The following is a 70,473-nucleotide window of genomic DNA, read 5'->3' on the forward strand; positions in this document are numbered from 1 at the left end:
CAACCTCAGTGTAAAATTCCTTCTGACCATTTCCAGAATCAGACCTATGCTTAAGATTTGAATGAAGAAGGGTCTCAGGGCCTCAGTCCCTTTGTGGAGAAACCCTGCTCGCCCTCAGTCACCTCTGGTTCCTCTGCTCTGGCCCTGCTCTAAGCCCCAGTGGTCACACAGGGCCCCTGGGACAGGCTGTGGAGAGTGCAGGTGAGTTACAGCCAGTCCCCGCCCCTTACGGCAGGTGTCCTTCTGTCCTGCAGGGTCGGACCGCCGGGATGCCTCTCGACTGAGTGGCCGGGACCCCTCCTCGTGGACGGTTGAGGATGTGATGCAGTTTGTCCGGGAAGCTGATCCCCAGTTTGGACCCCATGCTGACCTCTTTCGCAAACACGTAGGTGCCCCTGCCTGACTTCTCCTGTATCCGCTGGGTGTCTTGCTTCTGCAGTTTATAGACTCTTAAAGGGCACAAGCTATATATTTGTTCCAAGTCCCTTGAAACTGAGCACAGATGATACCATACAAACTTAGTGACAGGGTCTTGGGTCCCAAATGGCCTTCACTGGGCACTGAATGCTCCTTTAGCATTGGCCCTGATTCAGCCACACTCCTACTGGATCCCAGGACAGGACTCTCCTCTTCTAGGAGCACTTGTTCTCCTCTCTACCTGCTGTGGTCTAAGGCCAAGGCCAGGTTAAAGAGTCCCTTGTCGTGTGGCTCCCATTCTCCAACCTCATCAGAACCCCATTCTCTACTTCATCTGCTGTGAGCCCCAGCATCTTGTCAAGTAACCATTTGGCCCTGTGGCCAGGGACTGCCGAGGACCCCCCTGCAATGACCGAACGCCTGATCCGGGGCTCAAACCTGGTTCCCAGTAGGCCCTGCTGCTTGGTGCTGTCTGCACTCTGGGTACTCAGAACAGCTCCACTGCTATCACGGGTCACCTGCTTCTTCATACCAGGTGGGCTGGAGTGCTCTTAGATCAGTCCTGTGGGTCTCACAGCTGCTCAGAGTGCTTGCTTTGTGTGTGGCTCATGAGGAGGGCTCCCTGCTGCCCAGGAAGGAAGGTGACCCTCCAGACAGCCCTTGCAGGTCAATACAGAAATAGTCTGTGATGAGTGGCAAGGACACTGACTGGGGAGGCTTCCTGGGAAGAGCTGGGATTGAGCTTGATCTCAGAGGTTTGGGAGGGCAGCAGAGAAAGGAGATTCCTGCAAATATGCGTGAAGAGCTTAACCTGGGGGGTTCAGTGGTGACGCTGGAGAGGGGTGGTTAGAGACAGAAGCTGGGCGGAACAGGTAGGCTTCGGTGTCACAGCAGGTTCACAGGGCTCCATGTGGCTGGCACCTCCCCAGAGGGTCTTTGGTGAGAACCTGGGTGGTCAGACCACCCCGGCCTCTGATGGCGTCCCCCTCCTCCCCCCAGGAGATCGATGGCAAGGCCCTGCTCCTGCTGCGCAGCGACACGATGATGAAGTACATGGGTCTGAAGCTGGGGCCTGCCCTCAAGCTCTGCTACCACATTGACCGGCTGAAGCAGGGCAAGTTCTGAGCAGGGCAGTGAAGCCTGGACAGCCGAGGGGTCCAGCAGAGGGGGCTCTTCTCCCAGGAAGGAGGGCCATCAGACACCTCAGCGGGGTCCGAGGCACCTCCGGACTCCAGGAGGCTGTGTGGAGCCACCACCACTGCCCCCTCCTGCCATGAGATGTCCTTCCATGAAGGACTGTGGAGCAGGGTGCAGCCCAGGCACTGCTCTTCCCCTCAGCCCCGTCTTGGCTCTGAGGTCCCGTGTATTTATTTCACAAGCCTGGGTGGCCTGCCTCCAGGAGTTTAGACTGAACACCTTCCAGGTGATGGAGGAAGGAGCTGACCTGTGAGGTCTCAAAAGATGAGGCCCTGAAGCGACACTCGCGCCCGGTTCCCTCACCAGCTGCTGGGCGTGGCTCCCATAGCTCCTGCCTTCTCCTCACGAGATCCACAGATCCCAAACTCATGGTGCAGACCTCTACCTTTTTTAAAAAAAGATCTTTTCTTATTATTAATTTATTGTTTCTGGCACTTGGGCAAGCCCTCCAGTTCATATCCCTCTTGCTCCAGACACTGGTTTCAGGAGGAGGGCAACCACACTGCCCTGGCCCCACACAGGCCCTCTCCGGAGAGCTGTGGCCCCTTCTCAGAGGACATTACCCAGGCACTTTCTCCTTGGCATGGACAGACCTACCAAGCCTTGACCACGTCATTCAGCACAGGGAGGAGAGGGTCCCTGTCATCTCCCCTCTCTCCCTCCGCTGGGCCCTCTGCAGCCCCGGCCTCATCTGTGGGAACAGGAGTTCCTGCCCTGCACTGCCCCGCCACAGCTCCTTGCCCTGGCCAGAATTGCTGCCAAAGAAGGTTGGGCCCAATGTTTTAAGCCAAGAAGGCCCTAAGATGGATGGGAGAGGATGGTCTCTAGGCTGGAGTCTGGTTGCACCCACTCCACTGTCCACAGGCTTCTTTTGTAAGCAAATCAGCAGTTCACCTGCCCCTGCTGCCATCTGGACTTATTTTATGTCAATTTGTTTATAAATAAAAAACAATATAGATGCCAGTGTCTTTGCAATCAGTCAGCAGACAAATCAGTATGCCTCTGAAGGGCAGGTCATTCCCCTTGCCTTTGTCGTAGCTCCTCGTTTTTATTTATGAGGAAACTTGGACAGGATGCTCCCTGAGTTCTTGTGACTCCAGCAGTCCCTAAAGAACAGGCTGTCTGCCAGAGGCCCGCTGGGGCCCAGCCTTGCGTAGCCCCTGGGGAGCCAGTGTGCAGTCCATGGTCTGCCCTCAAAGGGCTTTGCCCTGGTGCAGCAGACAGCAGCGAGCACGGCAGCCCTAGGAAGCCCGAGCAGAAGGCACAGCGTTAGGGCCAGCAGCTGCAGCTACCCTCCGTGGCAGGGGTGAGGAGATGCAGGCTAGCCTGGCCTGCAGGGTGCCCCTTGTGCCATCCAGGGGCCGGGAAGTCCAGTCCACCCCCTGCCTGTGTATGAAGGGGCCGCAGCGCAGGGCAACCTGGTTAGAGTGTCACACCATTGCGTGCCCCACACACTGCTCTGTGTGAATCAGAATGCCCCCCACTGACCTTCACAGCAGACCCACTATAGATGAGGAAACTGAAGCTCTGATCATGCAGAAACTGCCAAAGGAGGCCTTTAAAGCCAAGTAATCCGACTCCAAGGCCGAGGTCCCAGCCAGTGCAGCCATTTATTGTGATGCTTTGGGTGGGTCCTTTCCCGTCTTTGGGCCCATTTGGCTGTGGTGGGGTTAGATGAGACCTCTAAGGATCCTACCCGCCCTCACCAGTGACTGGTTGGTTGCAACATGGTCTTTTCCACTTGGCCACTGTGAGAGCATAACCTTGGGCCCCCTGCAGCAGTCAGGGTCAGGGCTGCTGAACCAGAGTAAGCCCATTTTCCACAGATCCCCAGACCTGTGTCCAGTGGGCTTTGTGGTTCATTCAGGGTACTCCCGAAGAGGGCCTTCTTGGGCCCTGAGGATGAACTTCTGAATGTGAGAGTAACACCAGCATACGCAGGCAGGCCAGACATGCTGCCCGTCCTGGCTTGTGGAGCCAACTGGTTCCCTGCCCCTTGTCAGGTCATCAGAGAACACTATTTAAGGACTTCTTATGCTAAGTTGTTTATATACATTAGCTGTCTCTTAAAGAAGAAGGCAATGGCACCCCACTCCAGTACTCCTGCCTAGAAAATCCGATGGACGGAGGAGCCTGGTAGGCTGTAGTCCATGGAGTCGCTGAGGGTCGGACACGACTGAGCGACTTCACTTTGACTTTTCACTTTCATGCATTGGAGAAGGAAATGGCAACCCACTCCAGTGTTCTTGCCTGGAGAATCCCAGGGACGGGGGAGCCTGGTGGGTTGCCCTCCATGGGGTCGCACAGAGTCGGACACGACTGAAGTGACTTAACAGCAGCAGCAGCAGCTCTCTTAAACCTCACTACATCTCAGAGATAGCCACCATATTCCCCCATGTTAAAGATGAAGAAACTGAAGCTTAGAGAGGTGAAGTTACTTGCCCTAAATTCCATATCTAATGAGGGGTGTGAGACATCATACTGCCTGCAATACCCAACAGGTGGCTTTTGTCTTAGATCCCACTCACTGTGCAGACTACACAGGCTACTTTCAGACCGGAAATGCTGCCAGCAGGGCAGTAAGAAGTGGGCCTTTTCAGTGGGGTAGTCATTACAGAGCCCACAGTCACCTAGGACTATCCTTTGTTGCCCAGGTTGCAGCTCAGGTTTAAGGGGATAAGACATACCAGGGAGAAGTGGGGTTCACCTTGGCTTAGAAATATCAAACCCCAAGGCAGCCAGTAACTCCCCACTGCCATCCGCAGAGCTTCCAGGTCTGGGCAGGATGTGCCTACTAAGTCCCTGGCCTTAGGAAGCCCCACAGGAAGGGATGTGTACAGTCCATGCACTGCACTCCTGGACCAGGGGACTTAGAATCGGGGCCATTCTACTGTAAGCACTGTTTCCTTGAAATAGTCGGCATTTCATTTTTATCTGGTTTCCAAGGGAACAGAACCAGAAAGGTAGCCAAATGTCAAATTCTGCAGAAGAGAGGATTTGTTACCCTTTCATTCATGCTGCCCTAGCCCCTGGGGTCAGAATTGAATGTCATATAAGAGAAACAAAAAGCAAAAAACCCAGCCTAAACTTTTGAAACTATTTCACAAAGCCAAGCTTTCTAATAGTGACCCAGAGTCATCCAAAGAAGCTGAAGCGGTCTCTGGCAGGTGAGGCCACACCGCTGACCCCGACAGTGCAGCCACCCGCGGAGCGGGAAGGCACGTGGGAAAGCAGGACTGAACACAGAGGCCTCCCGAGAGCAGCTTCCCATGCCCACCCTCATCGCCGTGACAAGGAGAGACGTTGACTCTGGTGCTAAGGAGCGTGAGGAAAGAAAGACCCAGGCCCTTTAGGAGAGAAGAGTCCCGGCTCCACTTAGGGCTGAATCCTTTGAGAACCTCTGTGCCCTGTCCCCCCTTCCCCTCTGACCACTCCCCACCTGCCAGCCACACCATGGCCTGTATCCCTGGGCTCTGCCCTGCCTCTCTTGTCCAGGCCATTCCTGAGCGGAAGTGTCCACACCACTCTTCTTTGGTGTTTTGTGGAACAACCTGAGGCCCTTCTCTGGCCTGTGGCATTGGTGGGCCCAGTAGACACACTATTTCTGCCCTCATGCCCAATGCCATGACCCCTCCTCAGAAGAAGCACAGGTGACATGCTGGTCATCTTTACAACCAAGACTGAAAGCATGGAAATCATTCTGCTTGAGGGACTCCAGACACTCTCTCCTCCCCATGTCGTCCCTCCACTTTTTGCAGTCTCCTTTAACTTAAGGGCCCAAGTCACCCCATCCCATCAGGGAAGCTCCACAGCTGGAAACCTGCAGGCCAAGAGAGAGAATTATGTATTTGTGCTTGGCCTGCAACAACCAAAGCCACTGAGGATGGTTCCAGGGGCCAGCGGCCAATAGGTCCCAGGGTATAGGCACCGGGCCCGAGATACCTTTGGGCTGTGGGCCAACCCTGTCAGAGGGTGGGCAGGAATCACCAGCCGCTGGTACGCGAGGGAGACTGGAGTGTTCCTGGGGCAAAGGGTGAAGGCTGCCTCTATCTACACCCCGCCCTCCCCTGAGTCCCAGAGTTTGCTCTCCTGGCATCCTGTCCTCTCCAGCATAAGGCTGAGCTCAGTCCCTGCCCACACCTCACCCCTACCCCTCAGCTGGGGTTCCTGGGCAGCTTGCTCAGACATCCATGCTTCCTGTGGTGTCAGGGATCCCAGCCACGGGCGCCACCCAGTGGACACTCTCCAGATAATGTGAGAAGAGCCCTATCTACAGCCTCCCTCTGCCCCTTATCTTTGGGCCCACCTCACATTCTTAAATTTAAATTCAAGAAGTTTTTTACCTCCAGTGTTAAGGAGGGTTGTCAGTAAGGTCACAGACATCCTTAAGAGGACTGAAGGGAGCTGCTTGTTCCACAACACTGAACTTACGTCCGCCACCACCTAGCTCCTACAAAGCCTGGGGTGCTGTAAATAACCCAGTTACACTGCAGTGCATTTCAGTATTTAAAATATCATTTTGCAAATGTATTTAGTGCTTACAATGAAAGACAGTTTTATCCCCCCGGCCAAAAAAAGATGGAACCGATGTTCAACTCACATAAGGTTAACAGAGCCCGGGGAAATACGTAATACAATCATAGAAAGAGATTTCCAGTAAGAATGGGGAGAGATTTGGCACTCAAATCCGTCTGGGAAATTTCATGCCAAACAGCTGGTTGATAGCGAGGCCCCTGGAGAAGGATGTTATGTTCACGTTTGTTCTCTGGTACATGTCTCATCTGTCAGGGCACCTCTCCTGGCCCTCTGTCGGTCTCTGCCTAACTCAACATGGCTTAACAGCCTAAATCAGCCACAGCCCGCCTTGTACACTTTCTGTGAGAACAGCTCATGATGGCAGAGTCTAGAAATGCCTGAAGAGGAGGACCCCGGAGAGCTTAGAGCTGTTACCCCGTAACTCTCGGCATGACTGCAGAGATCAGGCAGCACTGGCTGCAGAGTCCCTCCCCAGAGCCTCACAGTACCGCCTCTCAGGGCCTGGAGCCTCTTCTTGCCCCCACACCACAGTCGCTCAGGTTCCCCACCCAAGCGTCTGCCTCAGTCCCTCAGGGAAACAAAAATTCATTAGCATCTTCAGAACAGGCTGCTCAGAAGAGGCGGTCAACCTTTGCATCTGCCCTTGGACACCACCCTCCACCCTGCACCCCATCGGAGCTTGCAGAAGCAGTGGGATAGTGCTGCCTACACCTGCATAATGAAAAGCACTGTCACAGCCCCCACCCACCCACGAACGGATTTCTGCATTAATGAAGACCGTGTATCACCCGAATCTTGGTACCTGTCGAATAGCAGGTGAGGTGACAACCCTGTCCTTCAAAAGAGATGGCAATGCTTGACCTATTTCTCAGGGCTCTTCAGGACAGGAACCATCTCTGCAGCCCTGGAACCAACTGCATTCTGATCCCTGCTCAGGGAGCCTGGGATTGGTAACTGAGGTGGGAGGTGGGGCCCAGTGTGGGCACAAGGGCCTGGAGAGACCTGGCAGAGGGAGGAAGTGCATCTTCAGCCCCTGGATTCTAGGAGCTGTCCGGAAGGAGCCCCTCACCAAGCTGCACAGGACATCTGTCTACATGGGGGTGGGGCATCAGGGAGAAGTGTTCCTGACCCTCTTCATAGCCTGCCTGCTGGAGGCATTGTCGACTCTCCTGAGCTCACAGAGGTGGCTGCACAGGCCCCGCCCACTTCCCACAGCCCTGGCTCCCCCTCCTGAGCCAAGCCCCTAAGCACCCTGGGGAGCTGCTGGCCAGGGGTCAGGGGTCTGTGGGAGCTGAGGGCTGGTACCTCCCATGCTCCGCCAGGAACCATCAGGACATGAGGGTCATAGGCCTTCCTCTTCCCCCTATTCCTGTTTGCCCTGAATGTCCCCACTCCAGCAGTGGTGGCCCCCAGACCCTGACTGCCTTAAGGATTCAATCTGAAAAGATGCAGGCCAGCCATACCTGCCACAGAGACCGGAGGCTGGGTGTGTGTGGGTGAGTGGAGGGGCTGGTTTGTGCACAGCTCAGGAGCAAGGTCCCTGGCCTAGTGAGAGGTGGTGGGGGATGTACCCAGGGGCCCAGCTCTGACCCTTCCTCGCTTCCTCTCCCTGGACCCAAACCAGAGGATTTGGTCTAGACAAACCTTCTCAGATTATATGTATATATGCAAATGCTGTCCTGTGAGGGGCCATAGCTTCCATCAGTGTACCCAAAGCATAAGAACCTCTCTCTAAACCCTCTGACCCAGGCTGACCCCTTCAGAGCCTCTGCTGGGCTCACACCAGCTTCAGAACAGGCAAGAAGCCCAGGGGGTCCATGACTAATCCTCAGAGCCCTAGGTTAACGCCCCAGCCTGGGACTTCCTGAGGGAAGACAGGCCCGCTGAGGCCAATGACAGGATATGGGGGCCCCTCAGATACCTGAGTTCTGCCTCTCCCCGTCTGGTCGTACCGCCTCAGTCTTCCCTTCTGTGGAAATGGAGTGGCAGGCGCACACACTCTGTTGCTGGCTCAGCTCTGACTCCCCTCTTCCCTGTCCTAGGCCTTGGGTGGGTGGCAGGGCCCTTCCTGCTGGCTCTCTGCCCACCCTCTCTCTCTCTCTGGCCCTCCTCAGCCCCTGTCAACCTGTGAACCTCCCGGAGCCTCGGCCTCCCTGAGTCCCCTGGGAGGCCCTGAGCCAGGCTGAGAGCCGAGGGCCCTGCGAGGAGCAGCCAGTGGTGAGGAATCCTAGAAGCCCCTCCAGGGGAGGCCCCTCCGGAGACTCCCAGGAAGAGACCACCAAAACACAGGCGCCCCCCCCCCACCCCTGCCATGGAGCCCCCAGGCAAGCAGCCCCTGCGGGAGCTTCCCCCAGAAGAGACCCCACCTGAGGACTCGGGTGCCAAGGCAGCTCCCAGCAGGCATGTTCTCTACGTGGGCCACCTGAACCCCCAGTTCTCGGTGCCGGTCCTCACCTGCCTGCTGAGAGACGCCCTGGAGCGGCTTGAACTGCCGGTGGCGCGAGAGCACATTGAGGTCGTCCGGCGGCCACGCCAGGCCTACGCACTGGTGCAAGTGGCCACCCCCGAGGACACCCTGGCCTCCCTGCCCCAGCGCCTGCACACGGCCTGGGGGCAGCACCAGATCATCAAGGAACTGGTGGCTCGCGGGAAGGAGCCGGTGCTGGGTGAGGGCCGGGAGCCTTCAAACCACCGAGAGGTAAGCCAGGCTTCCCGCAGCAGGGGGCCCGCCAGCCCCAGAGCCTCCCTCAAGAGAGGCCTCAGTGTGGACATGAGGGGTGCCCGGTGGGCGTGAGGGGTGTCTTCGAGGAACTGGGGACAAATTGGCAAACTGGGGCTTGCTACTCAAATAACCATGGTCCCAGAGGGACACTGACCCTTGGAGGTGCCTCCAGCCTGGAAGCAGGTGAAAGCCTGAGTATCAGACCCTCCCTGCGTCCATCTACAGCCAGCAGGTGGGTCCGGCCAGGCCAGGCCCAAGCATATACAAGGGTCCTGACCTTCTCCTTGGCCAAGTTCATCCACTCGGTTGACACACACCTGCTCCGGCGGGCAGCGCAGTGGAGAGTAGGGCTTGACCCTGCCCTCGGGGAGCCCTGCTTCTATGAGCAGAGCCAGACCCTTCCAGAGCGGTGGAGGGGGAGGCAGCCTGGAACTGGAGAAGGACCCAGGAAGGTCCTCACTGATCTCTGAGGACAGATTCCCCAGGGAGTGAAACCCAGGCTGGGGCTTAGGCAATGGGACCGACTCCATGAAAGGACATCCCTAGCAGAGGGATGGGGCACATACCAGGAGCCCGGGTGAGGGTGGCGGCATTTGCAGGGTGGTTGGTGGCTGTCCCGGAGGGCGACTGACGAAGAAAATCAGGCCAGAGGGCAGGGCTGTGAGACCACAGCAGTGCCAGAAAAAGTGGGCTTTTGTGGGAGAGGAGGGAACAGTCAACTCACTTCTTGAATTGTCCTCCTTCTTGAACTTTGAATTCTTGAACTGAATTTCCTTCTGGATGAAGCCTCCATGGTGGTTCAGACGGTAAAGCATCTGCCTACAATGTGGGAGACCCGGGTTCAATCCCTGGGTTGGGAAGATCCCCTGGAGAAGGAAATGTTAATCCACTCCAGTACTAATGCCCGGAAAATCCCATGGACGGAGAAGCCTGGTAGGCTACAGTCCACGGGGCCACAAAGAGTCGGACACGATTAAGCGACTTCACTTTCACTTTCACTTTGAAGCCTCCATGACATTTAAACTGTTGCAGAGCTACATGGGCTTACATTTCAAGACCTGTGGCCTGATGGCACGTTTATATGACACTGAGGCTTCTCTCAAGTCTCTGCTAAGCTTGTCTTCTCTGGGAGCTGCTGGTAGGGCTGGGAATGGCTCTCATCACCACCCTAGCCCGCACTGAGCTCCCAGCCCTGGAAGCTGCTTTTGGAGGCTGGAAGGCAGCAGGGAACCAGGGAAGGGTTTTCAGGACAGCGTGATTGCAGGACTTGTATCTGGGGTCAGCGAGAGAATGGATAGGACAAGGACCTGGAGGCAGGGAGTCCGACGGTGAGACCTAGACCGGGGCAGCGGCCCTGAGCAGGCTGCTCCTGGAGCCCTCACACAGCAGAAACCATGGAAGGGACTCAGGAAGGCCCAAGGATGGGAGAGATTCAGGCCCGGATCAACCAGGCTTTCTGGGAGACTAGGAAGGGGGTGGGATCTTTGGGAGGCCCTCTCAATTCAGAGACCTGCAGCTGTGTCACAGGGGACCTCAGGGCACTGAGGCATCTTCCAGAATGATCCAACCCTGTGTCTCCTAGGCCAGTGCAAAACCCAAGGGCAGAGAGCAGCTGCAGGTGCCCCAGCTCCCGCTGGAAAGGAGAGCTCCTCCCCACAAGCCTCCCATGGTTCACCTGGGAAGAGGGCGGAGCACTGGCTGCTTCAGACCCTCGGCCCACAGGGCTTCCCACATTGGCCCCAGCACGGTGGTCAGAATTAGGCCCCTCCGACCCGGAGGGGCATCAGGATGCCCTGTGTGGGCTGGGCCCCAGGGGCGGGCGTTGGAGGGGAGGAGGGAGATGGCGCTTCTGGCCACCTGTCCCTCCGGGTTGGCTCCTAACTCTTGCCAGGAGCATACACCCTGCTCTTGCCCCCACCCCTACTCCAGCAGGAAGAGGAGAATGGCCCCAGCCCCGGCCTGGTCCTAGGCTCCAGCCCTCCGCGAGCCAGGCCGGCCCGACCCCTTCCCACCCGGGCACTGGGTCTGCAAGGAGTCTCCCCCAGCTGGCCCAGCGGCACGCGCTCAGACAGCGCTATCACGCACCAGGGCATCCTGGGCCAGGAGCGCCTCTTCCAGGGCGCCTTCCTGGGCAACGAGACACGCAACCTGGAGTTCAAGCGCGGCGGCGGCGAGTACCTGAGCCAGGCCTTCAAGCACCACTTGCGGCGCTACGTGTGCGCCTTCCTCAACAGCGAGGGCGGCAGCCTGCTGGTGGGCGTGGAGGACAGCGGCCTGGTGCAGGGCGTCCGCTGCAGCCACCGCGACGAGGACCGCGTGCGCCTGCTGGTGGACTCCGTCCTGCAGGGCTTCAAGCCCCAGGTCTTCCCCGACGCCTACAGGCTCACCTTCATCCCCGTGGTCAGCACCTCCACCACCGACACCCCGCTCAAGGTGAGCCCTGCCCCCAGGCTGCCCGGGAGCCAGTGAGGCAGGGCCGACGCCGGGCGGGGCGGGGGCCGCACTCTGTCCCCCGCAGGGTGCCCGCAGAGCTGCCGTCGCCCTTCCCAAGGTGATCCGCCTGAGCGTGCAGGCTCCCAAGGCCCAGGCCGAGCCACAGCTCTATGAGACCGACCAGGGGGAGGTGTTCCTGCGGCGGGACGGGAGCATCCAGGGCCCGCTGTCCGTGCACGCCATCCAGGAGTGGTGCAGGCAGGTGGGTGGCCCAGGCCGGCTGGGCAGGGAGGGGGCCCCTCAGCCATTCACCAGGCAGGCCTGGGGTCGTCGGGTTTCCCACCAGTGCTCCCACAGGGAGCAATAAGCCCGCTGCAACCCAGATTCCTCTGCAGTGTAACTGGAGGAGCAGGGAGAGCAGTGTCAAAGCTTTAAGACAAACCCAAGAACTGTGTACTGCACTTGGGGGAGGTCCTTAAGCTGGGAGTGAGTGCTTAAGTGACTGCTGGATGCAGCCCCAGAGAAAAGCTTTCTCAAGAGGGGAACATCAGGTGACACAAAAACAGAGGAGGGCGGGGGCTGACAGGACAGGGCGAGAGGCTGCCGAGGGCGAGTCACCCCAGGGTCTGGGAGGCTGGCAGGACTTTGCCCAAGACCCCAGGGCTGCTTGGTCAGGGAACCTGGCTTCTCCACCGACCAGGCCCAGGGTGGCGCCCAGTGGCCTGGAGCAGGCGCCCAACCCCCCCACCCCACGGCCACTTCCAGGCTCTCTGGGCCTCGCCTCCCTCCCATCAGTTCAGCCCCGGGTCTCAGCCGTCGTCAGCTCAGACCTGGCTTCTCCCGTGTCCCCTCAGAAGTGGATGGCTGAGCTGAGCAAGCTGGAGGAGAGGCTGCAGGCGCTGACGGCCGAGAAGGAACAGCTCCAGCAGCAACTGCAGCAGCAGCAGCACAGGCCCATCTCCTGCACCTGCTGCGTCTTGTGAGGGCCCAGTGCCCCACCTGGAACATGTGGGGCTTTCCTGCTTGACCCTACGTTGCCCCCAGTAAAACCAGTCTGGGCTGCCCAGAGGTGGACAGGAACACTGCACTTCCTGGCTCCCACGACCCTGTGCACACAGGCTGGTCCCCACGTGGTGTCAGTCCTGAGCAGACCCTGGGCTGTGTAGCTAAGAAACTGCTCTCAGCATGAGCCCTCCCCCCAAATCCCACCCCAAGGGGCCTTACTTTCAGAAAGAACTGGGCCAGTGCACTCCCTGGGCTGGGCTGGCAGGGACTGTCCTTCTCCCTGAAGGGCTCGTGTAGCTCAGGCTGGGGTCCCTGAACTCCCAACGGCTAGGCAGGGCCAGAAAAGGGTTCATCTTGGGAAAGCCCCTCTGCAGATGGCACGTGGCTAACTGTTCCAGCTGACAGACCACCCTGCAGCCCCTCCCCTGGCTTGCTGGGATTTGGGACTAAAAGCTCTTTAATAAATTACATGCACCCAGGCCAGAATGGTTCTTTCTAGAACATTTGGCTGGTTGGTTGCAACTTGGTCATGAGTCCCATGCCCAGCCCACCTCTGTCCAAGAGACTGAGCCAGCCCTGGGCTCCTCCCCACAGAGAGCTGTGAGGGAAGGAGCCTGGATGTTTGGGGTCCAGTCCATCTCAGCTTGAAGACCGGGTGCTGTGCTCAGTTGCTCAGTCGTGTCTGACTCTGCAACCCCATGGACTGTAGGGCTCCTGCCAGGCTCCCCTGTCCGTGGGGATTCTCCAGGCAAGAATACTGGAGTGGGTTGCCATCCCCTCCTCCAGGGAATCTTCCCAGCTCAGGGATAAAACCCAGGTCTCCTGCATTGCAGGCAGATTCTTTACCAGCTGAGCTGCCAGGGAAGCCCTGAAGACCCGGTATCTTAGGGCAAATCTACAGGACAATAGACAGGGTAGCTGGTCATGATTCTCTCCAGCACCTGCACAGGAAGGAGACGTCTGACTTCTAATCCATGCACCCTCCAGCCACCAGAGAGGATTCCTGCTCTGGCTGTTTCCCCTGCCATCTCTACCAGCAGAGCCAGGGACTCTGCAAAGCCAGTGTCTGACCATGCCATGCTTAGGTTCAAAGTCTTCCATCTCATCAAAAGCAAAGCACCACAGAGCTCAGGGTTGCTCCATGAAGGCAGACCCTGCCCAGATCACCAGGGATGAAGAGGAGGACAGGGAGTGGGGACAGGGAGTGGGCCCAGCTCACTCCCCAAGAAGTCCTGGGCACTGGGTGGCCCATGCCAGGCGTGAAGGCAACCTTCCTGTGCCATCTCCACTACAGCCCGCGGCCCTGGTACCGTCCTGTCTCCGGGGTGAAAGGCTAGTGGGGCTTGGCAGGCCCCGGAAAGTCATTCTGGTGGTCCCGTTTCTAGGTTATGTAAGCAGCCAGCACTTAACTGGCTGGTGGAGGCCCACTCAAAGCAGCGGGGGCACAGCTGACCCCACGAAGTTTTGCAAACGGCCCACCAACCGTGTACTCCCTGTTGGAGGGAGCTGCTGTCACCAAGAGGCATCAGAGCCTTCAGTTTGGGGACCGGCTTTTATAAAAATAACTGAAAACAGACCAGAGAATAGGTCAGAATTCACCCAGTCAGCCACATTCAGAGTTCCCAAACCAGTATGGAGTCCTCTGTAAGTGAAGAGGCCGTGAGACTCGCCGACAGAGGCAGCTGGGTTGGCCTGGGTCAGAGAGCGGTGCTCCCACACAGGCTTCTAGGCCTCCACCGTGATGGTGGCCTTGGGCTAGCGGGTGGAAGGCAAGAGGGAGCCTGCTTCCTTCCTGGGTCTCCCTGATGGAGGAACTGGGCCAAATGGTGGGAAACATTTTTCTCCCAACCCCCAGCTTCTCAAACGTCAACAAGCAAAGGCTACTGACCTCTGATGAGCAGCCCAGCCTAACCCCTGGGCCTCAGCCTGACACACTACAGAGGAGCCAGCTCACAAGCAAGTGTGCTCGGCAGCCAGAGGGTGGGTGGGTGGTCCCAGCGTCACCATCGTGCCATGAAAAGCATGGATTCAGGGTCTCAATTTTCACTTTGGAGGAGAATCCAAAGGACGATGACCCGCACTCAGAAGGCCAGGGCGCATGAGGCAGGCAGGCTGCTTCTGGTCTACACCCATCAAAGGGACTGGCCTCCTACATAAATACTTGAATGTCTATATGCTGAGAACCTAAATTTGAAGGCTTCTGGGGAAATTCTGGTTCCTACTAGGCTCCTCTCTTAGTTTTTAAACAAAACTATCAGATCCCCCACCTCCGGCTGCTCCCTGTGGGGAGAGCCTGGCACTGAGAGCTCAGGGGTCACACGCGGGCCGGCACTGTGCTCCAGCAGCTCCCATCTGGCCGTGACATGAAGAGCACGACAGACAAGGTGAGTCTCTTGCTCTGCATTATTTATTTCTTAAGTTAGAGTATACACCGAGTCCAGCCAGGATATAACAGGCACGCAGCTCCGCCTGTCGTTACACCACATTAAGAAAATAGCTTTTCATATTGCATTCCAACCGGAGTAACACCATTCTGGAAGGAGACAGTCCCCTTGAGCAAAGCTGTCTACATAAGAGAGGGGTTTAGAGGGAGTGTTCCGAAAAGATCCTTTGTTCTTTGTTAAGTGACCCCTTGATGCAAGGAGTGATTCCGGAGGGAACTCGCGGCCAGAGGACAGGGATTCAACACACTCAGGCTTCAGGGAGACAGAGTTCTTGCCGTCTCGTGTGATGCCAAATTGACTGTCCTGAGCAGATCCCAGCCGTGGTTGCCACAGAGAATCCCCCGAGCAGAACGGAGCCGACCCTCTGTCTCTGGTTTCCCTCTTCCTCATGGCAAGGGGTGCCCTTGGGTTCTGGCACCAGGTCGTGACCACAGCTGGACTCACCCCTCACGCCCACTAGATAGCATGGCACACCTCGTATAAGGGCTCCCAGGGAAGGAACAGCTGCACACACGAAGCCACAGTGACGCAGGGTGGCCGCAGAAGTTCCATGGCCGAGGGCTGCCCCAGCGCCCGGCCCTCACCCGATCGGCCCCTATGTCCTGCCTCTCGTCCGAGGCTGGAGGACCACAGAGGAGAGCGCGGACACCTGTGCGGGAGCTGGTCCACACAGTAGGACATCAAGTCACAGTCTCCCTGGATCCCTCCCCCATAATAAAATAATCTTAATAAAAACATAATTTAAAGGAAGTGTCAAAAGCTGAGTGTAAAATCAAAGCTGTAAACTCCTGAAGTCCAAAGGCTCTCTTCGAGAATTATCCCTGTTTGAGAAAAAAAAAAATTGAACAATTATAGGATGCATGTTAAAATAGAAAACTGAGAATTTGTTGTCAGCTGCTGTGTTAAACTGCCTGGTTTTCATTGAGGACCAGTATTAGGAGCCTAACTCGAATCACGAGAAGCTAAATTTCAGATCCCTACAGAATCACATGGACGCCACCTCTGCCCCAACACAAGCAGTGTTTTCCAGCGCGCCAGTCTCCTCACGGTGCCGCTCACAGGGGATCTCCACTTGGGGAGGCAGTTAGAAACTCCATGTAACTGACCAAGCATCTGCCCCTGTACCATTACAAAGGTTCCTTTCTTTCCAGGGCAGTTACTTAGACGATCAGATTGCCTACAGCAATATCTGGTGAAGATTAATGAATACATGAGTGCTAAATGCTCACCCCGCAGAGAAGGCAACCAACAACCGCCCACCCCCACCCCCGATTCAGCCCTCCTTCTCACGCCTGCCCACGTGGCTACGGTCATCACAGGCCAAGCAGCTGCTCAGCATGACTGCGTGCCCATGAGACCACGCCTGCCGGTGGAGAGGTCCCCGGGTGGGGAAGGCACGGCATGCAGGATTCGGGGAGGCCACCTTCCCCTGCCTGAGGCAGGACCTCAGCTCTCCTGTGGTGGGAATCCCCACACACTCCTGGTTCTCCTTTAGAGCCCCCAGACACCCGGCTGACACCCCAGCCCACTTCTGAGTAGGTTATTTCTGCCGGGCATTCACGCAGTTAGCTTCATGGGATTTTAGACAATTCTTGGCAGCTGCCCATAGCTACTGCACTTCATAAACTTTCCAAAGGGTCACAAAAGACAAACATTCCAAGTTGTTCAATAACTGCTCTGATTTTAATGTATTTCCAGAATAAGCAAGCAACACAAAAGTGTTATATGTATTTGGTTTTAAAGCACTTCCTGGTGAAAACTTGAGGGTCTGCAGAAATGACAGCATATTGTCACGCCTGTCACCTCCTTCAAGATCTCCAAGTTTATGGCTACATGAAATAACATGGCTCTAAGAATCCAGTTCCCCCAGGTTAGTTCAGATCAGCACCTGAAAGGAGCAATCAACCAGACGACAATTGCCCCGTGCCTGGTGTCGCCCCAGTGGAGTCCCCAGAGCAGGGCGGGTAGATGTACTCTAACTGGGGGGGGCCGGGTCCTCACCCTTTGGATGCCCACCATGACCTGACCACTTGTATCCTCTGGCAGATGCAATCTTTCAACACTAAACTTTCATGATGCTCTTACAATTCTGGTGTCACCACCATTTAAAACAAAACAAGTTTCAAAGTATCACTTACGTTGCCATCAGTCATGATTTATTGACGGAAACTTCAGTTCAGTGATTTCAGAGTCAGGGGAGCTGCTCCCACTTCTGTCACTGTAGGTGTCCCTGTAGAATTCAGATGGTTTATTCATCGGCTTCCACCAAACACTCGCTTTACTTCCCTGATTCTGCAGCCACCACGGCACCCACAAAGGGATGCTTGTCTGCTCACAGCAGAAATCAGACGTTATTTAGCAGAAAGCTGCAGAAGGATTTTCTTCTTGTTATGAAAGATATACATTCACTTTATATCTCAGTCATGATGGTTAGGGATCCACCAAGACAGGGTTGTTCCCGACCAACACAGCAGTGGTGCATGAAATCCCCCCAGGCTGTGGCCGAGGCAACCCCCAACCTCCCCATGAAAAAAACACAGTTCCCTACGGGCCACAGGGCCCGAGATGGGATCCTGGAGCCCAGCTGCTGCAGAGGGGGGACATGGCCACCATGCCGGGGGCCAAGGCCAGGGGCAGCACAGAAGCAGCCTGAGAAAACCCCAGGGAAGGAGAGGATGCTTGTGTGTCAGCATGAGAAGCAGGGTCCCAGCAAGGCTCCACAGTCCTGTGGCTTTGCTCATCACCGATGGTGTGGGGACGGCTCTCTGTAAGGAATCAGTGACCTCCCAAGGGACTAGGGGAGCGCGACCTCACCTGGGCGAGAGCCTGCAGCCTTTCTGGAGGTAATGCGGGAGCCTCCCCACGGAGGCTAGGAGGAGACCAAAGTACGGTGGGGAAGGCTTGATAGGTCTGGACAGAAACTCAGGGTGATACTGCACTCCGACAAAAAAGGGATGATCTGAAACAGAAGTGCAGAAGAGCCAGCTTCACCGTGTGTCCGCAGAACATGTGGAAGATGGGAAAAGATCTTGAACGATCCACGTTTCTGCAGACCCTAAAATCATCTGAAAACAACTTATCTGGAGCCTGGGTAGAGGCAATCACAAAGCACAGGAGATGTGATGCTCTCGACCTGCAGACGAAGTTGACCCCTCATCTGCAGGTTCTGCCACCCCGATCCTCACCCCCACACCCCAGCTCCCTGACTTGAGCAGGATTGAATCCTACAGGTCACGTGAGATTAGACTGCGATACCAAGTCTGAGCTCTCATTCTAGAGAACAAGAACGTGAAGCCAGAAGTCAAGCGGCTGTGTTTTTCCCACATGCCAAGAAAACCTGTTTCCCACTAAACACAAACACCCAAGCAAGCACCTTCCAACTCCACAATTTCCATTCTCTCTCCTTCAACATCTTGGCCAACGAACTTCAAGCCTTGCTCCTCCAAACACTTTTTCAAGACTGGATTCACCTGTGAAGCATGAAGAACAGTTTTGCTGGGCTCTCAGCTGTGTTTCCAGAGTAACAGAAAGGAGAAAATGTCAAAGGTCACAGAGCTCACATCCTCACCTCAAACCTGTGGCGGTGCCTCTCTTCCAGGTAATCTGGATCTCCGTAGAGTTTCCCTGGGAAAAAACCCACGTGACATCAAGGACCCTGATTTCACAAAGGCGTCCATTCACACCACATCCTGCCGCCCAGGTTGCCTATTCTCATCTACACGGCCAGGCCCTTTGAAGGTTATTTCTGTGACTTTGCTGCCAATCCCCACTGCCTGCTCTAGCAACACAATTCAGACAAATTCTTGGGCTTTTGATTCTTTGCAACTAAGAAAAACTAACAGAAACAGACTTTCACCACCATCCCTCACACGTGACTACAGACACCAGGGTTAAGTCAGAGCCACTAAGGTTACCCAGCGCCCACTGTTCCCCGGGAACAAGAGTGGCATTTGCCCACAGGTGAATTCCCAGAGCCAAGTGAGACCCCCAAACCACAGGACCTTAGAGCCAGAGGACTGGATGACCATCTACTCAAGTGACTCAAATTACGCAGCCTCCAAACCCCGGACAGATGTATAGGTGCTCTGCCAACAATGGCAGTTTCCCCAGTGGAAGAAAAAGCAAATCCAATCCAGTAATTCCTAAATATCTTAAATTTCCCCTAAATCTTCAGCACGTGTTAGTTATTGCTGCTGTTTGTCACTAAGTCATGTCCGACTCTGCAACCCCACGTAGCCAGCCAGGCTCCTCTGTCCATGGGATTTTCCAGGCAAGACTACTGGAGTGGATTGCCATTGCCTTCAAGGGATCCTCCCGACCCAGGGACTGAACCCACATCTCTTGCACTGGCAGGCAGGTCCTTTACCACTGAGCCACCAGGGAATTTCACGTTATGTTAGTGCGTCTAGAATAAAATCTATTTAGGTTGAACCAGGTGAAACTGCCATTTCTGTAAGATAAGTGCTCTACATCTGCCATTTAAGTGCTGGACATCAGCAGTTTTATCCACTTTGACCTAATAAGACAGGGAAGTAAGACTGCCATGGATTTCCCCTAAGGGACTCATGCTGGTGAGTGGTCCACACCCAAAGTTCCCCCAGATCCCCAGCTGTACTGGCTGTGACCTACGAGCATGGTGCTAACTTAGGCTGTTACAGTGCATCCTAAGGAGTGTCACTGGGAAAGAAGTAAAGAACTTCCAAAATAAGCACAAAGCTGTAAATGCCGGCCTGGCTGTAGCACCGGGACATGCGTCCGGCAGGCTGGGCTGGAGGGAGGCCGCTCTTACTCATGACAGAGTTCTTGGTCTGGAACAGAGTTCTCCTCTTGCCCAGCCGCATGGTTCCACCCATCTGGCCAGGGTTGTGTTCCGGCATGTCTATGACCTGGAGATGTTCCAAAAACAAACATGTGCTACCAAACCCTGCCTCAGTTAGGATACAGACCGCCCGCACTGAGTGAAGAGAGCCTGCAAGGAGGTCCAGCCTTTCCTTAGAAGAGATGCTTGTCAGAGGAAAATGTCTCCTGATGGCCATTTTTAAACCTTTTCCGGGTGAGTGTTTCACCCTTCAGCCTGTCCTCCTGAGTCGCAGGACTGGACATTGCTGCCCTCTGCCCTGGCCATTCCTGCCCTGGTACTTTGGACCCCAAGGGCCTGTTCTAATAAAGACTGACACAGTAGCGTGGACACGAGACCAGACATGTTATCACACGTCTCCTCCACTAGACTGACAGCTGCTCGAAGGAAAAGGATGCTCTTATAGGGCTGGCCAGGAACCAGGAGGAGCTTGGCGAATGTCTGTGGGACTAAGAGGACCTTTTCTGGGCTCCCCCACCTCCCCGAGGTTCCACGTCTCAAAACCTTTGCTCTTTTCTCCCTGTCACGCCTGGGCTGGGGATTCAGTGATGAATGAAGGCACTGTCCGCCCTCCATGAACCACACTCTTCTGATGGGAGATTTAACACGAGGAATGCCAGCCTCCTGGGGCTTGGGCCCATGTCAAACAATCAGTCCTAAGTTCCAGCAGTTCTTTACTAAGACGGCCATCTCTCGGGGTTGCTGGGGATTAAGTGATACAAAGAAGTGCGCAAGTGCCTGGTATGTAATAAGTGCCCACGTGTTTCGTGTCAATATTGTTCTAGAGCGTTCCTGGGAATTACTTAATCAGGAACCCCTACTGCCACCCCCAGTTGGCTGAAGTGGCACCTGTCTTAAAAACTTCCTGTGGCTAACTGCGAAGAATAGTGAGAAACCACGTGATGAAAACAGAAAGTTCTTCCTTCCTAGCTGGGACATCTGCAAGCCCAGGTGCTCAGGGCTCTCCAGAATGAACCCAGTGGTCTCATTTCCCGTCTCCAGCCCTCAATCATGCTCGTAACATCCCTTCCACACTCTTCCAGACGCTCCAGACACGGGACTCACCACGGGATGATTGGTGTTGGGGTCAAACTCTGTAGAATTGGCATCTAAAAAGCCAAAATACTTTTGTTACAAAAATAGGTACAACCAAACGGATTATTTAACAGTTTCATTCCTAAACTCTAAGTCACAAATTCCCTCCTCAGCTTAGTTATTCAGTGAAGAAAACCAAAACCAGGGATAACATTCTCAAAGATACAAGGGCACTCAACAAAGGTGAATTGTTTCCCATTGTATCTGTAACTCTCTGGGAAGTCAAGCTGTACAAAATGGCAAAATCAAATCAATGGCATAATCTGATAACCTTTACTCAGATGGTGCATCCTTTTGATGGCTCCTAGACTGTCTTTTTCCACCTTTTGTTTCAGATCCTCTCTCTCTCCCAGGATCTCTCCTTGATGTGCAAATACTGTTTCTTCTACGTTTCTTTCATCCTCAGCATCTTACACATTGTACTACCCAACTGCCTGACTCAAGCGCTAAATCTAAAATTTGATTTCAAAACCCAAATGTCCTTTCTATCCTTTACTGAATTTACCATCTGACTATAAGGGAAAGCACTGAAGACTAAAATAGGAAGAACCCAGTCCCTGGCACCGGGCACTGTCTGTCTGCTTGCTCTTCCTGTGCATCTGTGAGCTTTCGTCCCCCCTCCGGGGCCTAACCTGGGGCCAGGTCTCAGATGCAGGGAAGCTCATCTCCAGGTTACCCACCCACCTGGGGACCCCAGTGGGTGCAGCAGCAGGAGGTGATGGCTGTGCAGGGGTTCAGGGTACCCAAGGGCCACCTCAAGTGGGAGGTGGTAGGACAGCGCTCAGAAGCCAGCACCAGGGCCGTGCTGCCTACAGAACTGAACCGCTGCCTCCTCAGGCTCCTGTGAAAGTCTGTGACATGACCTAACAGTGAGCTGGCCCCTGGGAACCCCTCGTATTTGGTAAAGCCAGGCTGTGTTCTATTCCTCAGGGCACTCTGCTGATTCTGCTTAGAACATATAAGGGTCCGGTGGCCGCGATGGGGTCACCGTGCCCCAGGATTCACACCACGTGTGGTCCCCTCCTCCCTCCGATGATGGCTCAGCCATGGGACACTTGGTAAGGGCCTACACAGCAGGCCAGGTGGTCGCCACACCCTGAGGAAGCTCGGCTGAACTGGTGGACAATGAGACTGTCCCTCTGCCTCTGCCGGGCAGAGTTGAAAGTAGGGCAGGCTGAGTTGAGACACACCACACACTGAGCAGGAAACCACACACGAGTCCACTCAAACCACAGAGCACTGAGAAACAGGAAGCCACTGCTGGAAGCCACCGAGTTCCCGGTGGTCTGGAAGCAGCAACACAGTCAGTGTAACCGGGCCAGCCTTAGGGAGCACTTCCTATCGCCAGGCGCTGTGCTGGGCCCATTTACAGGTGTCATTTCACTCAGCTCCCACAACCAAGTGAAGCAGGTTACCACTACCACCTCCATTTTACAGGAGAGACAGAGGTTCAAAAAGGCTAAGATCACCCACAGTGATAAAGGGACTTCCCTGGTGGCTCAGTGGTGAAGACTCCACACTCCCAGTGCAGGGGGCCCAGGTTTGATCCCTGGTCAGGGAACTAGATCCCACACCGCAACTAAAGATCCCGCTTGCGGCAACTAAGACCCGGAGGGCGTGCATGCGTGCTCAGCCGTGTCCGACTCTTGCGACCCCATGGACTGTAGGCCCCCAGGCTCCTCTGTCCATGGGATTTCCCAGGCAAGAATACTGAAGTGGGTTGCCATTTCCTCCTCCAGGGGATCTTCCTGACCCAGGGATCAAATCTGCATCTCCCGCATTAGCAGGGGGGTTCTTTACCACTGAGTCACCTGGGAATTCCCTAAGACCTGGAGCAGCCAAATAAATTTTAAAAAAAAAGAAGGGCAAAATTTGAGGCCAGGTCTAATCAACACCAGAGCCCAAGTTCATAATATTTGCACAGGCTCACACCGGCCAGAGTTGGTTTCCTTGCCGTGTGCCAGTTCAGAGTCCACAGCCATGGTGACAGGAGTGTGGGCATCTCCAGAGAAAGGTGCAAGGGCAGAGGCAGGCGGCTCACCATGCTCCCTCCTCCAGTGGCTAGTGGTTCCCCTGGAGGAGGGCAGAGTGTTTTCTGTTGATACATTCAGCAGTTTCCCTTCGCAGTGGCTGTGAGATACTGGGAAACCAAGCCTGGCCTCCATGGCCCCCACTGCCCAACAGGCACCAGGAACATTCCAGTGAGAATTTAACACAAGTAGACACTTACCTTGCCATCCCAGCACATTTCTTGAAAATTCAACCACTGCCAACTGCATTCCTAAGCACACACCTTCCAGAGAGAGGGAAAGCAAATGAAACTCCATTGAAAAGGGAGTCCCCACACTTCCAACCCGCCTACGTGGACTCGGCATCCTGACTGTTCACAGAATTCCAATGACAAACTCATAATTTTCTGCTATAAACATGCAACCCCCTGCTATGTTTTATCTATAACAGATTTCAAACATGGGGTTTAACTGTATATGAAGATTTCAGGTTTTAGAGTCATGTGATCTTAGAAATAATACTCTCTTCAGTACTTTAAAATTCAAGTTTTCTTATTCTCTCTCATTAAGTTCCCACTTAAAATGGATCATGCTGAATATGACTGAAATTTACAGCACCAGGAAGCATCCAAAATCACTCTGCCCACAGCTGGTGTTCCAAACAAGGATATAAAACCCAGTCTCACATGTCCTGCCAAACAGCTGGTTTCAGTAAATGGACAAGATTTCCTAATTGCTATTTCATTCTCTCAGAAGTCCATAACAATGACACGGAGCTCAAGTTTTAAATGTTCATTTTAAAGAGGAGTTTAGATTTCTCAAAAACAGAACCCAAAGGCTTCTACTTGAGCTGCTATCTGGAGAGACAGCATTTATGTTTGATTTTGATAATCTCTGTTTATTTACAGGCTCACGGGGCACTTTTTCTTGTCTTTCCTACTCCTTACCCAAAAAAGGCTTCTTCTGTTTCCGAGCCCAGGAGATGGCTTGGATTTTTCCTTCAGTCCCTCGGACACCAAATCCTCCTGGAACCAGCACGCCACTGTGCAAGAGAGCACACCACAGGCAGCCCCTTTCCACCAAGTCCAGCTCCCGGAAACCACCCGAGGAGTCACTTCCAAGACACTGACGCCCTGAAGTCACTCCAGCTCTGAGGACTGTGATTTCAATCCTGCCCATGACTTGTATAGAAGCACTATGGACTTGGAAAATGCACATAAAAGCATCCACTCTCCTTCTTAGTAACATCAAGAAAATGCTTATAACCAGGAAAAAAAAGATGGCATACATAACTGTAATACCACTACTGCACAGTATTTGTCCCAGGCAGGGATTCTTCCCTAAGTTTGCAATTTTCTTTTTTTTTTTTTTACCCCTTGGCTCCCCCAAGTAGGGAGGGGGCCTTTCCTGGTCAGTCAGTGCCACACTAACCATAGCTATATGGCTCTGTAACATTCAACTTATCTAGGGAACCAGAAAGTCTTACTGATTTTTTTTTACTGTTATATTAGATAGTAGCTGCCAGAAAAAAAAAAAAGAAAAAAAAACCTATTAATGAAATTCTGCTGATGGGCCCTCAACAAATGGTCTGAATGAAAAACCTTTTATAAGCCTCATCCAGAGAATCCCCTGGTGGTCTAGTGGTTCAGATTTGGCACTTCCACTGCTACGGCCTGGGTTCAACCCTTGGCTGGGGGACTGAGCTCTCATAAGACTCAAGGCACCAGAGGGAATTTTTTTTTAATTAAAAACAGTCTCATCTAAAGATGCATACAGTAAACATTATCAGTGAAGTCAGAAGTAGTTTGCTTCATATTAACTAAACTAATAAGCTTAGTTAATATGGAACTTAGTGGAACTTCCTCGGTAGTCCAGTGGTGAACACTTCACCTTCCAACGCAGCGGGGACAGGTTTGATCCCTGGTCAGGGAGCCACGATCCCCAGATGCCTTGTGGCCAAAACACCAAAACATAAAAACAGCCATACTGTAACACAAACACTTGAAAATGGTCCACATCAAAAACATCTTTTTAAAAAATTGATAAGCTAGATTTTTGTGAGGCTTCAGTCCTCCAGGGTGTAGCCCTTTGAATAATTAAAAGACATTTAAACAATCAGATTATCTACCACCACAAGAGAGCACACACTGTATTCATTAAGACACACCTCGAACCCCTGAAAGCAAAGGTAGAGAGTTCTGCTTACTGAGCGCTACAGAGCTTCTGCCAGGCCTCGTGGTAGCGCACTGGTTCCTCCTGCAAGGTGCTGGGCTCCAGGTCCGTGGAATCTATGTACTGGGAGCGGTCAGAGCGGAGAGAAAAGAAGCAGGCTCGTGACTCCTGAGCACGTTCTTTCCTGATCTCTAAACAATGTTACCAGCACGCCATCTTTCTTAAGTTTAAAATAAAGTTTAAAAATAACCTTCATGTATTCATACTAATGTTTTAAAGATAAACTTTAGCATCTTTCTTATATTTTAGAATATGAGTTTCCTTCTCAAGTCATTAAGCTTTGGCTCTCCATCTATACTCGGTCGACTGGTGCAGACCCTAAAGTGTCCCCTCTGTTCAAGACATCTTCCCCAGTCCATCTCCCCTCCCAGGGGGCTTCTCATTCTTTCTCCTCAATTGTGCTGAAGTATAACTTACATACAATGAAACACAAGCATTTTAAGTGTGTACTTGCCTGAGTTTTGTCCCATGCAAAGGAGTGACCCCTACCTTGATTAAGATCTAGAAAGTTCCCCACGGTTCCCTCTGCCCTCCTGCAAACAACGTCCTTCCTGCCTCCTGCTCCAGACAATCCTGGCTCTTGTTTTCCGTCACCACTGGTTCTGCCTCCTCTAGAACTTCAGACAAATGGAGCTATGCACTGGGTAGCCTTCCGTTTCTCAGACTCATCGTGGTGTGGTGTATCACCACGGACTTTATTCTTTTCTACTACTGGGTCCTTTTCTACTGTAGGAATACACCATATGATAATGTTTATCCACCAACTCATCCTGGATATTCGGGCTGTTCCCAGATTTTAGCTGTTATGACTAACTGGTCCGTTTGTATAAAAATACATTCTTTCGGTGGACATGTTTTCACTTCTCTTGAGTAAATATCTACGAGTGGGATGGCTGGGTCACACAGAAGGCGTGTGTTTACCTTCATGTGAAACCGCCAGACTCCTTTCTTGAGCAGCTGAACCAGTTCACACTCCCGCGTCCTCACCAACACGCTTAGCCACTTAGGTGGGTGCGTGTTGGTACCTCACTGAGACTTAATTTGCATTTATCTCCCTGACGACTAAAGGCATTAAGCATCTTTTCATGTATATCACGTGTATCTTCTATGGAAGTGTCTGTTCAAATCTTCCGCCCACTTTTTTATTACATTGCTCATCTTCCCGCTCCCTCCTGTCCAATACCCTGTGGTGACTTCCCTGAACCTGGGGGCAAAATCCAGGAGTGGCCCAGTTGATACATTTCATGACCAGGCCCTCACCAGCCTCTCTCCAGACACTCTCCAATTCACACTTCTCCCATCCACTGAGCTCCCAACCATCCCACACCTCCAAGTCCTTGGATAAATGCTATCTGCTCTTGGGAATGCCCTTCCCTGTGACCTTATCTATCTTCCCAGACCTGCCCACATACCCCTCTTCACACACCTACCAAGGCAGGATCTCCCCGCTTCTGCATGCTCCCTTCATACCTGAGAGACCTCACTGACTCAGACACCCTTCTCAGCCTCCACAATCTAACACATGATTGGCACAGGGTACCTCCAAGGGGAGAAAATGAGTCAGTGACTGAAGAAACCAGTGAAAAAATAAGGCAAGGCAAGGTAAAGAGATCCCACAATTCTTAAAGCACACAGAACAGCTCCTCCTCTAGGAACCTGCTCACCAGCTGAAAGCAGCTTCATTTTCATCCTGAGAAACTGGTGGAAAGCAGGAGGCCTACCCCAGTGCCAAGGGCGAGGTCAGCTCCCCAGGGCCATCAGCTCTGTGCCTAGTCAGCCCCTCAGCACTGAGCTCCAACTTCACTTCTAATTTCTGACCCCTCCTGAAAAGTTCTATGTGGGAGATACTTTGCTGGGGAAAAAAAGTATAAAGGGACAGGTGGAAGGTTTTCAGAAAGAGCTGACCCATACAGTACTTCCTCTACCCTAGACACAGTTCCAAGCACTTCACATGAACTCACTCCATTCTTACAAAAAGAACTCTGTGACAGAGACACCATCACTAACCCTTTTCAAGATGGGGAAAGCAGGACTTCCCTGGTGCCCAGTGGTTAAGAATCCACCTTGCCTGACAGGTTCGATCCCTGGTCAGGTAACTAACATCCCACGTGCCTCAAAGCAGCTAAGCCTGCACACCCCAAACAGAAAGTTTGTGCACCATAAGGAGGATCCTGAGTGATACAACTAAGACCCAATGCAGCCAAATAAATTAAAAAATAAATATTTTTAAAAATTAAAAAAAAAAAAATGGCGAAACTGAGGCCCAAAGAGAGCTAAGTAACCTGCCCGGGGTAACACAGACTCTGCGGCTTTGCCACTAGGCTCTGGAAGTCCTGCCCTGAACCTTGACCCTCCGCCGCCTCCAGGAGATGGGCAGGGGCTGTGCCCTGACATGCCAGCAGCTCAGCTTCTGCCTGGCTTGTCCCAGAGAACACAGTGAGCACTGTTCACCAGGCAGTGCCCATGCTCCAGGCACCAGCTGGGTGAGTGGAGACAAGTTACTGAGAAACCTCCTGGTTCCACGAGGTGGACGCTGGACAGATGCCAGCAACTATGCCACACGCTTGGCCACTAGGACGCCTCACCACTGGAGTCACCTGATGTTCAGATCCAGGCGTCCATCCTCTTGGCTTCTACTCTGACCACATCTCCCCATATTTCCTAAAAACGCTCTGCTGCTCTCTCGCAGCCAGGAGTCAACCACAGATCTTTTTGACTTCTAAAAAGAAATTCTGAGCTCCAAAAATACAAAGCAGGCATCCATGCCACACCACACTACACCTGTGTCCCCACTCACCTTGATTTCCAGTTTGTGGTTGATGGCCAGTGCAGAATGCTCCAGAGCTTTAATGACAGAAGCGTACGAGTCTGAGAACTTGGTGTATTTTCCCACAAGGGCAATAGAGCAGGTCTCCAGCAAGCGATCATATCTATCACACAAAGGTCAAGAAACATCAAGTTACGCAGGCCATATGTACCTCCATGAGATGAAAATCACTATTTAAAGAGGGGGGAAAAAAAGTCTGAGAAAAATATGATAGGAGCAACTACTGTCTGAGTTCTATGTACAGAACAGTAAAGACAAAGCAAGTTTCAGATCAACATGGCAGGCTTTGGAGAGAAAGTAGGATTTTGGAACCCGCTACCAAGAGATGGCTTCAAAATCTACTCCAAATTTTTTTAATGAAAAAATTAACAAACACAGACAATTCACAAGGGTTATGTGATGAAGGGAACAGTCCAATTATGGGCATCCACACAACAGTCCATACTCATTAAAAATTTTTCATTATAAAGTATAATCAGTAACACAGAAAAGCTTATAATATTTTATGAACGATCATAAAACTGTGTGCTGTTTTTGTGGCCACATAATGATTTACAAGCAAATGGCCACAGACTGAAAGGGAGAAATGTCAAAATGAAAAGGAGAACGGCTGAGCAACGGCATGCGTGCTCCCTCTGCAAACGCTGATTAGTGCTGTCTGGGTGACTCTGCGGCTCCAGCAGCCCGCACCCAGGGCTCGGAGGTGCTGGTCAAGGTCTGTCACGTACTGTGTAAGCATCTCAGAGTGAGGGGGCAAACAGGGTGGGCCAGTCCTCAAACCGATGAGCTGTGACAGTAGCAGTAAGAATAGACTGGACAGGACCTCCAGCCCAGAGTGACCCACAGTGGCAGGTGGGGAGGTTCTTATAATGTTCCAACCCCCTGCCTTCCTGCTTTTACTTTGATTCAGATCTCGAGCAGCTTCATGCAACTGTATTTATTTTTGATGACAGACGCCCAGCTAAAGCTTTTCTTCCGCCTGATAACATCACTGGCAGCTGAACGTTTTGAAAAATCCTTTTCCTCTGACACAGAAAATAAGAATCCAAATTCAGTGACAAAAAGAAAGGAAGAAAGAAAAGACTGGACATCTTTGCTGATCCTTTTGTGGTGTGGGGTGGGCATGTTCCCAAGCACAGCTCAGGTGCCTGGGAGCACCCAGGAGTGCTCCAGCCATGTCCCGTCATCCATGTGGGCCGCAGGTGCTAGCCCATCACCACAAGGAGGCCTGTTTGCACGGGAGCAAAGGGGACAGCTGTGTCACCTGCGATCTGAGCCAGCTCTATCAGGACTTCCTCATCCATGATGTAGCTACTTGAGGGCTGGCTAAGATCCTTTCTTCACACCCCTTACCATGAAGGCCTTTCCAGTGTGAGCTGTTACCACGTAAGAAAGAGCTGAATTCCCTGAGCTTCCACCAAAAAAAAAGGAAAACTAAGGCTGAGACCCCCAAGTCCTTATTAAGAAGCAAACCTGTCAGCCATCTCTTTCCATTTCATCAGCATTTTTCGTGGCTGCCTCTCAATAGGAAGGTCAAGTCTCCGGAGGAAATAATCCACAACCCCCTGCTCCTCTAACAATAAGGGGACGCGGTAGATGGACGAGACATCGTGGACACAGATCACCTGTTTAAAAATGAGCAAAGTTAGTTCATGAAAAGGAACAAAAACTAACTGCGCCAACAGTCTCCTACCAGGTATTATGACCTTGGGGACATGACTGTTCTAAATTTGAAAAACAGAGAAAAGGTCAACTTCCTAAAAAATATAAATTGAGAAGAACAGATAGTGGCTAATCTCCTATGAACATGGGTGCTAAAGTCCTCAAGAATTTATAAACAAAACCACAAATTAGTTTCTTAAAAAATTATGTCCAAGTAGCAAATGTCCCACGATCAATAATTTTAAAAATTGCCTTTCACTGGAATCACTCCCAAGTGAGCTTTTAAAAATTCAAAGGCCCATGCAGCACTGCACACCACTTAAATTTTACAGTAGAATTCACTACAGGAATAGATTAAAAGAGGGGGGAAAAAATCACCTTGGTGGATGCAAATTTAATACAAATTCATAATAAAAATTCTTAATAAATTGAGGAAAATGTGAAAATATAAAAAACCCACAGCAAATACCATTTGGCTTGATATTTTACATTAATGTCACTTAATACGTAAAGTCTGAAACAGGCCAACCTGGCCACTATCACTATTTCTATTCAATATATTAGAGATATGAGACATTACAATTAGATAAGAAAAAAGTATATCAATTGGAAAATAAGAAACTATTGCCACTAGTTGCATATAATATTGCTTATTCATAAAAACCAAGCAAACTTACAGGCAAACAATCAGAACTAGTAAGTTTAGTAAGGTTGCTAAGCTTGAGATCAACTTCAACAGGGCTTCCTACGTGTGTATGTGTGTTAGCCACTCGGTCGTGTCAGACTCTGTGACCCCATGCGCTGCAGCCTGCCAGGCTCCTCTGTCCATGGAATTCTCCAAGCAAGAATACTGGAGTGGGTAGCCATTCCCTTCTCCAGGGGATTTTCCCAACTGAGGAATCAAACCCACGTCTCCTGCACTGCACGTGGATTTTTTACCATTGAGCCACCAGAGAAGCCCCCTACATAGGTCATATCTAATCAGGAAATTAAATTGTTTAACAATATGTCATTCACATAGTAATAAAAATTATGAATACCTATAAACCTAAAACACAATTCCCAAAGATAAAAAGTCTATAAACCATCTTCACAAAGAAAACTAGATTATTGATCTTTCAACAAACGGAGCTGGAACAGCGAGACAGCTCCATGCAAAAAAGATGAGTTCCAAATTTTACTGAAGTTACCATCCATAAAAATTAACTTACTTACAATGAATCCTAGACCTATGTACGTGTTACGACCTAAAATTATACAACTTTTAGAAAACACAGAAGAACATCTTCATGACCTTGACTAAGCAGAGTTCTTAGATATGATACCAAAAGCACAATCCATAAAGAAAAAAACTGATAAACTGGGAGTTCATCAAAAATGTAAGAGCTTTTATGCTCCCAAAGACACCATTAAGAAAATGAAAAGACATATACCTGAAACATGACACTGAAAATCAACTGTACTTCGATTAAAAAGGGAAAAACAAATGAAAAGACAAACCACAAGCTGAGAAAAAAATATGCAAATGATGTATCTGATAAAAGACCTGCACTCAAAATATGTAAAGAACTCCTAAACCTCAGTAAGAAAATTAAAAGACAGGCAATAGATGTGAAGGTCTAATTTAAATACAGAAACACCTGTCAAAGTTCTAAGATAAAGAGAGAGGAGGGGGAAAAAAAAATCTGTATTTTTAAATAACATGCAACTCTGGTTCCCAGCATTAGCTGTATGATGGAATTTGCTTCATATGTACAGTTCTGCTTCTCAACAGTTATGAATTTTTTTTTTAAAGTCCCCTACCCCTTGGAAGAAAAGTTATGACCAACCTAGACAGCATATTGAAAAGCAGAGACATTACTTTGCCGACTAAGGTCTGTCTAGTCAAGGCTATGGTTTTTCCGTCTAGTCAAGGCTATGGTTTTTCCAGTAGTCATGTATGGATGTGAGAGTTGGACTGTGAAGAAGGCTGAGCGCCGAAGAATTGATGCTTTTGAATGTGGTGTTGGAGAAGACTCTTGAGAGTCCCTCAGACTGCAAGGAGATCCAACCAGTCCATTCTGAAGGAGATCAGCCCTGGGATTTCTTTGGAAGGAATGATGCTAAAGCTGAAACTCCAGTACTTTGGCTACCTCATGCGAAGAGTTGACTCATTGGAAAAGACTCTCATGCTGGGAGGGATTGGGGGCAGGAGGAGAAGGGAACGACCCAGGATGAGATGGCTGGATGGCATCACTGACTCGATGGACGTGAGTCTAAGTGAACTCCAGGAGTTGGTGATGGACAGGGAGGCCTGGCGTGCTGCGATTCATGGGGTCGCAAAGAGTCGGACATGACTGAGCAACTGAACTGAACTAAGTTGGAACTTTCCTTTACATTTTTGATAAAATGCCACGGTTCAGATGGTGCCTGCAATGCAGGAGAGCCAGGTTCAATCCCTAGGCCAAGAAGATCTCCTGGAGAAGGTAATGGCTTACCCACCCCAGTATCCTTGCCTGGAGAATCTCATGGACAGAGGAACCTGGCAGGCTACAGTTCATGGGGTTGCATAGAGTCAGACATGACTGACTGACTAACACTTTCAATTTTAATAATAACCTATTCTATTATAGAATTGAATTACCTTGGCTTGCAGGGACAGAAATATAAAAAACAACTGAAGTGCATGAAAAAAGGCTGTTTATACCAATGAAGGACTTCCCTGGTGGCTCAGACGGTAAAGCGTCTGTCTACAATGTGGGAGACCTGGGTTCGATCCCTGGGTCGGGAAGATCCCCTGGGGAAGGAAATGGCAATCCACTCCAGTACTATTGCCTGGAAAATCCCATGGACAGAGGAGCCTGGTAGGCTACAGTCCATGGGGTCACAGAGAGTCGGACACGACTGAGCGACTTCACTTCATACCAATGAAAGAATTCTGACGTACCACACACTTAGTATGAAGCAGAATCCCTTGGATGGAGCTCCTGGCTCAGGCATCAACCCAGGAACAATGATCTCCAGCCTCCGGCTGCTCCCACACCCTGAAGCACAAGCTGCCGGGGAACTGGAGGGGACCGCTGCTTCTAATGGACAAAGGCTTTCCTTTGCTTCATTGGCTCTAATGCCAGCACAGTTACTTTTGTTTTTTCAGATTCACTTGCCATACTCCTAGAAGTCTTGTGCATGGATTTCTCTTATTTTAACCCTGCTGCTTCACTCATTCCTCTCTAGGCCAGCAGGGCTCCTCTGATTCTCAAACAACCTAGTAATACAACAAACCATCCATAACCCGACCGCAAGTTCCTTGACCTCAACTTCCTTCTGCTCTCCGTCAGCCAAACGTGACCAGAGTCACAATCCCAACTCACCACCCCTGGAATTTCCATACCATGCACTTGAGATACATCAGCTTCCAAAATGCTGAATTTCCTGTACCATAGGTAACTGCCATTAGCACAAGTAACAAAAAAAGACTTAAATATGTCTAGAGCCTCCAACACCTTAGACAGCAGGCTCCAGGAATATAAAGTTGAATAAAGTGATTCTTGCCCCCAAGAAGCTCAGTCTGTGAGGCGAGACATACACAGACGAAACACACACACACACACTCACACACACTCACACGGGAACACATACACATAAACACAATAAGGGGCAATGACAGGCTCACCAACAGGACCCATGAGACACACAGGTCACCCAGAGTTTTGAGGAGGTTTGGAAAGTAAAGCTTCTCAGACAATAGTGTGTCCTAGCTGGGCTCTGAAGGATGAGGAGGAATAGGAGATTGTCAGGCCTATTTCCAGGGAGGGGAACCCCCACTGGGCATGGCTGGAGCAAACAGTAGGAGGAGTCGGGACAGACAGGACAGGTAAAGGATGTTTGGGGAACCACGGGGATAAGGTGATGGAAAATCACAGAGCCCATGGGTATCAGTTCTTCTAGGGAACAGTCTCCTGTCTCAAATTATGAAATAGCAATAAGCCTCATAAAACTGGTTAAGAGAATAGGATAATTAGAAGCAAAAAACAGTTTATAAGATGACATTTCTACTTACTTGTTCAGGTTCCACATGGCAGAACATCGATATTTTCTCTTTCACTGACGTGTCAAGAGGATTTGAGCACCTGCACACAACCTAGACATTTGGAGGGACAGAAGGGGTTACAAAGTTGGGTTTTTCTCCCGATTGAAATTAGACACCACATTGTTAAGCTGGATGAAAATGTCAACTCCTAGCACAATGTAGAGAAACTGAAAAAATGTTACCTGTTTTCAAAACTTCCTAAATCCCAAGTTGGAGAAATGTGCAAGAGTGGTAGGACAAATTGACAGATTAATGAGCCAACTGGGATTTTCCTCAACCACTGTTCTTGGGTAGGAGGAAAAGGAGAATGAATGATTGGCTAGCAGAAGACACAACTTCTTACATGCCAGGTAGGGAAATCTTTGCAAACCACATCCCGGTTCAAAGCACTAACTCTATTTGGCCACCATCGGCTAGCTACTTGCAGGCCAAGAAAACAAAGGTTTTAGCTTTCATGAAGGCCGGATCTTAATTAGACAGACAAGATCACACTGAAACCAGGTAACCAGGAAATCTTACCAGATCTGGGGAAAGCCCAAGCCCTCTGAGTTCCCGAACACTGTTCTGGGTGGGTTTAGTCTTCTGTTCTCCTGTTGAACTTGGCTATTTTATAGGAGGGGAAAAAAAAAAGTTAGTTTCTCTGTGATAAGGGACTTTCAGGTATGACTTTTCTCCCAACCTCTTTTAATACGTTACCTAAACTCCCATTTAGTTTTTAGACTGTCGAGTTTACACACATACATGTTTTACAGTAACAGAGTCATTTAAGGTTTGTCCAAAAAGGAGTAGTACCAGACCTATCTATCCCTTTGCCTTTCCAAACCCTAGAGACAGCCACTCTTCCACTTTTTCTTTAAATTGGAGTATACGTGATTTTTCTGGTGGCTCAGTGGTAAAGAACCCGCCTGCCAATGCAGGAATGTGGATTTGATCCCTGCGTGGGGAAGATTCCCTGGAGAAGGGAATGGCTACCCACTGGGAAATCCCACGGACAGAGGAGCCTGGCCAGCTACAGCCCATGGGGTCGCAAAGAGTTGGACACGACTTAGTGACTAAAACAATAGTTGATTTACAATGTTGTGTTAGTTTCGAGTGTACAGCAAAGTGACTCAGATATATTTTTATATATACGTAACTATATACATACATATACATATGTATGTGTACACATATACATATATGTATACTTTTTCAGATTCTTTCCCATTATAACTACAAGATATATAATGTAGTTTCCTATGCCATACAGTAGGTCCTTCACCCTTGAATAAGCCTCCTACTATGCTTTACACTGCTATTTCTTGACATTTTGAGGCATTTTCTCCTGATTTCCCTTTTGGATCAGGAACCCACTCTTTTCATTTCCCTGCCCCCTTTACATGTACCTGCCTTGTGTCTGCAGCCCCCTTCTCAGTAGATACTGTGCAAACTAAACCACATGCCATGACTTTTCCAATGATTTGGCTTCCTTGGTGGCTTTTTTGGTTTTATTTTGTGGATATGCTGAGTTTTCTATATACTAAATTATTCTCCTCTCACAGATATATTTGTTGGGTATATAATTCTAAGTTAAAAGTCATTTTCCCTGAAATTTTTTAAGGGAAACAGCTTCACTATCTTTTAGCTTTCAGGACTGCTGTTGAGAACTCTAATGCCATAGTGATTCTCGATTTTTCTCTTTAGAGATTTTTAGAATTTCTGCACCATTATTTCAAAATTTCACAACTATGTACCTTGGTGGGGGGTCATTTTTCATTTAATAGGCTGGGCATTAACTAGGCCCTCCAATCCAGAAACTCCTATCTGAAAATTTCCTTGAATTCTTTAAATCAGGAGTCAGAAAATTTTTCCCATAAAAGGCCAGACAATAAATATTTTAGGCTTTGTAGGCCACACAGTCTCTGCCACAACTACTCAACTCTGATGTTTTAACACAAATGGGCACGGCTGTTCTATTTTCAGAAACAGAAGGTGGGCTGATTCAGCCTGTCTGTTGACCCCTGGTTCACATTGCACATGCCTCTCCATTTCTCCCATTTTTTAAAAACCCCATTATTTGGATCAGAAGTCCTAGACCAACCTCTAAGTCCCTTGCCTTTTCTCTCCTGATCTTCCTGCTCTACTTTATAGGGTATTTCCTTAGCCTTCTCTCTCCTAAATTTTCATTCTTGCTATTTAATTTCTGATTTCCAAGAATTCTTTTCTGTCCTTTGAAAGTTCTCTTCTTAAAGTATCCGGCTCCATTTAATGGATGCAGTTTTTTTCCTCTTAATTCTGAGGATATTAATGAGATGTTGCTTTTTCTCTTTCTGAAGTTTCCTTTTCCTACCCCTGCAGAGCCTCAATTTCCTCTAAGTTAATTTTCTTCTGTTGTTTTGGTCCCTTGCACGCTAGACGCTTTCTCAAATGCCTTATGATCACTGGCTGCCAGCTCACTATAAAAGCTAACCGCAAGTTCTGTGAGTAGGTGGGCTTGTGCTGTGGGAATCTGACTGGTCTATTTTCACCGGGGAGCCTCTGAAGGCAGTGTGTTTTCTCTTAGGTTAGTCACATACCCCAAGAATCCTACAATCTCTTATAGACAGTCCCTGCCTGACTATGAAAGTGTGAAAGTGAAGTCGCTCAGTTGTGTCCGACTCTTTGCGACCCCATGGACCATGGAATTCTCCAGGCCAGAATACTGGAGTAGGTAGCCTTTCCTTTCTCCAGGGGATCTTCCCAACCCAGCGATCGAACCCAGGTCTCCCACATTGCAGGCGGATTCTTTACCAGCTGAGCCACAAGGGAAGCCTGGCTATGATATCTGCAAACCCAGTAGCAGAAGAAGGCAGGGTGTCGCCACAACATAAAATTACACTGTCCCTAGTGACTACTCACCCAGAAAAAGCCTAGTCCTCTGCCAAGGCAAGAGAGGACTGATGCCCAACTGTGCACATTAGGGCAGGGAATGCCAGAGTCTAAGTGCTTCGGAAATAGCAATTATAGCGAGCCCCACCTCACCCTGAAGCACCCAGGGCTGCCCATTTCTGAGTCTTCACGGTTCTGCAGGGCGAGCAGGCTTGCTCTCTGTTTTCCCCCGCTGCCAGCTTAGGATCCAGCTCTCCCAGGTCTGCCCAGCTCGTTTCTACAAGGCCATCTGCTTTCTGCCTTCCTAATTTCTTGTTACTACTGACTCCACTCAGAGGATTCATCTTTGTGAATTTTTGTCTTAAAAAAAAATTCCCTTTACTCCAGTTGCCGTATAGTTTCACCATGTACTAGAGACAAATGGACCTGTGCAACCTACTGTCTTCAACTGCAAATTTCCCTGATCAATTTTTCAAATGTTTTCCATTTGACCTTTGTAAAAATATGATTGAAATAATTTAAAGTTCACAAAGAAGTGTGTATTCCCTGTTTCCTGCACCTCAAATATTTGAAACAGATAAGGAGTGAAAACCACCCTTTTCTCCCTCTTCTCCGTCCCCCAAAGTGCAGCCCTAAATGCCTTACCTGCGGCACGAGGCTGACGTGAATGTTACAGAAGTTCTCTCTTTTGACCTTGAACTGGAATTGACGGAAGGCCTCAATAAAGGGCATGCTTTCTATATCTCCTACTGTCCCACCGAGCTGGAATAACAAAGTTAATTTAGAGGTGAAACACTACATCTTCTTGTGGTTTAGTTTCCTAACAATTGCACTGTGTCATCTCAATTATCACTAACGACATAATACAGATGCCCTGACTCCAACAGACGTCAGTTAACAAGAAGCAGACGTTTCTCTGGACTAAAAGATCCCTTTCTGATAGGCTCACCATTCCCCAAGGTCATCACAGATCTTTCCACATCATTTCAAGGAAAAGGTCAGGTAAACGATGCCCTAAGGAATTTTATTTGTCTGAAGAGTCACAAAGCAAAGAACCTGAGATCTTACTACTTAGCCATAAATAACTTCTGTATTACAATAAAAACCAGTTTTAAACAAACTGCGGGAGTCTCCTGCTTTCACAGGAACACTGAGATCTAACAGCTGGGACCAGCAAAGCAGGAGCACAGAAACTGAAACCAAAGGAGGGAGGAACATTCCTGCCGCTGGAAACAGAAGGTCGGATCACCTGATTTTCTCGAGAGACAAAGGAAAATGTGTCATACCACTCTCACTGGTACAAGCCATCCTAAGCAAGTGTATAAACGCTGGAAAAGGAGAAGGCGTGAGTGAAGTATCGCTTTTGACGGTGGGGCCACTCCACATGACCGTGATGGTACCCTCACCTGCTACGCTGCCCTTGGGAGGGTCAAGGGCTTCACTGGCAATTGGCTTATCAGTAGCTGGTGGCTGACTACAGAGGAGAAAGTGCACACCCGGTCACATGCACGGGTACCACGGGGTGCCACGGAGACTCAACCAACCTCGATAACACACACTTGAGGTTCCAGACCATCTTCATCCACAGGTATTAAGGCCTGTCTCATTACCCACTCCTGGATTGCATCTGTGATATGCGGGACCACTGAGGAAGAGAAAAGACCTGCGTGACTTGCACATCCCACTGGCATTAACTGAGGCAAACATACTCTTTGTGACAACAAACCGCAGAGCAGCAGGAGGATATAACAGTATCTTTGAGACCCCTCTTGAATGCCCTTGAATTCCTGAATGAATTTCCCAGTTGTGACTGGAAGCCCTGCAGGAGAGCAGGCCCTCGAGGTGTAACCTGAGCCTCCTAGGAGCGGAGGCCCCAATGCAGAACCTACCCTGGTTCCACAACCACTGCGCGGCTACCACCCCTACTGCTTACGGCTGGGGAAGCACATCACACACACCCTTTTCCAAGGACAAGAGAGCCCCAGGACCCAGATCCATCTGGTTTCCAGCTTTCTGAAGGGTAGTCAACCTGCTGCAGAAACAGGACAGCGCAGCAGGGTGTCTGGGACACAGCATCTGGGCCAGAACGTCTGGATTCAAATCTCAGGTCCTCCACTCATTAGGTGTGGCTCTTCGGGCAACATTACCTAACTATTCCTAAGTCCAATCTCCCTAGCCGTGAACTGGAGGTAAGAGCTTCTCCTTCCTAAGGTCGTGGAAATGTCACCAAAGCGCCCTGGGGAGCTGAAAAGCAGCGCCCTCGCAGACAGTGTTCACCCTCACCAGCCACAGCTCGGCACTTTTTAAATCGCAGTCCTGGGGCTCAGAAGGCCAGTTCCAACAGAGCAGAGATTACTGTTTAACCCAGTATGCATATAACCCACAGTGCCTCCAGCACAGGATATGATGCAGTTCACTCACAGCAGCCAAACTGATCTTTTAAAAATACAACTCAGAGTTCATTTCTTCCAGGCTTAAACTCTTGAACGGGCTTCCAGACTCTGCATAAAAGGTGACCTCCATGCCGTGGCCCTTCGGGAGGCCCCATGGAACCTGGGTGCAACCCACCTCTCCCCTGTACCTTGGTCTCAGTGCAGAGTCTCCCTCCTGGTGCCTAACCAGGCCCACTGCTGCTGGGGGTCTCCGCGCTGAGCCCCCTCCTTCCTTTCCCAGGGCTAGCTTCTCAGCTCACAAGCCCCCTCCTTGGAGGCTTTTCCTGACCATCGGTCCTGATCCCTTTCCCCACCACTCTCTCCTCACTCTATTTAGGTCCCTCTTAGCTGCTACCAGACATTTCACTTCATCTGTTTGTTTTTTCCTCTCCCATGTAACCCTGTGTAACCTCCATGAGGACAATGGCTTCCCTGGTCTCGTTCACCATTACTCCCAGCACCAGTGAGCAACTGACTGTAATGAGCACTGAAGAAATCGCTGATGAGTGAATAAATGAATGAAGACATCAGGGGCCTAGAACAGCAAACTGTATGATAAAGATCACTGCAGCTCCTAATCAATTCTGTCCTGTGTGTTGGGAGCTCAGAGACATACTCCACTGACTCAGCGCCTTTAATTCTGCCAACAGCCTAAATAGGTAGGCACTGTTATTAACCTCATTTCATAGAAAAGAAAGTTAAGACTTCAAAGAGCAGAAGTGATCTGCCAGGGCTCACAAAGCTGGTAAGTGGCAGAGCTAAAACCTACACATGAACCCCCAGCCCCAGAATCCGGTCAGGGTGGCCCCAGGGCAGAGCCAGCTGTCAGCGCAACCCTCCGTTCTCAGTCCAGTAAAGTCCAAAGTCAAAAGCAGATTTACTCTTATGACTCAGATGAGAGTCGCTCTTCAACAACCCCCCAAATTTGGATTTATGCCATTATAGCAGACCAGTGGTTTTCCAACCCCACCTTTTAAAAAGCAGCACGAGTCTCAAGAGATCAGTGTGCAAAGGCACGAGCGGTGCTGCGCTGGTGAACACTCAGGGAGACCCAGAGACCCGCTTCTCAAACTCCCTCCAGCCCACGACCAGCCCAAAGGCCAACAGACATGATAGGCGTCCTTCTCCTTCTCACTGTCTATACACAGAATATTCCAGATGCACAACACACTCTGTCTGGCTTACTGCCCTCATCGCTTCACACTCATCACTGTGCAAAAACAACAGCTCTCTCACTCAGATCACACAGCTGGACTGTCAGCTTCAACGTCATTCATAGAGAGGCAGGAACCCACTCAAAAAATAACCTTAATTTTCAACTGAAGATATATTTCAATCACAATACTTGATGCTTTCGTGCTAAAATTGCATAAAAGGTACATTTTTATACACAACAGAAATTAAACTGGTTAAGATTTTTAAACATTGAAGGCAAATCCTATATTACCTTGGACGGTTTTCCCCAAATAATCTCCTTTGCGTTCCTTGTTAATGACGTACTGATAGATCTTGCCAGTGGTCAGATTATTGTCCTTGGTGAGGCGGATATCAAGGAAACGTTCATAGTTACCCAGGTCAAGGTCTACCTCCCCACCATCATCCAGCACGAAAACCTCACCTGCAAGGAACAGTGCAAACCATCAGGACGCGTGAAAGATACGCACACCATGGCACAAACTGAGTCCCCAAATATAAACACCTGGACAGACAGATGTTTGCATTAACTTGACAGGAAGCAGGGAAATTTATTTTAGAAAAGTAAATATAACATGAAAGAAAAATCACCCACCATTCTGCAAAAGGTTAACTCCATACTTCCAGTCTACCTCCAAACCCAGTCTGAATCAGAAGAGTCTGCTGTGAAACAGCAGGGAATGAACAGAAGGAAACTACGGCCATGCAAGACACAGGGGACTTTATACGGTATGGCATCCATCACCCAGAGAAAAAGAACTTTCGACAAAGTTTCCTACTTGAGCAGAGAAAGGTTTCAATGTGATAAAAGTAGGATTTGATCCAAAAAGTTAAACATAGTCTAGTCATGCTGATTATAAAAACTGACTTCTGGGCCACGTTTTAGTGCAAAACAAAAGTGCAAAATTGCTCAAGTTTCCTCCTATTCTTTTGTTTAACATGCATGCCTTGACATGCCAGTACAATTTTTGCCCTAAATGGGGCCTTCCAACCATCACAATGGGAAACAAGCTCAAAAATAGGAAAGTAAAAATTGGCCTTGCTTTTCTCTCATCCTCTGCTCTCAAGAATTCTGAAATATTGCTTCAATTTTTCCATCTTTTCCTGATGGAAAAGATTTTGCTCTGATGACACTCACAGATTTTTACCTCTTATTAGAAAGCAGGAGTATGAAAACAATGTAAAACAGAAGTTTTTTTTCTTAACATGTCTTAACAGTACATCTACCCCCAATTTCAAGTAGTTACTCTCTTACATAATTCAGACAGTTACCACACAGTAGGTGATCAGCAATAGCAAAGAAGTAAAGTGCTGTATTCCTACCCTATCTTAATGGTTTTGACTTTTCACTCACTTCAAAAGATGCTTGTTCTTATCCAAATTCTGTAAGCAAAACAGAATCTCAAGCATAGAGACCATCCAAATTCAACATCTATCTGGGGCCTGAATCCCTACAAAATGGTCCTTTGGTCTCTGAACATTTCAACCAAAAGGAACCAAATTCTTGAAGTTGTCACCCCACTCTTGGAGAGCCTTTGCTATTAGTAAGATCGTATATTGGGCCAAAATCCATGCTCTTACAACTTCTATCCACCCATCCTACTCCTAAAGATTGGAGCCACAGAGAATAAACACAATCCCTCTTCTCAAATATTCGAAAAGTTACCATGTCATCAGATATCCTTTTCCAAGAGAAGAGACAAACTTTCATTCAGCCACCTAAAATATCATTTCTATCACAGAAACCACAAAACTCTAATAACCCATTGCCTCTTAAGATTTCTGCTTCCCTTATGTCAGGGTGAGAAAACCATCACTCTGCTCTGCCAAGGACTCTTCTCAGGAGGCAGGAAATGGAGGTCATGCAAAGCAAAACACACACAATTTCCAAGAGCTGACATTTTCTTTCACATATTATATAATTATTATTTTTAAAAAAAGAAATGCATTTTGCTTACCATGCTCATAAGGAGAGAATGTGCCTGCATCAATGTTAATATACGGGTCAATTTTAATGGAGGTCACATGTAAACCACATGACTTAAGTATCGTGCCCACGCTGCTGGCGATGATTCCTTTTCCAATTCCTGATATGACACCGCCAGTAACTAGAATGTACTTCATTTTACTTGTCGACCTGAGAGAAAGAAAAAAACATACCTCAAGAAATCAAAATGATGTGGGTTGAAATGCCAGCTCTGCCACTTACTAGCTAAGAAGCCTCCAGGAGTCTGTTTCCCTATCTGCCGTGTGACTTTGGAATGTCGTTATATGGGATCCCAGCAAATGGTTCTTGGATCACTGGATGGCTTTAGTCAAATATGAATTGGAAAACAATTGCTAATTATTTAGTGCCGCTTTTGTTTACAGCTTTGACAGCTAACAACCTTGTTGCTTAGTCGCTAAGTCGTGTTCAACTCTTTGCGACCCCATGGACAGTAGCCTGCCAGGCTCCCCTGTCCATGGAATTTCCCAGGCAAGGATACTAGAGTGGGTTGCCATTTCCATCTCCAGGGGATCTTCCTGACCCCAGGGACAGAACCCACATCTCCTGCTTGGCAGGCAGATTCTTTACCACTAAGCCACCTGGGAAGCCCAACCACCTTGAGGGCCTATGAAAAAACAAATAACAAAAAAAAACAAACAAAACCCAGCTCTGCTGACAGAACCCAATGCTCCCAATGCTGGCTGACACTGCCAGCAGACACTGGGATGTGCCTCAGGCAGGTGCTTCATTATTTTCCCTTCATAGCGGAAATATTTCAATATTGGATGAGCACTCTGATACCCCATTAAAAAGGTAATGAATGTCTTTGGCTAAACTATATTATATCGCCAAGAAAACACAGTTCGTTTAGGTTATAGAAGACAGAATAAAAGAACTTCAACATTTAAAAGGAGCTGCAGTTAAAACTAAAGGTCTTTTAATTAAAGGTAACTCTCTTCTGAAATTTAACAAGTTGTTCCTTACCAGCAATCTCTTCCAGGAATGTCATAAGGAGAGACTGTACATACTGGAGGAAAAAGACATCAGATAATAAACCAGTCTGAAGCACATACTGGGCAGAAGACTCAGAGAGGGAAGAGAAGATTAAATCTTAAGAGCAGGGGTGGCAAGGAACAGAAGAATCAGACTTGGTGAGAGAAAAAAGGGTGGATAGATGCAAGAACTGCAGAGGTGAGAGGTGAGCAGACAAACAGCAACAGGCTCGCCAGGGAGAATTTACCACTGGCTCCAGCTTCAGAGGCTCAGAAATATCATTGGGTCAGTAAACCCGAATGTGATCAAAACGAGAAACACAATCACAAGTAGAAGAGAATGTTTTGGCATGGTCCAGGACATTTTCCTCCTCTGGGAACACTTCCATGTGAAGCCAAATTGTAATAAAAATAAGCTAAGAAAGGAACAAGGAAACGGGAGTTCTGCTTGAAACATTCCCCTGCCCCGCTGTGTTCCTCCCCAAGGCAGGAATGAACATACTTGGCAAAGAGATAAGAATGCTCAGAATGTCCTCCCTACTTGGACAGCAAAAAAGACACCCAACCATGTCCTGCTCTTTCTATTCTGTTGCAGCATTCCCAAAAGCATGCTCCTTGGTTTTGTCAAAATGCACACGGGACTCCAAAAAAGGGCTTTATGGACAGATAAATCAGAGAAATGCTGGTTAAGCAGTCAACTGGTTTCTTTAATGCAAGACCCATGGGAGCCTTTAATAAGTCAATGTGCACTGTGATTTCCCAAAGGGATATACAGTCTGCAGTTTCTCCAAACTTGTTTGACCCAAGTCCCTAGTATTTGAGACACCCTGCTCTCACTTCACACCTGAACAGTGCCTTACTGACATGTGAGTATCTAGACCTGGCTGTATCTTAGAGCTGTCCTAGCCAGGCTATGGTCTAGTCTCACTGATTAAATTTTGGATGTTCCTAGAAATTCCTCAACGATTCTGAGGGGGTACAGAGTGGATTACTTCTATAGAAGACTCATCTCATCCATTTGCATTTAACTGGCCTTGATTTTACTCACAGAGGATAACACCTCTCTTTAAGGGAGATTCCTGTAGCCCCCCACAGTGCCTGGCAATAAATATCCCAATGTACTCAGCGACCAGGCAGGAGATACTGATGGGAGATACTGACAGGAGAGTCACTCCCATGGATGGCCTACCCAATAGCTAAATGCTACTGTGCTACTCTAGGGACCACAAAAATTACTCAGATTTGGGCCCACAGCTCAAGTTGCAGTCCAGTTAGAGAGACAGAACCATTTACAAATAAATGAGTAATCTAGTGACGGCGGGTAGCAGAGGGATGATACGTGACAGGTATAAATGAGGAAGACAGAGCAGAAAGCTTTCAGTGGCGAGACGAGGGTAAGTACCACGGACTTCACAAAAAGATGGCAGTAGCAAAGAGAGGATCCTGACACCTCCTGCTACGTGGCCCTGACAATGGCTTTGAAGGGCAAGGGAAGAGAGTGGACAGGGAGGTGACAGCTATCTACAGAACAGAGACGCAGGGCCAAGAAAAGAGACTGAGAGTGAGGGGGGTCTGGCCATGGTGGGAAATAAACTGCAAATTTAGGCAAAGGCCTAAACCATGTGGCAACTGTGAGTGCTCAATCTGAGCTTCAGTCGGAAAGTGAGACACGGGAAGCTTTTCAAGCACATAAGTAACATAAATCAAGATGCATCAGAGGAATTCAACAAAGATGAAACAGCAACAAAGATGTTGTTGGTAAATGTTGAGATCCATCCGCGGCTCCACCGGTCATGTACTGGGACCTGTCAAGTCACGGAAGCCGCCTGAAGCCCGAATCCTTACATCTGTTAAACCGGGCTGAGAATCTCCGCATCGCCCGTGTCACAGAGGACTGCTGAGAATTCAAAATTATAATGAGTGTGGACGTAAGTGCGCCACGCACACGCAGTGAACTTCTTTAAAAGCAGCATCTTCATTCTGGGCGGCCGGGAGGTAAGGAGGTGAGGAGGCCAGCTGTGGGGCCGAAGCTTCCAGCAAGGGAGGCCGTCTGGCTCTGTAAGCTCCGAGGCCCCTTCCGCCTGCGGGAGTCCGGGCGCGCCCGAGGGGCCGCAGCCAGGCCGCCGAGCCCATCCCCCACCGCGGCGGGCCTTGATCTTCCTCCAGCGAGGCTAAGGCCGTGCCTTGAAGCCGGAGGGGAGAGGGCCCGGGCAGTCCCAATGGAACGGCGGCCGCCGGGCTGCTTGCTCGGGGCGGGCTGGGCAGAAGGGGGCTCCCGCGCCTTTATGGCCCCCTCCGCCCCGCAAGCCACCCTGGCACCCTGCTCAGGAGAGCCAGGCCGCACGGACGAGGGCGCTGCCGGGGCCCGCAGCCCGGGTCCCCGCGTCCTTTCCCGCCGCCCCACGCCCCCTGCGGCCGCTCTACCCGGCTGCGCCCGGCCACGCGGCCCGGCGCGCGGGAGCCGGCTCCTCGCCGGCCAGGCCACCCGCCCCACTCCCGTTAGGCACGCAGCCCATTGGGCAGGCCGGCGGGCCACCTCGCCCCTGATTGGTGGGGACCATGTCTGTCACGGGCGGTGGGGCTGTCCCGCACCGGACTCGGCTCCCGCCGCCGATTGCTGCACTGGAGAACAGCTCCCGCGGGATCCCCGGAGTCAGCCTACCTGAGGCCGGCTTTAAATCCTGGCGTCGGCTAAGAAGCTAAAAGAGCGACGCTCACACTGAGCCCCGGCAGCCAGTGCACCAGCCCGGCCGCATGCGCCGGGCAGTCTTTCACGGAGGCGGGCTCTAGGCGGTGCGCACGCAGAGGCAGGGGGCGGGGCGGGGGTGCGGGCCCTCCCTCGGGCGGGACCTGGATGCGCGGGGCTCAGGGTCCCGAGTGCGCAGGCGCGGGGTGGCACGCTTTCCCACCAGTGCGGCGGATCCAGGGATCGTGCTCCCAACGCTGCTGACGCCTGGCAGACGCGTGCTGTTGGGAGACCGGGCAGGTCGTGGCGTTTCTGCCTTGCTGTCTTTGTCACAGCCAGTAGTGCGGGCTTCCCCTCTGGAGGGGGAGGATACCCTGTTTTGATTCACACTTGGCAAATCCCATCGCCTGGCTCCAGCCCCCACTCCCTAACAGCCTTCTAGAGGAGGCGAGATCATCACACGGTGTCCCTGAACCGTCTGACCTTGTGGGCAAGATGGTGTGACCCCTCCCCCCCAACCCATCTCCCCTGCGGCGCCCTTTAAACCATGGGATGCCTGCAGTGTCACCCTCCACCTCTAGTCCAGGGAAGGCCGAGAGGGAGGCTAGACCCAGGCTCCTTCCTCATTTTGGGAGTAAGAATGTGTGAGGCTGAAAGAAAAGCCGGTATGAAGGCAGTGAGGACCAGAAGAGCCTCGCTCAGTTGAGTTGGAGTGCAGTGTCGCTGCATTGAAGAAAGCCAAGGAAAGACAGATCAATATGGTGTGGCCACACCACGCAGAGCGTTAGGAACCGAGGATTTTCTTCCCCCTCTCCCCCGACCCCGGGCAGTGAAAAGCCATAGAAACTTTTTTGATGAAGGGGTTTTGTTTTGAATACTGAATACCTGCACTTTTTTTTTTCTCCGAACACTATACACGTGTATACCTAAAAAGTAAGTCTCTCTATCCCAGGGTTCTGTTTTCTTCCCTGGAAGCAGTTTGTCAGGAGTCCTTGTATACCTTCACTGAAGGATGTAAAGCAAAAGTATGACGCGATCAGACTTGTATTTCGGGACCATGACTCAACCAAATGGATTCCGAGAAACCAGTTAGCAGGCTTTTGCCTTCTTCCCAATCTGAATCACCACCGCTTCTGCTCTGCCAAGATGCACTCTGCTCCAAACCTCAAACATGCTTGGGATGTTTTACAGCCACGCTTCTTTCAAGAAGCATTTGGTGTTTATCAAAGTGCCTGGGATGTGATAGACACTGAGAACATACTTGCCAAAGTAAAGAAGGTGCTGTAGAGGATACAAGCCTCTCGCTCAGCCCCTCTTCTGGCTGCTGCTTTACCGTTTCCTCTCTTTCTGCAGACCTTTACTCTCTCAGCTGATGGTCTTACTTCCTGTCTCACTAAGAAAATAGCAGCCATCAGGAGAATTCCCTTGAGTTCCCACCACCCTATCCATCAACCTGCTTGCATCTGTGCACACAGCTCTGCTTTATCTCCTGTTCTGTGGACCAGCTATCCATCAGCCTCTCGTTGCTGCCAGTGCTATATCCTCTCATCGACTTAAGAACGTCCTTCCAGGAGTTCTCCCCTCCTGCATCATTGATTTCTCTCTCCTCGATGAGTTTCACTAGCGTGATACAGTCTCTCGCATCTTAAAACAAAACTCCTCCCTGACTCCACATAATTCTCTGGCCACCCCTCCATTTTTCTGCACCCCTTTTCAACACACCTCCTAGAAAGTGTCATTTGAAATTGTTGTCTCCAATTTCTTCTCTCCTGAACTCATTCTGTCGGGCTGTTGCTCATGTAATTCCACTGAAGCTCCTCTTGTCAAAAATTAAGTTCTAGGACATCCCTGGTGGTCCAGTGGTTAAGACCCCACTTGCAATGCAGGGGACAATGGTTTAATTCCTGGTGTGGGGCAACTAAGCCCACAAACCTCAACTACTAAAGCCCACATGCTCTAGAGGCTGTGCTTTGGAGAAGCTACCACAATGAGAAGCTTGTGCACCACAACTAATAGCCCATTTGCCATACTGGGAAAGCCGGTGTGCAGAACGAGAAGGCCCAGCACAGCCACACACACACACACACACAAATTAACTTCTAAAAAAAACTTTAACTTCTACCTTCTCGGACCCCTTCTCTATATACAAGTCCTAGACTCACAAGCACCATGTGTACGCGCGTGATGTGAGTGTAGGTGTGTGTATTTACATATTTGGGCTGCTCCTCTAGCTCATCTTGAGCTCACAGACTCTCTTTAGACTTCTGAGTGCAATCATACTGCACCCACATCCTGCCCCTAAACTCACTACTTCCCTAACAGCATTTGTCGCAGCTCGTCACTCCTTCCTTAAAATGTGTTCTTCACTTGGTTTCTAGGAAACTGCTTTCTCAGTTTTTCTCCTATTTCATAGGCCTTTCTTTCCATATCTGCTTTCCTAGATCCTTTCCTCTTCCTGACCTGTAAACATCAAAACGCCTCAAGGCTCAGAATATCCCTTCACCATCTATAATCATTCTCTAGATGATCTCATGCAGACTTTAACTATCAGACTTTAAATACTAGGCTTTAAATACCGTCTATATTCTGACAACTCCCAAAGTTCTATTTCCAGCCTGCACTTCTCTCTTTATCTCCGAATCTGAGGCCCTTCTAAGCACGAGGTTCCAAAGTCTGCCCTGGGCAAAGGTACAGAAGGCCAGGCCCCTTGGCTTCAGGTGGGACAATTCTGCAGTGCTGTTCATGCTCCAGAACTCCCCCTGCGATCAGGCTGAGACTAGACTTAGCTAAGCTAGGGACTGCAGCCTTTCTGTAAAGGGCCAGATAATCAACATTTTAGGCTTTGTGGGCCTTCCAGTCTCAGTCACAATTCCTCGACTCTGTCTTCATAGCCCAAAGATGACCATAAATGGTATGTAAACACAATAAGCATGACTGTATTCCAGTACAAATCTTTAATTCTAGAAATACAGATCTGGTCTGAAGTCCAGTTTGTCCGCTCCTAAACACACCCATTGTCCAGCTTCTTCCGGCCCTACCGCACCTCCCTCATTCCCTTACAAGCTGCTCTTGAGAACACTCCACAATTACAGTAAATCCCCTACATACAAACCTTCAAGTTGTGAACTTTCAAAGACGGAAACGTGCATCTGGTTCCAGCAAGGAGCCAGAACCTGTGCCATCAGCATCAGGCATGAGTGAAATTGCAGCTTGCCCTCCATCTCCTATTGCTGACGAACCTTCAGCTCTGCCATCTCCCACCTCCTTTCCTGCCCCCAGTCAGTAAGTCTTCTTGCCTGTTCACTCGATGCCAGCCCGTGTGTGCCAGTTATTGTACTGTAGTACTGTACTTTTCAAGGTACTGCACTGTAAGGTTTAAAATGTTTTCTTTGCTTTTTATGTATTATTTGTATAAAAACTTTTATAAACCTATTACAGTACAGTACTATACAGCTGATTGTGTTAGTTGAGTACCTAGGCTAACTTTGCTGGACTTATAACAAATTGGATTTGGAGGAGGAAATGGCAACCCACTCCAGTATTCTTGCCTGAAGAATCTTATGGACAGAGGAGCCTGGTGGGCTACAGTCCATGGGGTCGCAAAGAGTCAGACATGACTGAAGCAACTTAGCACACACGCATAACTAATTGGACTTACGGAGTGGAACTCATCGTATGTAGGGGACTTACTGTATTCAGCTACCCCTTCTCAGATTGGTTTCCAGGGAACCCAGCATAAGGCAGCACCCCTCCTGATGTCCTCCCGTGCTGCGCTCCCTTCCCCCAAGACACTTCTCACAGGGTGCTCACACTGCCTACTGCCTGCTTGTCTGTCTCCACACCGCACTGTAATCTCCCTGAGATTACCTGATCTTTCTGTGTCTCAGTTTCCTTATCAGGTATAGTCTTGCTCACCTTTTAAAAACCAGGATGAAGCATATTTAATTCCCAATACTCCCTGTAATGTACATGCCCCCATTATTGCTATATACATATAATGAAGCCAAGACTGAGAAGTATAAATGCCCTCCCAAGAGCACTTGTAAAAGTTCTCTTTGAATCCTCTTTCCATTTTGCACCCCCCTCATTCTACCCATCACCAAATCTTACTAATTCTTTTCTAACCAAGACTCCTTTTAGTTAATTTTTTCACGTTTACATCAGTATGCTGTCATCCTAGCCTGGCGTTCTGACACATTATCCGGGGGAGCAATGGGGCAGGAGAGAGCCCACAGCTATTGACTTAAATTTGTTGCTGTTGTTTTTAACCAGATTGGGACTCTCTATTGTAAAATTAAATTTTACTTAGTTTTTAATAACTAACTATGTAAATGGTACAAAATTCAAAAGGTAAAAAGGAATACCTAGGGACTTCCCTGATGGTCCAGTAGTTAAGGATCTGCCTTCCAGTGCAGGGGATGAAGGTTCGAGCCCAGGTTGGGGAACTAAGATCGCCCATGCCACAGGGCGCCTAAGCCTGTGCTCCACAATGAAGACCCAACACAATCAAAAAATCAAAATTAAAACAAATAAAAAGGAATACACAGTAAAAGCCTTCCCCTCATACCTGTGCCAGCCACCTAGTTCTCCTCCTCAGGGCAACCACTCTTCCTGATTTCTTGTTTATCTTTCAAGAGACACTGTGCATGTCTGTATCCTTTCTTACTGGCTATAAATTATTTTAGCATGAATGTGTTATGTTGGATTTTCCTCCCTTGAGCTAGCTTCCCTCCATGATGTTATGTGTGTGTGTGTGTGTGTGTAAAATACGAGAGAGAAATAAGGCAAAGGAAAAATAAGGGTAGGAGCTTTTTCTCTTCAGTGATATCCATTGCTTTCAGGATAAAGTCAAAACCACTCTTTGAAGCACGAGGCTATGCACAAGTTTACAACCCTCTGGCCACATGACTCATGCCAGCCTCTAGTCACCCTGGACTCCTCCAGTACCCTGAACACGCCATTTGTTCTTTCTCACACCTGGATCTTCACATAGCCCCGCTGACATATCCCCTTTGTCTTACTAAAGTCACATTTCAGCCTGGCCTTCACTTCCCCAAAGTAACTAATCTGGGCAGCCTCCTTCCCTCGAACTGGGGTTTGTCTTTCTGCCCCGTTCTTCTACGGCTACCTGGGTTTCCCCAGGCACAGCACCTACAGATTGCGTTTTAACTTTTATTCCTTGTCCAAACCTCCCACTTGTCTCTAAGCTCCCTGAGGTCTGGGACCTGTTTCTCTGACTTACTGTTGAAAGCTCAGTGCCTAGCTGGTTCCAGCACAGAGGAGGCACTTGATTCCACAAATAAATGAATCCAGAAATTAAAGTAGGTCCCAAATCCTATTCTCTCTAGAGGCAAGTCGCAAATATGATTTTAACTTCCCAGCCCCATAATTGATGAGGATCAGTATAATCAAGCAGAAAACCACACAGTTGATCATGAGGAATATCACTTCCTCAAATACCTCTTCACTGATCCCCTATGCCTTCTTATTGGCCCCCTAAGTGGCGGTATTTTTCTTTAGCAGTTACCACAAGTGTAACAATTGATGGGGTAATTGGTTTTAGGATGTCTGTGTTCCCTATCAGACTGTACTTCATTTATGAGTGTATCCCCAGCACATCTGACTTGCCTGCATGTAGGAGGTGCTCAGTAAATGTTTTTGGTTTTGCTTTAAGTATTTGTTTTTATTTATTTGGCTGTTCCAAGTCTTAGCTGCAGCATACAGGATCTTTAACTGTGGCAGGTAGGATCTATACCCTGACTAGGAATTGAACCTGGGCCCGCTGAGTTGGGAATGAGGAGTCTTAGCTACTGGACCACCAAGGAAGTCCCTCAGCAAATGTCTACTGAGTGCATTAAAGGGAGCATTATTCCTGCTAATAAGATCAGCAATCAGTTTCTCCTGCGAGTCTTCATGGAGCAGATGCAGGGTACCCAATATAAGAATGAGTGGTCTCAGTAACACCTGCACAGCAGACATACAGGCCACAGTCACGGGGCTGTTCCTTATAATGATTCTCTATAAAGCCTGCTGGCAGTGCCATAAAGTACAAGTCAGGCAAAGTGATTCTGTAGAGGGCCCGTGGGCTACCAATAGTATGCAGTGTCGGGGAGAAGCCATTGGAAAGCCTGGGCTTATTCAAGAGCAAATTACACAGCATCTTCTGGCTTTCCTCTGTGCGAGTTGTTCTCTAATGCAAGTGCTGGGCAGAATTTGAGGGGCAGTGAAGTCAGTATTATACTCTCTGAGAAATACATGGAATGAAGCTATTCTGAGCTCCAAGTTAAACTCAAAGGCTTTCAACTGTCAGTTGAGCCTGGGGGTAAAATTCCTATCCACCTCAGAACTGATGGTGTCCTTCACAGAGAACGTGATGGGATGTCAGACTGATCTGCTGGAGACATCTGTCTTGTGTAGGGTGTATAATAATATGTATTACTATTATATGACCATTTGGTGTAATCATACAGTAGGGCCTCATTAACAGATGGGGGGCGGGACATTTAGTAAAAGAGAATGAAGAAAAACTGTTTCGACAAAACATGTTACTGTGAATTCTTAGTCGACAAAAATGACATAGCTAACATCACCACATATCCCAGATTTGAGGGGACAGTTCTGATTTCTCGGAATTTTATTATTTTTAATAAAAGGAATGTACTACATGTACTAAGTATTTTGTTGGGCATAGTCACTCAGTCTTGTCTGACTCTTTGCAATCCCAAGGACTGTAGGCTGCCAGGCTCCTCTGTCCATGGAATTCTCCAGGCAAGAGTACTGGAGTGGGTTGCCATGCCCTGCTCCAGGGGATCTTCCCAACCCAGGGGTCGAACCCAGGTCTCCTGCATTGCAGGTGGATTCTTTACCATCTGAGCCAACAGGGAAACCCAAATATTTTGTTATTAAATCCCTAAAGTTTTTGATGCAAATAAATGGGTAGGTGAGAAAATGAACACTTTTTAGATCATATGTTTTGACTTTGGGGTTCAGAAAACACAGCAAACAAGGTTCATTTCCAGCATCCCCCACCTGGGAGAATCCCTCCAAGCCTCTCATCTACTTGAGTACCACTCCTTGATCCACAGAGCCTACTCTGCACTCATCTCTCCCAGCAACCACATTATATTGAAATTATCTGGATTGGCTTCTTCCTAGACTGAAAAAACTGCCTCTTTTCAGCTCCGGTAGCTGCGAGAGGACTGGCAAAACCTCTCCCAAACGTCCATAAGCCATATAATCCACCTACAAACTGTGTTCTTGTTACACAAACAGAGCTCCCAAACAAGCTCCCACCGCTTGCTTCCAACCAGCATGTGGCCCTAAACACTTGCAGTATCCAAAGTCTAGAGGCAGAGCATTCTGTCCATGGTGTCTGGCATATTGCCCGGCACACAGCAGACCGTCAGTAAATATTTGATGGATTAGGACTAAGAAATGACCTCGTTAATTTTTTTTTCTAGTTTTGGCTGAGCTTAGGACAAGATGGCTGGATGGTATCACTGACTCGATGGACATGAGTTCGAGCAAGCTCTGGGAGTTGGTGATGGACAGGGAAGCCTGGAGTGCTGCAGTCCATGGGGTCGCAGAGAGTCGGACACAACTGAGCAACTGAACTGAACTGAACCAGATCTTAATTCTCCCACCAGGGATCAAATGTGGACACGTGTACTGAAAGCACCAAACCCTAACCGTTGGACCACCAGGGAATTGCCCTGTGACTTTTAACCTCCTCGGCATCTGGCTTTTTTCTACCAAGGCAAATGAGCATTCTTGCAAGAAAACCAATTGTGTTTCAGTTGATGGGGAGATACCACAAAAGCAATCCTTACACCAGCCCAGCTCAATAATCAAAGGGTCTTGAATGTTTCCTGGCAATGTTCCACCCAGGGTAATCAGAAGATCACTAAGGGAATCAGTATGCCAATATTCTCCAGGCTCCCACTGGGTATCTAGCATTCTCCAAGCTGCTACAGAGTTGAGTGACCTGACAGATGTTAGGATATTGAGAGATTTCCATCTAGGAAGCACTCAGTGGAGCCCTAATTTGTATAGAACTCAATAGTTGTAATTTCAAATTCTGGACCCAAGCTCCAGACATCTGTATCTCAGATCTCTTTAAGAAATCTATTTCTGTCTCCAGGAATAGTTCACACTCCTGCCATTAGTGCCATGATCACTTGGAAGGCACCTTTTAAATCTGGGGAAAATAGGGACTACTCATACAGGATAGCCAACATCCAGGTTTACATAATTAGCCCTTCAATTCCTGTTGCACAAGAGGAGACTGTTTTAAATGATTCAACCTTTTCAAACACCTGCATTCAACATATATTCAACTACTCTTAAGCTCAAGGGCATATGGGAAAGACACCCATCTGTTCGTGGGTTTAAACAACTGGAAAGATTGACAAGGATGGTGTGGTAGAGGGTGATATTATTTTGAAGAAAGAAGTTAAGGGCTTTTTTTCATTTGTTTATTCTGTTTTTTAAAATGTACTTCTATTTTGTAAATTGTTTTTTAAGTATGATATACTTTTAAAAGATGTAAAAATCGTAAAATCGTAAGAGAACAATGTGATGAGTTTTTACATACTTGACCACATCCATGTAACTAGCACCCCGACCAAGAAACACAATGTTACTAGCATCCCAGAAAGCCCCCTTGTTCCCCTCCAATTTCTACACCCCCAGTATAAACAACTACCCTGACTCCAAACACCCTACATTAGTTTTTTCAGGGCTCTTTTTAAAGCTATACTAGGATAACACAGTCATCTATTAAAGCTCTCCTCTTTTCCCACAAATCTTAAGATCCACAACATTCTTTGGCTCCTTTAAGTTGTACCTGCCTCCTCTCTTCCTCTCCATGCCAGATCCTCTTTCTTTTTAGGTAAACAAATCATCTTCCTCGGATTCTGGTTATGCAAAGCAAAAGAGCTGTCAAAATGGGCATCTACTTCATTCATTTATTTCCAGAGCATTTATTGGCATCTTCCCTGCGCCCTAGGCACCAGGGTTACAAAGACAATTATAATACAGAGGTCAGTAGAGAATTGGGGGAAGTGGTGGGGCGTGCCTTGGAACCCCCGGAGGGGTACCTAACTCAGCCAAATGGCCATAAAAACTTCCCACAGCAGTGTCTCTCAGGATGGGCAGGCGCCAACACAGGAGGAAGGGAAGCCAGGCTGGAGGATGGGGTAAGGGTGGGGCGATGGGGGAAGGGAGGGGGGAGGGTCACATGCTGAGTCACAAGCAGGAGGCGTTTATCCATGGAGGAAACTGCAGTTTATTCTGTGCGAAGAAAGACCACAGCAGGGAGAAGACCTCTGAGTTAAAGTGGTGGCTTGAACAAACACAGCCAACTTTCCCTTCCCATGGTAACCTCATTGAGACTACAATAAAGGAATATATATTTTTTTAAAGCATAAATCTATATGAAGGCATGGAGAACAGGAGAGATGACAGGAGTAAACATTTTTTTTTTTATACATATTTATTTGTTTTTTACTGTGCTGGGTTTTCACTGCGGCCAGCAGGGGCTACTCTGTAGTTGTGGCATGCAGGCTTCTCACTGCGGTGATTTCTTTTGTTGTGGTGCACAAACTTAGTTGCTCTGTGGCATGTGGAATCCTCCCGAAGCAGGGATCAAACCCATGTCCCCTGCATCGGCAGGGAGAGTCTTAACCATCAGACCACCAGGGAGGTCCAGGAGTAAACATTTTGGAAGCAAGAAATCAGATGAGTGAATAAAAACTGAGCAAATTTAGCAAAGACAAAACACCAGCCAGCCCTGGGGAAACTGAGAACCCAGCAGGCTTACGCTAAGGGCAGGAAGGATTAATGCTGGAAGGAGACCTTGCACAATGGTAGGAGGAACTGAGGAAGTGAAGGTCCACATTAGGGAGACAAGGGATGGGAGGACTCAGTAACAAATCCTCCTGGATAATGATCAAAGGTGGACAACGTGGAGCTAGCTGGGAAACAGAAGTTGGGCGAGTCTGGCCACTGGGAACTGGGGCCTTGTGCAGAGGCTTGTGGGGGTGCTGTAGCTTTGGGTACCCCTCAGTGGGCCCGAGCCTCTGGTGGTGTGCCCGGGGCCACTGTGGTCATTTGGGAAGAGGAGCAGAGTGTGGCATAGAAGACAAGGTGGACCCTGCCGAGCACTTCTGTCACCATGCCTCCCCTTCAGACAATGCTACTGCTTGCCTTCCATCTCCCAAGCCTCACACCAGATCCTCTGTGGGATCCTCTCTCACACGGAACTCTATAGGGAAAGGGGTTCCGGGAAATGTGGCTTCAGTTTAACCAAGTTGAGAGTAAACCTTGGGACACCTCAAATGCAGGGGATAACGAGTCAGAAGAAGGCTAGAGGCTGGCTGCAGGGGCAGCCCCGGATTGCTCATGCCTGGAATACGGGGCGAGAGGAAGAAATTCCATCGATGCTGATACTCATGTAATTCTGGGGCTCTTCCTGTCACTGAATGCAGATCCCAATTAAAACTACTTTGCCACTTGCAATTGTTACTTGCAGCTTCAAATCCCTCCAAGTCGTGGCTCTGCTCTTTGCCTTTCATTCTCTGTCAGACCCTGGGCTTCCCGTGCTGGTGGACAGCTCGCATGCCCACAGCCATTTGGAGTCCAAGCCAAGCCTTATCACTGTGGCGGGCTGCAGCAAATTTTCTCCCAAGCCCACCCAGGCCTTTCCTCCAGGCAGGAGAGACACTCTGCTGTCAGCTGTGAAGGTCCAGTGTCTTTTACCATAAGCCCTGCCCACCTTCTTTGCCTTTTCCAGAAAGAGCTGGGCTGAGGTCTGCACTTAGCCCTGCAGTCTCCCTCTCTGGGGCATAACTCACATCTCCACTGTGGGTGCCTATGTTCTTTAGAGGCCTCCTCCACAGCTAGTGTGTGAAGGGTTTCCAATGCTTACTCTGCTCTGACAGGTCCAGGCCGTACTCTCTTGCCTTAATCAAAGGCTACCTCACCCCCTTGGTCAACAGGAATCTAAGACTCCATGCCAGAGACCCTGAAATGCAGTGGCTTAACTAAGATAAATGTTTATCTCTCACTTAGGTGACAGCCTTGGGGTGAGTGGTCCTGATTGACAGGCTAGTCATCCAGGGACTAAGGGTCCCCCCTTCTTGTTACTCCGCCTTCCCACAGGGTGCCCTGTCCTTATCTGTGTGGTCAAGGCCGCCGTGTCTGTGCTCACATCTGCACAGGAGTGAGGAAGGAAAGGAAGTGAAGGAAAAACGATTTCCTTTAAAGCACATACGGTAGAAGTTGTCCACACTTTTTCTGTCACGTGCCACTGGTTAAAACTGAGTCGGAGGGCCGTGTCCTGGCCGCAGGGGAGGTTGGGAAATGTTACAGATGCAGGAGAAGTGGGTTCGATCCCTGGACCGGAAAGAACCCCTGGAAAAGGAAATGGCAACCCACTCCAGCATTTTTGCCTGGGAAATCCATGGACAGAGGAGCCTGGCGGGCTACAGTCCTGAGGGTAGCACAGAGTCGGACACGACTGAAGCGACTAAACGACTGGGTGGAGTCCACCGCAGCCTGGCTGCCACCGAAGGCCCAGAGGCCACTGCCCGCTTCTGGTAGCATTCTTGCCCCTCCCTCATCCCAGATAAAATTTACAGTCTACTCAGACCTAAATTTTCTCAAAAAATGTCAAAATGACACGATGGTTCAGTCTAGCAGATGCTGTCATCACCCAACCCACATCCTTAGCCCTCCAGGGAAGATTACCCTGCCTTCCAGCTGTTCGTTCTGGAAAGTCTCCCCCTAGGACTTTCTGCAGCTGCCAGAGCCAGCTATACCCACAGGGGAGGCCTAATGTACTGGAGAATTAGCGTCTTTCTCCTGAGCCCAGTTCAGTTCAGTTCACCTCAGTCAATGCTGATGCCGGCCCACCTATTTCAGGTTCCACGCTGGGCACCAGGGATGCAGAGTAACCCTGAGGTCCACGAGCACACGCTGGATCCAGACACAGTCCTGACTGCTTCAGCTGCATCCCTACTTTAATTCTCATGGTGCTCTTCTTTGCTCCATTTTACAGATGAGAAAACTGAGGCTAAGGGAGTATAAATACCACTGAAATCCCCAGCTTGTAGTCACCAGAGACTTTTTTAAAATATATTTATTTATTTTTATTTGACTGTGCCAGGTCTTAGCTGAGACATGAGGGCTCTATTTTCCTGTCCAGGATCAAACCTGGGGCCACTGGGAAGTCCCAGCAGAGATATCTGTTTGATTCCAAGACTGCTGCATCTGATGAGAAATGCTCCCTATCCCCAAAGCAGGGCAGTTCAGTTCAGTCGCTCAGTTGTGTCCGACTCTTTGCGACCTCATGAATCGCAGCATGCCAGACCTCCCTGTCCATCACCAACTCCCGGAGTCCACCCAGACTCACGTCCATCGAGTCAGTGATGCCATCCTGCTATCTCATCCTCTGTCGTCCCCTTCTCCTCCTGCCCCCAATCCCTCCCAGCATCAGAGTCTTTTCCAATGAGTCAGTTCCTCACATGAGGTGGCGAAAGTACTGGAGTTTCAGCTTTAGCATCATTCCTTCCAAAGAAATCCCAGGGCTGATCTTCAGAATCGACTAGTTGGATCTCCTTGCAGTCCAAGGGACTCTCAAGAGTCTTCTCCAACACCACAGTTCAAAAGCATCAATTCTTCGGCGCTCAGCTTTCTTCACAGTCCAACTCTCACATCCATACATGACTACTGGAAAAACCATAGCCTTGACTAGACAGACCTTAGTCGGCAAAGTAATGTCTCTGCTTTTGAATATGCTATGTAGGTTGGTCACAACTTTTCTTCCAAGGAGTAAGCGTCTTTTAATTTCATGGCTGCAATCACCATCTGCAGTGATTTTGGAGGCCCCAAAAATAAAGTCTGACACTGTTTCCACTGTTTCCCCATCTATTTCCACTGTTTCCCCATCTATTTCCCATGAAGTGATGGGACCAGATGCCATGATCTTCGTTTTCTGAAAGTTGAGCTGTAAGCCAACTTTTTCACTCTCCTCTTTCACTTTCATCAAGAGGCTTTTAGTTCCTCTTCACTTTCTGCCATAAGGGTGGTGCCATCTGCATATCTGAGGTTATTGATATTTCTCCCGGCAATCTTGATTCCAGCTTGTGTTTCTTCCAGTCCAGTGTTTCTCATGATGTACTCTGCATAGAAGTTAAATAAGCAGGGTGACAATATACAGCCTTGACGTACTCCTTTTCCTATTTGGAACCAGTCTGTTGTTCCATGTCCAGTTCTAACTGTTGCTTCCTGACCTGCATACAGATTTCTCAAGAGGCAGGTCAGGTGGTCTGGTATTCCCATCTCTCTCAGAATTTTCCACAGTTTATTGTGATCCTCACAGTCAAAGGCTTTGGCATAGTCAATAAAGCAGAAATAGATGCTTTTCTGGAACTCTCTTGCTTTTTCCATGATCAAAGGAATAACTAGGGCTTCCCATGTGGCGCTACTGGTAAAGAAAGTGAAAGTGAAAGTCACTCAGTCGTGTCTGACTCTTTGTGACCCCATACAGTCCATGGAATTCTCCAGGCTAGAATACTGGAGTGGGTGGCCTTTCCCTTCTCCAGGAGATCTTCCCAACCCAGGGATCAAACCAGGGTCTCCTGCATTGCAGGCAGATTCTTTACCAGTTGAGCCACAAGGGAAGCCCAAGAATACTGGAGTGGGCTACCCCTTCTCCAGTGGATCTTTCCAACCCAGGAATCCGAACCAGGGTCTCCTGCATTGCAGGCGGATTCAGAACTCACCTGTTAATGCAGGAAATATAAGAGATGCTGGTTGAATCCCTGGGTCAGGAAGATCCCCTGGAGAAGGAAGTGGCAACCCACTTCAGTATTCATGCCTGGAGAATCCCATGGACAGAGGAGCCTGGTGGGCTACAGTCCATGGGGTCGAAAAGAGCTGGACATGACTGAAGCGACTTCTATGTTGAACCCAACAAAGAAACATGTGAAACTAGGCAGAGGACAGTTTCTTCCACCTTCTTGCTTGAGAGAATGTATTTGGGTGAAGAGTTAAGGAGCCATCACGCCATCCCCAGGATGGCTTACATGTGGATTGTTACCTGGGGGGAAACATGGTTCTATATTTTTAAGCCACCATTTTTTTGATTTTTTTTTAACAACAGCAATCAAACTCTTTTAACTCAGTGCTTCCTAATGGTTTCACATCATGGCATATGTAGAAAATGGCAGTGTTTATATGACATATCAGGATGTACTCATGGTTTGGGAATGTATATATAGGACTGGAGAAGGCAATGGCACCCCACTCCAGTACTCTTCCCTGGAAAATCCCATGGACGGAGAAGCCTGGTAGGATGCAGTCCATAGGGTCACAAAGAGTCGGACACGACTGAGCGACTTCACTTTCACTTTTCACTTTCATGCATTGGAGAAGGAAATGGCAACCCACTCCAGTGTTCTTGCCTGGAGAATCCCAAGGATGGGGGAGCCTGGTGGGCTGCTGTCCATGGGGTCGCACAGAGATGGACACAACTGAAGTGACTTAGCAGCAGCATATAGGACTGAGTAAAAATACTAATTACATTTTTTTGGATAGTACATAATTATGAAAAGAAATAAAATGCAAAGTATTTAGAAAAATAATAACTATTGAATCAGGATAAAACTTCCAAATAACATCTTTTCAAATTTTGGATAAGAAATCAGTTTGCTTCCACAAACATTTTGCAATAGAGTCTGTACTTGAAATGATCACAAATTCCTTGTTATGTTCTTCCAATTATGGTCACGTCAAGTTCATGATCATCACCATTCACAAGAAACATTCACAAGTAGATGCTGTGAATGGCAGCGAGATCTATTATTTTTCCCCCCATTTGTTAGACACTCCTTTCTACTTCTTAATAGAATTAGGATCCTTTGAATTTTACTTGGATGATGCAATTATTCTCTAAATCTAGTGGTTTGGCCTTTTATTTCACTGACAAATGTAATGTTGAAATTTCTCGTAATAATATTAAGGTCTTTAGAATACAATAGTACTTTGTTCAAGTTAAGTACTTTAAAATCATGATGAAAATTTCTTCTAGTGTACACAGACAACGCTCTATTAGTCTGAATCATTTTTCTTTAGGATTCAAACAGTAACTCCAACTTAGTTCGCTGGTCATTTCACTTCTCCAAAGGTAAGTTTTTTATTTGATTCCATAAATGTTGTTAGCATACATTACTATTGTGTGGAAAGACCCCAAGACCACCCTCAGGCTCAATGATTTGCTAGAAGGACTCACAGAACTTAGAAAACCTGGTGTCTTCATGGTCATGGTTTAAGATAGTAAAAGGATACAGATTAAAATCAGTTCAGAGAAAAGACGCTTGGGTGAAGCAGTCCAGGAAGAACTAGGACAAGCTTCTACTTTTCTTCTTTCTGTGACATCACATGGAGAGCACCTAATTCTCCCAGGATGATGTCTGAAAGCAGGGCATTGTTGACACTCAGGGAGGCTCACCCAGTCTTGGCGTCCAAGCTTTTTATTTAAGGGTCAGTTACTTTAAACGGCAGTACTCACAAAATTGACCTTACTTACTCAATCTTGGCCTACTGAGGTCAAATTGATGCAGCAAGGCTCAAAGTTTCAGGCTAACAAAAACACTTATCTGGTAGATCATGTGGGACATTTCAAAGGCTCAAAGATCATCTTCCAGGAGCTGGTCAAGGGTTAGTCCCAGTGACCCTTGCAATGTGAAAATTTGGGCCACCCAAGCCTGCTAGGTCAACTCATGCACAAATATACTTTCCCATAATTCTTATAATTTTTGATCAAATTCATTCAGAGACTCAAAAATGTCAACTAAGTAAATCAGATTTTGAAGCCAATTAATTATTCCTTCAAAAAAATTTTGCAAAGTGAGACTGGTTCACAATTTTTACATTTCTTTTTTTATTATTTTTTAAGCTTATAGACAACAAAACTTTCTTTGGAGAGTCAACCCATTTCTGTATGAAACAGCAAAAAGTAGTTTTCAGCCTTCTCATAAGGCCAAAACTATATACAGCTGAGAGCCTTGGGTTTTATTTCACCATTTTGATCATATCGTTGTGGAATTCAGATCTTCAAGGAAATCTTTACAAATTATAACTTTCTATGTGTGAAAGACTGTGTTCCTGAAATCTCAGGATTTGGGGAAGGAATTGTGAAGTAAAGCCTTGACACTGTGTTGTTGCAGCCACCCCAGGAGATCACATACTCACCCGGTGTTGTCAATTCAAGGTGCCCGTATACCTCTGACTACTTCCTCCTCACTGGATTCTGAGCATTCTGTTGCTGCTTCTGACTACAGTTACTGATGTCTGTAGATTCATTGCTCTACAATGATTTGTCACTCTGCAAGGCAAAAACTTTGGAGCTCCTAGATTAGCTTTGGCTCTGTGTCATCTGAGATGTTTTCAATGCATCCCTAAGATTGTTTGGAATGGCAGCTTCTCTGTTTATTTCTTCAGCCCCAAACATAGTGCTGCTGATTTTCATAGGGACTGGTAAATTCAGTGATTCTGCAAATGGGCGAGATATTGGTGCAGGCTATGAACTTCCAACCAGTCTCTTGTGCTCTGCCTGAAAGTGTTATAACAGAGTTTATAAAAGGACTTTGTTTCTTGCTTTGCAATGATAGACATTTACCAAAGATCAAGTATTTTCCTGTAGTTTGTAGTCAGCTGTAGGCAGAGGTGATGTCTTTCTGCTCTACCATCCTTAGCATGAAGCTTTTATTCTCACATTTGCCTCATTGTGTCCTCATGACTGCAAGTTGGCTGCTTGAGCTTCAGCCTCAGGTTCACATTCCAGGCAAGAAGAAGAGTGCAACAAAGAGGAACTGTTGCCTCCATCAGGAAACCAGTGCTTTCTCAAACACCTTCAGCAAACTTCTACTTACATTTGTGTCTAGAACTGGCCACCCCACATACAAGGAAGACTGGAAAATGTACTTTTATAGCTTACTACACTGCCTCCTTGGGCAAAATCTGATACTGGTTTCCCTAATCTGGCCTCAACTGACTCTCAGATCTCGTCTCATAATTTTCCCCCTTGACTTCTGTTCTTTAACCTTATTGATTATAACAGACAATGCTATCACTCCACCTCCACCAAGAGCCCTTCAGATCCTACTGTGTGTGTGGCCCCTAGCTATGATTTGCTTTTGCTTCCAACACCCAGTACCCATGGCTCTTTTGGGTGGCGGGGCAGCCTTTAAATTGCTGAATCCCACTTTGCCCATATAAAGTGTCCAAGCATTTACAAATCCTTGAAATGAAGTGAAAGTCTCTGAGTTGTGTCCAACTCTTTGCGACCCCATGGACTATACAGTCCATGGAATTCTCCAGGCTAGAATACTGGAGTGGGTAGCTGTTCCCTTCTCCAGGGGATCTTCCCAACCCAGGGATTGAACCCAGGTCTTCCGCACTGCAGGCAGATTCTTTACCAGCTGAGACACAAGGGAAGCCCAAGAATACTAGAGTGGGTAGCCTATCCCTTCTCCAGCAGATCTTCCCGACCTAGGAATTGAACCCAGGTCTCCTGCGTTACAGGCGGATTCTTTATCAACTGAACTATGAGGGAAGCCCTTGGTGACCCTTGGGGTGACCCTTAACCAGGGATTGATGGGAACAGTAAAGTCTCAGTTGTCTTTGGTCAAGACAACCTCTAGGCATAACTCAGGGACCAGAGCTCCCTGTTCAGTTCAGTTCAGTCGCTCTTCACGACCCCATGGACTGCAGCTCACCAGGCTTTCCTGTCCATCAACAACTCCCGGAGCCTACTCAGACTCATGTCTATCGAGTCAGCGATGCCATCCAACCATTTTATCCTCTGCTGCCTCCTTCTCCTGCTGCCTTCAATCTTTCCCAGCACCAGAGTCTTTTCCAATGAGTCAGTTCTTCACATCAGGTGGCCAAAGTATTGGAGTTTCAGCTTCAGCATCAGTCCTTCCAATGAATATTCAGGACTAATTTCCTTTAGGATTGACTTGTTCGATCTCCTTGCAGTTCAAGGGACTCTCAAGAGTCTTCTCCAACACCACAGTTCAAAAGCATCAGTTCTTCGGCGCTCAGCCTTCTTCATGGTCCAACTCTCACATCCATACATGACAACTAGAAAAACCAAAGCTTTGACTAAACGGGCCTTTGTTGGCAATGTCTGTTTTTTAATATGCTGTCTATGTTGGTTATAGCTTTTTTTCCAAGGAGCAAGCATCTTTTAATTTCATGGCTGCAGTCATTATCTGCAGTGATTTTCAAGCCCCCCAAAATAAAGTCTCTCACTATTTCCATTGTTTCCCCATCTATTTGCCATGAAGTGATGGGACCGGATGCCATGATCTTAGCTTTTTGAATGTTGAGTTTTAAGCCAGCTTTTTCACTCTCCTCTTTCACTTTCATTAACAAGCTCTTCAGTTCCTCCTCACTTTCTGCCATAAGGGTGGTGTCATCTGCATGTCTGAAGTTATTGATATTTCTCCTGGCAATCTTGATTCCAGCTTCAACCACCCTGGCATTTCACATGATGTACTCTGCATATAAGTTAAATAAACAGGGTGACAATATACAGCCTTGACATACTTCTTTCCCAGTTTGGAACCAGTCCGTTGTTCCCTGTCCAGTTGTAACTGTTGCTTTTTGACCTGCATACAGAGTTCTCAAGAGGCACGTAAGCCTGCTCCTACCACAGGGCATTTGCACACCGTCAGATACATGCACAGCCCAGAGCTTCACTTTGTTCAGATCTTTGCTCAAGTATCGTCTCGTCAGTGAGAATTTCCTTAACCATACTATAAAATAGACCCCCTCCATTAATTTCTATCCCTGTTTAATTTTCATTTATCATTGCTTTAAAAGGATATATTTTACTTTTGAAGTAGGAAAACAGCTCTGTAGATTCCATTAGCATTTAATGAGACACGGAAACTGAGCAGGACCCTGTGGGGTTCCTGGGCACGGAAGCCTTTCAAACAGCTGCTAATCAGGGAAGGGAGGGGATGCAGAGAAAAGGGAGGAGCAGTCAAGAAACGATAGTGCAACTTTGGGGCAGGGTTCTGGTTCCATCTCAAGGGACACACATCACAATATCTTTGAACTCTTTCACAGAACTAAAACCCTAATGAATGGAAAATGTTAGCATTCTTCATTCCAGAGGTCACAAGTTAATAACCTGGAGAAGGAGACCACCCGAGGCCAGATTAAAGGCCCTGCACACACCCTAATCCTTATCAGCGACTCTTGAATGGCTGCTATGAAACTCTTCACCAAATGGTCCCATGTTGGGACACACAGTTTTTCAAGGCATGAGCTTGCTGTGTCCCCCTTTGCCTGGCAAGGCAATAAAGCTATCTTTTTCTGCTTTACCAGAAAACTCTGTCTCCAAGATTCAATTCAGCACAGGTGCACAGAGGCCAAGTTTTCTGCATCAACACCAAGGTTGAATCAGTTCAGTTCAGTTCAGTCGCTCAGTCATGTCCGACTCTTTGCGCCCCATGAATTACAGCATGCCAGGCCTCCCTGTCCATCACCACCTCCTGGAGTTCACTCAGACTCACGTCCATCGAGTCAGTGATGCCATGCCATTCAGCTACTTCATCCTCTGTCGTCCCCTTCTCCTCCTGCCCCCAATCCCTCCCAGCATCAGTCTTTTCCAATGAGTCAGCTCTCCGCATCAGGTGGCCAAAGTGTTGGAGTTTCAGCTTTAGCATCAGTCCTTCCAAAGAACACCCAGGACTGATCTCCTTTAGAGTGGACTGATTGGATCTCCTTGCAGTCCAAGAGACTCGCAAGAGTCTTCTCCAACACCACAGTTCAAAAGCATCAATTCTTTGGTGCTCAGCTTTCTTCACAGTCCAATTCTCACATCCATACATGACTACTGGAAAAACCAGAGCCTTGACTAGACGGACCTTTGTTGGCAAAGTAATGTCTCTGCTTTTGAATATGCTATGTAGGTTGGTCATAACTGTCCTTCCAAGGAGTAAGCGTCTTTTAATTTCATGGCTGCAATCACCATCTGCAGTGATTTTGGAGCCCCCCAAAATAAAGTCTGACTCTGTTTCCACTGTTTCCCCATCTATTTCCCATGAAGTGATGAGACCAGATGCCATGATCTTAGTTTTCTGAATGTTGAGCTTTAAGCCAACTTTTTCACTCTCCTCTTTCACTTTCATCAAGAGGCTTTTAAGTTCCTCTTCACTTTCTGCCATAAGGGTGGTGTCATCTGCATATCTGAGGTTATTGATATTTCTCCCGGCAATCTTGTTTCCAGCTTGTGCTTCTTCCAGACCAGCACTTCTCATGATGCACTCTGCATAGAAGTTAAATAAGCAGGGTGACAATATACAGTCTTGACGTACTCCTTTTCCTATTTGGAACCACTCTGTTGTTCCATGTCCAGTTCTAACTGTTGCTTCCTGACCTGCAGATAGGTTTCTCAAGAGGCAGGTCAGGTGGTCTGGTATTCCCATCTCTTTCAGAATTTTCCACAGTTTATTGTGATCCACACATTCAAAGGCTTTGGCATAGTCAATAAAGCAGAGATAGATGTGTTTTGGGACTCTTGCTTTTTCGACGATCCAGCGGATGTTGGCAATTTGATCTCTGGTTCCTCTGCCTTTTCTAAAACCAGCTTGAACATCTGGAAGTTCATGGTTCATGTATTGCTGAAGCCTGGCTTGGAGAATTTTGAGCATTACTTTACTAGCGTGTGAGATGAGTGCAATAGTGTGGTAGTTTGAGCATTCTTTGGCATTGCCTTTCTTGGGATTGCAATGAAAACTGACCTTTTCCAGTCCTGTGGGCACTGCTGAGTTTCCATGAAGACCTACAAGACCTTTTAGAACTAACACCCAAAAAAGATGTCCTTTTCATTATAAGGGACTGGAATGCAAAAGTAGGAAGTCAAGAAACACTTGGAGTAACAGGCAAATTTGGCCTTGGAATACGGAATGAAGTAGGGCAAAGGCTAATAGAGTTTTGCCAAGAGAATGAGCTGGTCATAGCAAACACCCTCTTCCAACAACACAAGAGAAGATTCTACATATGGACATCACCAGATGGTCAACACCAAAATCAGATTAATTATATTCTTTGTAGCCAAAGATGGAGAAGCTCTATACAGTCAGCAAAAATAAGACTGGGAGCTGACTGTGGCTCAGATCATGAACTCCTTATTGCCAAATTCAGGCTTAAATTGAAGAAAGTAGGGAAAACCACTAGACCATTCAGGTATGACCTAAATCAAATCCCTTATGATTATATAGTGGAAGTGAGAAATAGTTTTAAGGGACTAGATCTGATAGACAGAGTGCCTGATGAACTATGGACGGAGGTTCGTGACATTGTACAGGAGGCAGGGATCAAGACCATCCCCATGGAAAAGAAATGCAAAAAAGCAAAATGAGGAGGTCTTACAAATAGCTGTAAAGAGAAGAGAAGCGAAAAGCAAAGGAGAAAAGAAAAGATATAAGCATCTAAATGCAGAGTTCCAAAGAATAGCAAGGAAATATAAGAAAGCCTTCCTCAGCGATCAATGCAAAGAAATAGAGGAAAACAACAGAATGGGAAAGACTAGAGATCTCTTCATGAAAATTAGAGATACCAAAGAAACATTTCATGCAAAGAGAGGCTTGATAAAGGACAGAAATGGTATGGACCTAACAGAAGCCGAAGATATTAAGAAGAGGTGGCAAGAATACACAGAACTGTCCAAAAAAGATCTTCATGACCAAGATAGTCACCATGGTGTGATCACTCACTTAGAGCCAGACATCCTGGAATGTGAAGTCAAGTGGGCCTTAGAAAGCATCACTACGAACAAAGCTAGTGGAGGTGATGGAATTCCAGTGGAGCTATTTCAAGGTTGAGTCAAGAGCTCCAAATTGTTCACAGTCTCAAGGAGGATTCAGACCCCACAAATCTGTACTTCCACACTCTGTGAAGTCTCTTTACTGGTCTCTGCACAGGGTGACATTGGCGATCACTTCTGCCTGGGAGAGCCCAAGGGAGGCTTCATGGAGGAGGCCATAGTCGACATTAGAGTGTTTCTCACAAAGAGAAAGTAGTTTGTGACCCTATTGGGAGGAATAAATCGCATGTGGGAGGCCATGTAATCACGGCCTGTGTGTGTGGGTAAAACAGAGGGTTTCCCCGAGAAGGGCAGTTCACCAGGGACGAGGGAGGGTGTGAGGAGGGGGCCGACCCTGAGTGTTTGACCCGGGGGAGGGTCAGAGCTGGGTTTTAGCACATTTCCTCCGGTGCTGACATGAAGGAGGTCCAGAGGGGAAAACCAGTCCATTCTCTCACCCGTCACCGCGCCAGGTGCAGAGCTGAGCTGTTGGCACCAGAGGGCGCTAAGACCTAGGACACAGGTCTCGCCTTTCCGGCCACCTTTGTGGGCACCACACCTCCAGTCTTCCAGCTGGGTCACCATCACTGTCTGGCTGTCAGCACGCAAACCTTGGGACATCTGTATTGCATCTTGCCATTTGATTTCTCTTTCTAGGCGATAATGACTGAGACTGAAGTGCTGCTGGAAGTGATAATGGAAAAGAAACTTCATGGCTTGGAGCAGGTTCTCTAAACCAGAGGAGTGGGATCCCTGGAACCAGCAGCATCAGCAACTGCTGTGAACATGTGAGAAATGCAGATTCTCGGGGCCCCTCCAGACATTCTGAATCAGACACTCTGGCCCAGCAATCCCTGCGCTTTCAAACGAGTCCTTCGTTTGAGTCTGACGCATAGTCAAGGTTGTGAATCATTGGTCTAAGGAAGTACTGCACCATGTAGAGGGTGCCTGGAAGGAGTGAGTCCAGTGTGATGCCGAAGAGCCTGACTCAGGTGAGCAAAGGCCACAGGAGGCTTCCTGGAGGAGGTGTCGTAGAAGTCAACAGCCAGTCAGGGGAAGAGAGAGAAAGTCATGCCAAGCATAGAGAACAAATACACTAAGGCCTATAAGAGGAAGAGCTTAGTCTTTTGGTAGACCCCAGCTGAAAGGGAGCTTATTTACACAGAGCAGCTCAATCTTTGTCCCCTCATGGACACTCCTGACTTCTTTTCAAGGGATCTCATGTTTAGAAAGGTAATGTATCCAAATAACTAATAGCTCATTAATTTCCTACTATTTATTAATCAATATCTATAGCCCCAGTCAGAGTTTCTGATTAGCATGAGATGTTTATCTTCACCACCCTGAATTGATAACGGTAGTTACAACCATTTGTCAAGGGCTGGCAAGCACTTTACGTGTGCTAGCTCATTTAGTTGCCTTCCTACGCCTCTCTGAGTGGGGGTACTGTAATCACCAAAGAGAAAAAAAAAACTAGAACAAGAGAGGCTGTTCACTTGGCTGAAGGCCCAACTGGATATAATCTACCTGGGTCAGCCCTCCTGCAGAGTGGACTGTTATCAGATGCTTCCCTGTTTCTTGGGAGCGATGGAGATCCAGCACCAAAGAAAGATACTTGTCAGCACATACAGCCTTACCCCGAGCGAATGCACAATTCCTGCCATGCATTTAGAAGTACTAAAATAACTCCTGGTGCCCATTTCTATCTTGAGAGTTCCCTAGGGTTCTGGGACTCCAGGTCAGAACCACTGAACTAGTCCAGCATTCTCTCTCTCCCAACACCTGCTATGTAGATAAACATGATCACTTTACTATACAGCAGAAACTAACACAATATTGTAAAGCAACTAAACTCTAATGAAAATAAAAAGAATACAAAAGCCCAAGGAGGGACATGAAGTGGAGGCAGCTTTCCAGGACCCCCTCAAAGCGTTCCCTGATACCCTGAAACCAAAACAGAGTTGCGGATCCTTGGGTCATCATCTCTCTCCATCCGCTCCCTTCCTCTCTCTCCACTGCCCGCCTTTGCTTACTTCCTTCTTGAGCATCTCCTGCGTCCTGGCTCTGGGTACCAGGGATACAAAGACAAATGAGTCCTTCAAGCCAGCCTTTCAATTTCATGTGGGCTGTAGTGGGTGGCTGCTACATGCTTTTAAGCTGCTTCATTACAAAGGCAGTCTTGCTGCGGTTGTTGTCATCAGCACCAACAGCAAATCTATCCTCATCCACTGGCTCTCCAGGATAGAATATAGTATAGCCCGGGTCTTCCCTAGTGGTCCAGTGGTTTAGAATCTACACTGGAATGCAGCAGACATGGGTTCAATCCCTGGTAGGGGAACTAAGATCATACATGCGTGGAGCAACCCAGCTCGCACATCACAACTACAGAGTCTTGCACTGCAATGAAAGATCCTACGTACCACAACTAAGGCCTGATGCAGCCAAATAATAAATAAATATTTTTAAAAGGATTTAGCACAGCCTGTCTCCCCTCCCACTCCATCTCCCCAACCTCTCCACCTTCTGTTCCTGAGATGGGCATGCTTCATGCCCCCATCTGAGGTACTACTGCCCTTCCTGGAAAGGGACCATTTGGTAAACAGAGTCTCTTTGTCTCACTTACCCTTTCTCCCTCCTGCCATAGATGGCTCATCACTCATCCCTTTTCTCCCTTCCTTAGGGCAATTTTAAAGCCAGGTTTCACCATCTGCCTGGTGGGCGAGTTCTCTTGGTCTCTGTTTGCATTCAGAAATTAGGTCAAGTAACATTTTCTAGGCTGGCTCCTAGAAGCACAGACAGTAGTTGGACTTGGTGTCTACCCTGGGGGAACTCACAGCCTGGGGTGGGAAGGGAAAGCTGCTATGACCACATTTGAAAGAGCAGCAGAGCACGAGAGCTTTATTACTAAGAGCTCACCTGGACTGCACTTGGGGTTTATTTGTTATG

General features: G+C 48.7%; 3 protein-coding genes across 12 annotated transcripts in view; 2 read left to right on the forward strand and 1 right to left on the reverse strand.

Moving 5' to 3' along the window:
- SCMH1 (Scm polycomb group protein homolog 1) overlaps positions 1–2,575 on the forward strand; it is a 222,032-nt gene extending 219,457 nt beyond the window's left edge. For all 8 annotated transcript variants that reach the window (XM_040231521.1, XM_040231527.1, XM_040231522.1 and 5 more), the window contains 2 exons: positions 255–385; positions 1,417–2,575. In XM_040231521.1, the coding sequence (XP_040087455.1) occupies positions 255–385; positions 1,417–1,542 (257 nt within the window). In that variant the 3' untranslated portion in view covers positions 1,543–2,575. The remainder of the gene's footprint in view (positions 1–254; positions 386–1,416) is intronic.
- Positions 2,576–8,461: 5,886 nt separating this feature from the next.
- SLFNL1 (schlafen like 1) lies at positions 8,462–12,567 on the forward strand. Its single transcript, XM_040231954.1, has 4 exons — positions 8,462–8,848; positions 10,961–11,305; positions 11,424–11,567; positions 12,160–12,567. Exons 1-4 carry the CDS (start codon positions 8,462–8,464, stop codon positions 12,286–12,288), a joined length of 1,005 nt encoding a protein of 334 aa, XP_040087888.1. The 3' UTR covers positions 12,289–12,567.
- A 2,131-nt stretch (positions 12,568–14,698) lies between these two features.
- CTPS1 (CTP synthase 1) lies at positions 14,699–45,757 on the reverse strand. Of its 3 annotated transcripts, none has more exons than XM_040231531.1 (19): positions 45,621–45,757; positions 41,938–42,116; positions 40,233–40,403; positions 37,898–37,998; positions 36,999–37,115; positions 34,026–34,109; positions 33,477–33,557; positions 29,249–29,400; positions 27,746–27,878; positions 24,923–25,011; positions 23,664–23,758; positions 22,938–23,000; positions 20,678–20,721; positions 19,544–19,640; positions 18,323–18,378; positions 18,128–18,224; positions 17,569–17,713; positions 16,893–16,984; positions 14,699–15,575 (listed from the first exon to the last, which is right to left on the reverse strand). In XM_040231531.1, exons 2-18 carry the CDS (start codon positions 42,101–42,103, stop codon positions 16,900–16,902), a joined length of 1,776 nt encoding a protein of 591 aa, XP_040087465.1. In that variant the 5' UTR covers positions 42,104–42,116; positions 45,621–45,757; the 3' UTR covers positions 14,699–15,575; positions 16,893–16,899. The 3 variants fall into 3 exon arrangements, with proteins under 3 accessions (XP_040087465.1, XP_040087466.1, XP_040087467.1); XM_040231532.1 differs by lacking the exon at positions 45,621–45,757 and adding an exon at positions 42,951–45,363; XM_040231533.1 differs by lacking the exons at positions 37,898–37,998; positions 41,938–42,116; positions 45,621–45,757 and having other exon boundaries at positions 40,233–40,322.
- Positions 45,758–70,473: the final 24,716 nt, after the last annotated feature.

The sequence above is a fragment of the Oryx dammah genome, unplaced genomic scaffold (genome assembly GCF_014754425.2).
Source record: "Oryx dammah isolate SB20612 unplaced genomic scaffold, SCBI_Odam_1.1 HiC_scaffold_28, whole genome shotgun sequence".
Taxonomy (NCBI): Eukaryota; Metazoa; Chordata; class Mammalia; order Artiodactyla; family Bovidae; genus Oryx; species Oryx dammah.

Coding starts and splice junctions, on each gene's coding strand:
- SLFNL1 (XM_040231954.1), top strand. CDS start 8,462: ATGGAGCCCCCAGGCAAGCAGCCCCTGCGGGAGCTTCCCCCAGAAGAG. Junction 8,849..10,960: donor AGCCTTCAAACCACCGAGAG/GTAAGCCAGGCT, acceptor ATCACGCACCAG/GGCATCCTGGGCCAGGAGCG. Junction 11,568..12,159: donor TCCAGGAGTGGTGCAGGCAG/GTGGGTGGCCCA, acceptor GTGTCCCCTCAG/AAGTGGATGGCTGAGCTGAG.
- CTPS1 (XM_040231531.1), bottom strand. CDS start 42,103: ATGAAGTACATTCTAGTTACTGGCGGTGTCATATCAGGAATTGGAAAA. Junction 23,759..24,922: donor CAGAAGCTCTGTAGCGCTCA/GTAAGCAGAACT, acceptor TCTCTTGCACAG/TGGCGTGCTGGTTCCAGGAG. Junction 23,001..23,663: donor ACAGAAGAAGCCTTTTTTGG/GTAAGGAGTAGG, acceptor TCTCTCTGGAAG/GTGTGTGCTTAGGAATGCAG.